Source organism: Thunnus maccoyii, chromosome 1 (genome assembly GCF_910596095.1).
Source record: "Thunnus maccoyii chromosome 1, fThuMac1.1, whole genome shotgun sequence".
Taxonomy (NCBI): Eukaryota; Metazoa; Chordata; class Actinopteri; order Scombriformes; family Scombridae; genus Thunnus; species Thunnus maccoyii.
This window is the reverse complement of record NC_056533.1, coordinates 39,831,937-39,904,025: the sequence shown is the minus strand read 5'-3', so window position 1 is coordinate 39,904,025 and position 72,089 is coordinate 39,831,937. Positions and strand designations below refer to the sequence as shown.

At 40.9% G+C, this 72,089-nt stretch overlaps 2 protein-coding genes and 3 long non-coding RNA genes across 5 annotated transcripts in view; 2 read left to right on the top strand and 3 right to left on the bottom strand.

Moving 5' to 3' along the window:
- LOC121903898 overlaps positions 1–1,361 on the top strand; it is a 2,873-nt gene extending 1,512 nt beyond the window's left edge. The window contains exon 3 of the long non-coding RNA XR_006098130.1: positions 1,102–1,361. This is a non-coding gene — a long non-coding RNA (uncharacterized LOC121903898). The remainder of the gene's footprint in view (positions 1–1,101) is intronic.
- Positions 1,362–21,485: 20,124 nt separating this feature from the next.
- cebpg (CCAAT enhancer binding protein gamma) lies at positions 21,486–25,138 on the bottom strand. Its single transcript, XM_042420912.1, has 2 exons — positions 24,544–25,138; positions 21,486–22,241 (listed from the first exon to the last, which is right to left on the bottom strand). The coding sequence occupies exon 2, from the start codon at positions 22,153–22,155 to the stop codon at positions 21,661–21,663; it is 495 nt and encodes a 164-aa protein (XP_042276846.1). The 5' UTR covers positions 22,156–22,241; positions 24,544–25,138; the 3' UTR covers positions 21,486–21,660.
- A 4,396-nt stretch (positions 25,139–29,534) lies between these two features.
- cebpa (CCAAT enhancer binding protein alpha) lies at positions 29,535–32,542 on the top strand. Its single transcript, XM_042420740.1, has one exon. The coding sequence runs from the start codon at positions 29,744–29,746 to the stop codon at positions 30,659–30,661; it is 918 nt and encodes a 305-aa protein (XP_042276674.1). The 5' UTR covers positions 29,535–29,743; the 3' UTR covers positions 30,662–32,542.
- A 17,981-nt stretch (positions 32,543–50,523) lies between these two features.
- Positions 50,524–53,649, bottom strand: LOC121903878. Its single transcript, XR_006098126.1, has 3 exons — positions 52,873–53,649; positions 52,639–52,749; positions 50,524–50,567 (listed from the first exon to the last, which is right to left on the bottom strand). It is a non-coding gene; the product is annotated as an uncharacterized LOC121903878 (long non-coding RNA).
- Positions 53,650–57,818: 4,169 nt separating this feature from the next.
- Positions 57,819–60,563, bottom strand: LOC121903884. Its single transcript, XR_006098127.1, has 3 exons — positions 60,476–60,563; positions 58,050–59,288; positions 57,819–57,888 (listed from the first exon to the last, which is right to left on the bottom strand). It is a non-coding gene; the product is annotated as an uncharacterized LOC121903884 (long non-coding RNA).
- Between the last annotated feature and the right edge of the window lie 11,526 nt (positions 60,564–72,089).

The window sequence follows — 72,089 nt, the reverse complement described above, 5'->3', positions numbered from 1 at the left end:
AGCTGCTGTTTTAATGCTGCACTGATCCAACTGTGAGCCTGTAAAATACTCACTGAACATTCAGTCTAAATAACAAACCAGCAATGAACTGATCTAATAACAAGTGTTGTGTGTTTGTATCAAAGCTGATATATCTGATTAAAACCATGTCAGTGAGTCTCACCGCTGCTCTGGGTCACATGTTCCAAAGACTAATAACAGCATCATGTTTTCAGTCTCAGGAGAGAAGATATTGTACATTTATACTTCAGTCCAGACGTTTGGATCTGCAGCACAACAACCTGGTGAAGCTGAAGAGTGTTCCTGCACATGCTCAGTGGCGTCTGTCTTCCACAGAACTGCTCTCCAGAGACTGAAAACATGATGCTGTTATTAGTCTTTGGAGCCGTTTCTAAACAAACTAACGTGACCAAACTCTTCATGATGAAGGAACAACAGCGGATGAATCAGATATATCAGCTTTGATACAAACACAATACTTGTTAGTAGATCAGTTGATTGTTGGTTTGGATCCAAACATGAAGACAAATATAGAAAATCAGTTTCCTTCAGTATGTAAGTATAAAAGGCATAAACACCAGCATGAAACATCTAGAATTAGTTTGCTGTAAGTATGAAGCATGTAAGCGATTTACCTGATTAAAACCATGTCAGTGAGTCTCACCGCTGCACTGGGTCACATGATCCTTCATCATCAAGAGTTTGGTCACGTTAGTTAGTTTAGAAACGGCTTCAAAGACTAATAACAGCATCATGTTTTCAGTCTCTGGAGAGCAGTTCTGTGGAAGACAGACGCTACTGAGCACGTGCAGGAACACGGTTCAGCTTCACCAGCTTGTTCTGCTGTATTGTACATTTATACTTGAGTACAAAGTCCAGAGGTTGTGATCTGCAGCACATTTATCCAACTACACACACTTTACCAGCGGTGTCAAACTCATCAGCATAACTTTTAAATGTAACTCAATGTAAAATAAATGTAACTACTCCTTCATGTTCAATAACTCTGAATGTATTAATTATTCAAGTTACAAAGATGTAAAAAAATATATGTTTGCTTGTTGCTTTGTAATTATAACATAAATCTTTTTAATTTGTCAGGTTATGAAACCCACATGACTCCATCAATCAACCATCAAACTATCACAGAGAATAAAGAAAATAACATCAAACACAAGTTATGACGTTAACTTTGTTCAAAACTTTTTTGTCATAGTTGAGAGAAGCAGAATATTTTTGGCGTCCTTCGCTCCGTGTTTGGTGGATCGTTCTCTGTGACCACAGACGCCTCAGAACACACAAGACAAACCGGTTTTTCTCTTTCTTGAAACTTCCTTCCGTCTGCATCAGTTTTTCTCTTTCTGGACATTTATTTATATTTCTCAATTCCACTTGTTGGGAAAATCGCATTGATGTGGATACATCGCGGTTTAGCGGCGGGATACCGTCACTTCCTGGGTAACATAATCGGCATGCATTGTGGGAAATGTAGTTTTCGGTCAATGCCTGCTTTTGACTTTTTTTTAAAATTTTTTATAATCAGACCTTTTTCTCTCGCCGGCCACATAAAATGACGTGGCGGGCCACAGTCGGCCCGCAGGCCTTGAGTTTGACACATATGACCTATACTTTCTTTCCTCTAATCTAATCAAAGTTAACTTCCTGCGCTAGATTTGCTAATGTTTCTGAGAACAGGAAGTGTGTTAATGTTTCAGTCCAGAAGCTTCATCATTGCAAAGTTTACTCGTTGGTAAAATATCTTAAAGATCCTTCACACATCTTTAACAAATATCCTGTCTGACTAATAATTAGTGTCTGATGTGGTTTTTTTTCCACAGAACTCTTAAACCATCGTCTCCTCCTTCTTCTTCTTCTCCTTCATTAAAACTGCAGAATCTGTAAATATTGTTGGTTTCTTAAAGTTCTCCTGCTGGACACCAGATGTTTCCTCCTTCACTGTAACGTCCATCCTCAGCGTTTGTTCTCTGAAGGCTTCCAGTTTCCACATCAAACTGGTGTCGGTCACATACTGGACCACGATTGGCTCTAAACGAGTTGTGATGTCATAAATCCTGCAGGTACGACCAGCAGGTCACATCCATAAAAAACTGTAGATTCACGACTTTCACTGTGAAACTGACAGAAATATGCAGACGCGATGTTTTCCTCCGATGTATAATATCTCAGTCATTATGGAACTGGGACAACAATGATCCGCCTTTAATCAGCTGTTTTCATATCACGTCGTTACTCTTTATTAATTATCGCAGTAAACCATCAGTAATATCTCAGAAAAGAAACTTAACTTTCCAAAGTGTGGCGTAAAAAAAGAATATTAATAGCAAAGTAATTAATCAATATTATGTTTATAAATGTGCTGTTGATTGGTGTTTTATAGATCGCCGTATAAACGCATAGAAACCACAGAATCAACCTTTAACTGAAAGATTATATTTCATCTCCACATCATCACATCAGAGATGTGCACGCTGGCCCGAGGTCACGTCCTCGCCGCACATTCTGCTTTTATAAAAAAAACCCAGTTTATTGCGGGGAAATGGCGTGTGTGCGTGGTTTTAGTGCGTACGCATCGTTTACGCATCTGGCTCCAGATGTTTAAACTGGAGATTTTAAGGTGAGAACAGACTTTCCTTCCTTCAGCGGATGAAAACTAACTAACTGCACAGAGAAGAAGAAGAAGAAGAGAACGCTGGTTTATGAATGAAGGGACTTAATGATTAACGTGAAGCAGGGCCAACTTAGAGACTGTCTTGCATTTATAAAGTCTTTAGGGGCCTTGTTTCAAAAGAGAGAGTTGCAACAAACATGGCTGAATTTGTTGTCGGGGCCCCTGTTGACCTCCAGTCTTCATGGTAGTGCTCTACAGCTGTGGCTTTAGTTTAGTTTAAGGTTGGAGGCTGAGGAATGTATAACGTGTGTGAAAGTCCTCACAAGTATAGTAAGTGTGAGTGTGTGCTTGAGGCAGAGCTGGCAGCGAGCTGAAGGTTTCATGTCTCTCATGTTTAAAGCTGAAAGTTGTTCAGTGGCTTCGCTCTTTAAGATGCAGGAGAGAGAGAGAGAGAAAAAAAAAACCAGAGGAAACAAATGAAGAACATGTTTTCCAGATGTTTCTGTGTGAAGCGCTCTGCCAGATTCTCGGAGGAGGTGGATTTTAAACAAACGTATCTTGGCGATGGACGACGAGGCCATCGCTCATTTTTATGTTTGAAGTTTCAAATGTTTTCATGTCTCCCCATCTGGAGAGGAAGAGAGAGCAAAGCATCGTGGGAAGAGAGAGAGAGAGCTCACCGCAAACGCTGCGACTGCCGCTCTGCATTACTGCCGACTCACTCACACACACACTCACACACTCACACACACACACACACATACACACACACACACTCACACACACTCACACACACACACTCACACACACACACACTCACACACACACACACACACATCACAGCCAAAACAAGCACATCAACACTTATTAAGACAGAAATGTAGAGTCACAAACACACAAAATACAACTTTAACCAGAAAAATATGCAGGAAACCGTCAACAACAACACAAATACAGAATGACAAACACTCCCAAATATGCACACGCACACATGCACACACTGATTATTGGTGTTTATTAACTATAAAAATGAGCACAAAGTTGATTTATTTCAGATTTGAGGGGCGAGAGAGGAAAAAGGGGGGTCGATTTGAAGCAGTGAGAACGTCATCGGATTCCACTCGGAGAGAAGCGCCGTCACCTGATTGGACGCTGATATTTTATGTTCCTGTGAAGGTTGTTCTGTCGTTTATCATCCAAGATCAGCTCGGTTCAACTTTGGCCTCGGGACAGCTGTCCAACAGAAACAGTGTTATCATGATGCATTTTGTGTTTGCAAAGGGAGGAGTTATTATTATATCACATTGTTTCCTGCATCACATGACCGCACTGCAAACAGCAGATTGTATTTGAAATAAATCAAGTTGCAGAGCAGCAACATACAGAATATAACAAAGCTGAGGTCACTCCAACCAGTTCATTCAAAAACACAGTCATTGACTTATTAAACTATGATAAAAGATCCATATTTAAGAATGAACTGCAACATTCCCGCCTTAATTTCTGATGACAGATTGATCCTGCTGGGCCGGGATGATACCAGGGGTCAGAGGTCAAACTCAGCCAGGTCTCAGTTTTCACTTTTTTCTTCTTTAAAAACACTTGTGTGATTTTTTTTGCAGTGTGTTTGGATCACTGTCATGTTGGAAAACTCTTCTCCTGCCGACCTTCTTGAGACTGAGACTCGTCTCTTCGTTCAGTATTTACAGACTCGCGTTCATCGTGTCATCTATATATCCATGTCTGCGTGTGCGCCGCGTTCCGTCCTCTGCACGGCGCCCTATTCCACCAGGAGCCTGTCAGAAGCAGAGCGTCTTGACTGCGGGGAAGCCTGCTGTTTAAAGTCAGTTGCACTCCTACTACAGTAATTACAGCAGCTGATAAAGTATCTTAAAGCTACCGTAATTACTGCAGTAGCAGGGCAACTAAAATGCTGTAATGTTAACTTGCTCAGCTTTCGTTGATTTGGTCATTTTCCTTGATTTCTGTGCTTCTACTATGGTTAAATAGGCTACATAGTTAAATGGTCTCTTTATTCGTCTGTTTTAATTGTGTTTATTGTTGATATACGACCAGGAGTTTTGAAAATTGACCGGATGCTCAATGCTGTTTCTGTGTCTGACTTCCTGCTCATCCCTTCTGCTCTGTGTCAGTAAGCTCACCACTATTAAATCACTTCCACCACAGCAAACTTTGAACAAGGACTTGAGTGCTTTTCTTCAACAGCACCGTGCAGTCGCTGTGGTCCCGGTCAGGTCCACACTAAACATGCTGGACTCCATCTGATCCAAACTCATTTACTCTCCAACCAAACAATGTGCCGCCAGTATTCATCAGGCTTCTTTTCATCTTCTTTTTGGCAAAGTTTATTCTTGCAGTTTTATGTTGTTCTGTAGAGGTTCGACTTCCTGCAGTCACTGAAACACCAGCTTCCCCAGATGATCCTGGGTCAGAAGCTCTTCCCTGTTTGTCTTCTGTCACTGGTAGTATGAATCCTCCTGTACCTGCTGACCACTGCTGCAGCTCATCTTGTACCTTCTTCCATCTTCATGAAGTCTAACAGTCTGGTTTCTACTTGTTAAGGCAGTTTCTCACCATGTGGAGCCTTGTTGCATTAGAATCAACCCAAAAACTGAGAAAACTGTGGCGTTCACAGATTCTTTTACTGTATAACCTGGTTCAGGCAATTAGTCTTAATTAGAAGTCACAAGTGAGATTGTCTGTGTTTCAGAGGTCACAGGTGTGCTCACTATTGTTGCAGTGAGGTTGTACTATGAGGTCTGTGTTTTTAGTGTAGTCTATCTAAACCTGTTTTTAATCCCAAATAAGATCAGATACCAACACTCCACCTGACAAATACTACAATCACTGTACATCACATGTAGTGTGAAAAAACTCCAGTTAATGCAGGTTGAATCGGATCCTCCGCAGTGTCATCAACAAACGCAGAACCAGAGATACCGTCAAAACCTGACGCCTACTTACCCACAATGCACCTGGAGACTGTGGCGTGTTACGCTTTCAAACTTATAGTCTACAGCCCGAACCGATGCTGACTCAACTGACATCATCAGTGACATCATCAGCGACATCATCAGTGACATCATCAGCGCCCTCTGGAGACATGAAAAGCTGACTGAAAATAGACAGACTGATATATCTCAACAACTGCTGGATGGATTAACATCATTCATGATCATTATGAGTCTTCATGACTTCATGACCATCATCAGATGTTTTGTCGACTAGTTTTCATCACAAACAAGAAGTGATACATCATCATCAGCTTTTACGTTGTCATGTTGAACTTGTTAGCAAACAGTTGCTGATGTGTCTGTTTGCCGTTTGGTGCTGAGCAGGTAGTGTACAGTTTACAGCTTCTTCTCTGAAAACGACGCTATGAGACACTGAGAGTGAACCAGAACAGTAAAGTTGCAGCCGGACAGATAAACAATGAGCTGAAACTCACTATAAAGCTCCGTAAAGCCGAGAGGAGCTGCAGAGTCTCTGATGATTAAATTAATAATAAATAATAATGAATTAAATAAAGTACGTTCTCACTGTGAAGCTGCTTCTTCAGTTTGTGAGACGTCTGTTTGGAAAACAGCAGCAGGTGATTGGATGAACCATCTGTCGTCACACCTAAGCCACGCCCAGAGCTGCCAGCGGTTCCTTACCAGATGCTGATTGGTCCGAACCAACGTCGGTTCAGACATAAGAGCCGAACCTGAAGCCTGATGAGATAAAGTCTCTCATGATCTCATGAAGGTGATCATCAAACCTTCAGCAGAGTAAACACACATGGAAGTGAAGCTGCGTTCAGTCATAGTTGGAGGAGGAAACACGTCATTCGCCGCCAGGTTTGACCAGCTGATTGATTTCAAAACACAAAAATGTGTTTTAAATGTGCACAATCATCTGATGTGAACATACCTGACGTCTCAGCAGGAGGAAGAACGAGCGTTTTATTCCTCCAGATTTGTGATGCGAGTTGTGACATCAGGAGCCAAAGATCGGAGAACAGATTTTAAACAAAAATCAGGATTTGGCTCCAAAAAGCCTCCGAGTGCTTTAAACTCGCCCCGAGCTCTCAGTCAGTAGTTCTGTAGATAATAATAAACTTCTGTTAAAAAATGAGCATGAAATCACAGAAACAGTAATAAAAACACACACACACACCTACACACACACACACACACACACACACACACACACACACACACACACAGGCTGAGTAATGTTCCTGATAACCGCTTTATGCTCGGGCTTTGCAGAACATTAATATCAGTTTACATTCAGAGTTTCTGGAGTCTAACGTGACGTTTGGAAACGCTCGCCGCTCGCTCTCCTGGCCAGAAACAGCCTCGCACGCCCCCGGCCTGACCTCCTCTCCCACAGGTACCACAGGGAGGAGACGTGCCAACGCCGAGAACCTCCGTCAGGAACCAATCAGAGAGGCCTGTAGAAGTGAGATTATTCCTGACAGGCGCACCTGAGAACTGATCAATACGTTTATATCGGCATCAATCACATGACTTCACCATCTCTGCAGCTTCGCGCAGCTTTTCAGCCTCTTTTAGCCTCTAGTTTTGGTTTTGCAACACATTTCCTGTCTGGTTCAGTGTGTCAGTGTGTTTCCATCCACCTGTATGTGAACGAAGCAGGTTGAAGCCCTGAGTTTTGACTTGCAGGCAGCATTTCTACGTACGTTCACCTCAAGTTTCTGAACTTTGACCATGTTTAACATCCGTCATCAGAAGAATATGAACCCTTTAACAATGTTAACAGCAATTTAATATTAGCATAAAACTATCTCCCATGAAACTTTACCAGCATGGCAGCGCAGATACTTACATCATTGTAACTTGTCAATATCCATAAAACTCAACAACGCTTTCTTATAAAGTGAATTTTCCAACTTTCTAGCTGAAATCTGTGCTGTGTAAAAACTTGGACAGCAGTCAGTTCTCTCTGTCCTGCTGTTAGAGACACGTCTGAACCAACCACAGGCTGTAAGGAGTTAACGCTGAGGCTACAGGAGCAGCGATCTGCTGGTACAGTCGCCACGTCGACTTTGTGTCTCTATAGTAACGTCACCTGATTCCCTCCTTTGCTCCGTCATCATTAATGCGACCACTAGAGGGTGCCGACACTGAGAGGTCAACAACATGTAGCTATGAGGAAGACGGTCTCATGTACGAACACTTTGTTAGCTTTGCCTACTTCACATGTTGATGATGTCAGTTTATCAACTTGTTCTGCCCCCTACTGGCCAAAACAACATTAAAACATTATTCAAACTCTCAGAACTTTACGTTACTTTATGTTCGAGTGGAGATCTCAAAGTTGCCAAAGATCACAGGCTGCGTCTGTGGTTTAGTTGTATCTGATTGGTTCCCTGCAGCAGCTCGTTTTACACACAAACACAACAACAGGCAGCACATGAGGATCTTTATTACATCACTGTTTTATTGTGGTTGATAGTGTATAAATGTGTATATTGTGTTTATGTAGTTTAATGGTTGATAGTGTATAAATGTGTATATTGTGTTTATGTAGTTTAATGGTTGATAGTGAATAAATGTGTATATTGTGTTTATGTAGTTTAATGGTTGATAGTGAATAAATGTGTATACTGTGTTTATGTAGTTTAATGGTTGATAGTGTATAAATGTGTATACTGTGTTTATGTAGTTTAATGGTTGATAGTGAATAAATGTGTATATTGTGTTTATGTAGTTTAATGGTTGATACTGTATAAATTTGTATATTGTGTTTATGTAGTTTTAATGGTTGATAGTGTATAAATGTGTATATTGTGTTTATGTAGTTTAATGGTCGATAGTGAATAAATGTGTATATTGTGTTTATGTAGTTTAATAGTTGATAGTGTATAAATGTGTATATTGTGTTTATGTAGTTTAATGGTTGATAGTGAATAAATGTGTATATTGTGTTTATGTAGTTTTAATGGTTGATAGTGTATAAATGTGTATATTGTGTTTATGTAGTTTTAATGGTTGATAGTGTATAAATGTGTATATTGTGTTTATGTAGTTTAATGGTTGATAGTGTATAAATGTGTATATTGTGTTTATGTAGTTTTAATGGTTGATAGTGTATAAATGTGTATATTGTGTTTATGTAGTTTAATGGTCGATAGTGTATAAATGTGTATATTGTGTTTATGTAGTTTAATGGTTGATAGTATATAAATGTGTATATTGTGTTTATGTAGTTTAATGGTTGATAGTGTATAAATGTGTATATTGTGTTTATGTAGTTTAATGGTTGATAGTGTATAAATGTGTATATTGTGTTTATGTAGTTTTAATGGTTGATAGTGTATAAATGTGTATATTGTGTTTATGTAGTTTTAATGGTTGATAGTGTATAAATGTGTATATTGTGTTTATGTAGTTTAATGGTTGATAGTGTATAAATGTGTATATTGTGTTTATGTAGTTTAATGGTTGATAGTGTATAAATGTGTATATTGTGTTTATGTAGTTTAATGGTCGATAGTGTATAAATGTGTATATTGTGTTTATGTAGTTTTAATGGTTGATAGTGTATAAATGTGTATATTGTGTTTATGTAGTTTAATGGTCAATAGTGTATAAATGTGTATATTGTGTTTATGTAGTTTAATGGTTGATAGTATATAAATGTGTATATTGTGTTTATGTAGTTTAATGGTTGATAGTGTATAAATGTGTATATTGTGTTTATGTAGTTTAATGGTTGATAGTGTATAAATGTGTATATTGTGTTTATGTAGTTTAATGGTTGATAGTGTATAAATGTGTATATTGTGTTTATGTAGTTTAATGGTTGATAGTGTATAAATGTGTATATTGTGTTTATGTAGTTTAATAGTTGATAGTGTATAAATGTGTATATTGTGTTTATGTAGTTTAATGGTTGATAGTGTATAAATGTGTATATTGTGTTTATGTAGTTTAATGGTTGATAGTGTATAAATGTGTATATTGTGTTTATGTAGTTTAATGGTCGATAGTATATAAATGTGTATATTGTGTTTATGTAGTTTAATAGTTGATACTGTGTAAATGTGTATATTGTGTTTATGTAGTTTAATGGTTGATAGTGAATAATGTGTATATTGTGTTTATGTAGTTTAATAGTTGATAGTGTATAAATGTGTATATTGTGTTTATGTAGTTTAATGGTTGATACTGTATAAATGTGTGTATTGTGTTTATGTAGTTTAATGGTTGATAGTGTATAAATGTGTATATTGTGTTTATGTAGTTTAATGGTTGATAGTATATAAATGTGTATATTGTGTTTATATGTAGTTTAATGGTTGATAGTGTATAAATGTGTATATTGTGTTTATGTAGTTTAATAGTTGATAGTGTATAAATGTGTATATTGTGTTTATGTAGTTTAATGGTTGATAGTGAATAATGTGTATGTTGTGTTTATGTAGTTTAATAGTTGATACTGTATAAATGTGTATATTGTGTTTATGTAGTTTAATGGTTGATAGTGAATAAATGTGTATATTGTGTTTATGTAGTTTAATGGTTGATACTGTATAAATGTGTGTATTGTGTTTATGTAGTTTAATGGTTGATAGTGTATAAATGTGTATATTGTGTTTATGTAGTTTAATAGTTGATACTGTATAAATGTGTGTATTGTGTTTATGTAGTTTAATGGTTGATAGTGAATAATGTGTATATTGTGTTTATGTAGTTTAATGGTTGATAGTGAATAAATGTGTATATTGTGTTTATGTAGTTTAATAGTTGATAGTGTATAAATGTGTATATTGTGTTTATGTAGTTTAATGGTCGATAGTGTATAAATGTGTATATTGTGTTTATGTAGTTTTAATGGTTGATAGTGTATAAATGTGTATATTGTGTTTATGTAGTTTAATAGTTGATAGTGTATAAATGTGTATATTGTGTTTATGTAGTTTAATGGTTGATAGTGTGTAAATGTGTATATTGTGTTTATGTAGTTTAATGGTTGATAGTATATAAATGTGTATATTGTGTTTATGTAGTTTAATAGTTGATAGTGTATAAATGTGTATATTGTGTTTATGTAGTTTAATGGTTGATAGTATATAAATGTGTATATTGTGTTTATGTAGTTTAATGGTTGATAGTGTATAAATGTGTATATTGTGTTTATGTAGTTTATTGTTGATAGTGAATAATGTGTATATTGTGTTTATGTAGTTTAATAGTTGATACTGTATAAATGTGTATATTGTGTTTATGTAGTTTAATGGTTGATACTGTATAAATGTGTGTATTGTGTTTATGTAGTTTAATGGTTGATAGTATATAAATGTGTATATTGTGTTTATATGTAGTTTAATGGTTGATAGTGTATAAATGTGTATATTGTGTTTATGTAGTTTAATAGTTGATAGTGTATAAATGTGTATATTGTGTTTATGTAATTTAATGGTTGATAGTATATAAATGTGTATATTGTGTTTATGTAGTTTAATAGTTGATAGTGAATAAATGTGTATATTGTGTTTATATGTAGTTTTAATGGTTGATAGTGTATAAATGTGTATATTGTGTTTATGTAGTTTAATGGTTGATAGTGTATAAATGTGTGTATTGTGTTTATGTAGTTTAATGGTTGATAGTGAATAAATGTGTATATTGTGTTTATGTAGTTTAATGGTTGATAGTGTATAAATGTGTATATTGTGTTTATGTAGTTTAATGGTTGATACTGTATAAATGTGTGTATTGTGTTTATGTAGTTTAATGGTTGATAGTGAATAATGTGTATGTTGTGTTTATGTAGTTTAATAGTTGATACTGTATAAATGTGTATATTGTGTTTATGTAGTTTAATGGTTGATAGTGAATAAATGTGTATATTGTGTTTATGTAGTTTAATGGTTGATACTGTATAAATGTGTGTATTGTGTTTATGTAGTTTAATGGTTGATAGTGAATAATGTGTATGTTGTGTTTATGTAGTTTAATAGTTGATACTGTATAAATGTGTATATTGTGTTTATGTAGTTTAATGGTTGATAGTGAATAAATGTGTATATTGTGTTTATGTAGTTTAATGGTTGATACTGTATAAATGTGTGTATTGTGTTTATGTAGTTTAATGGTTGATAGTGAATAATGTGTATGTTGTGTTTATGTAGTTTAATAGTTGATACTGTATAAATGTGTGTATTGTGTTTATGTAGTTTAATGGTTGATAATGAATAATGTGTATATTGTGTTTATGTAGTTTAATGGTTGATAGTGTATAAATGTGTATATTTTGTTTATGTAGTTTAATAGTTGATAGTGTATAAATGTGTATATTGTGTTTATGTAGTTTAATGGTTGATAGTGTATAAATGTGTATATTGTGTTTATGTAGTTTAATGGTTGATAGTGTATAAATGTATATATTGTGTTTATGTAGTTTAATGGTTGATAGTGTATAAATGTGTATATTGTGTTTATATGTAGTTTTAATGGTTGATAGTGTTTAAATGTGTATATAGTGTAAATACAGTCAGATGTGTAGCTCTCTATAGAACGTACTACAGTGTATCTACAGGAACGAGTCATAGAAATGCAGCAGGGAGGTTTCGTCTTGTTTTTTGGTTGAATATAGATGTATTTCAGTATGAATACATGTTAAACTGAAGAGTTTGGAAGTGAGGATGTAAACATGTCAAATGTTTTGAGGACATTTGAAGGCTGTAGTCACTGAATGCTTTCTGTGGGAAGAGTATTGATCCCTGCAGGGAACCAATCAGAAACAACTGTAAATATTTCAGTGTAACTGTAAATATGATCCTGACTGACAGTGACTTCATTATTCTCTTAAAGAAGCTTCAGCTCTTGTGTTCAGATTAAACATAATCTCAGTAACGTGACAACAGAGCTGCAGTGAATCTCAGAAATAGAAGCTGATGTTCCGGTTTTCAGGCGGATGATGACGCCGCTGAGCGGGTTTATTTTTAGAAGCTGATGTGCCGCTCTGACAGCGCTGGTGATTCTGGGAACAATGGGAGGAGCAGGTGGGAGGACCGGTTCAGCGTGGCAGGCCGAGACGTTTGACTCCTTGCCAGTAAAAACCTTTACAGCTCGCTGACATGATCACTGACCTTTGAATATCAAACAGGCAAAAAATTTTTTAGTGGATCGGGCGATGATGATGTCATCCTGTCGATCATTGACCCTCATCATGTGGTTTCAAGGCCGGTCAAGCTGCACATTCAGTTGGCTTTGTTTGATCAACGATTATCAATCAAAGTAATCAAAAGGTCTTATCAGTATGTCAGCACGCACGCACACACACACACACACACACACACACACACACGCACACACACACACACACACACACACACACACACAGACTGGATGTCAGCGCTGTGACTTTAATATCTTAAAACTTTTGGAACTTTTCATATTTTCATCTGCAAACTCTGTCGCGACTCTGTTATTATTTTACTATATATGTGTGTATGTACACACACACACACACACACATATATATATATATATATATGTGTGTGTGTGTGTATGTACACACACATATATATACACATATATATATATATATATACCTGTTACCTTGAAGTGTTGTCACCTGTCTCTCTGTGATGTCAGAGTTTATATTGTTTTCTGTCAGGAAGGTTTTGTCGCCACATCACTTGTGGTGTAACTGCATTTGTTTGCAAAAACCAGGGATGGGCAACTGGTGGCCCGTGGGCTGCATACGGCCTCCGTCCTCACTCAGTGAGCCCATGAGTCACTTTCTAAATATCAATAAATTGTTGGTTTTGCAGGTGTTGCCATGAGGGGATGTTTTAATTCATAACTCAATCATTACCTTTGTGAGATGAACTTATATTCTTATATTCTGAAGGTTCTACGCTGTCAGACGCTAACGTTAGCGCAGCAGAGCAGCGACCCGCAAAATACCAGTTGGTTTAAACAACTTCAACCAACTGTGAGCTGAAGGAAACATCTCTCTGTCAGAGACGCGGCGGCTGGAGACGTGACGTTAATAAGAAACCAAACACATTTAAGCAGTGATGTTGGTCAGTAAATCATTACACTTTTATTTCATTATTCTCATACAGATGCTTCACAATGAAGGGAGTGAAGTTTTTTAAATGAAAAAGCTGTGTGACAGAGACCTTCATCAGGATCGCTGACATTAACTGCCAGTTATGTTTCATGTTGTATTTCTGAGGCCTCGTCCGTGTTTCGTTCCCATAAAACAGCGAAACAGGATCCGGGACGTCCAGCCGGAGCTACACATGAATTCATTTAAAGATTTATCAGAAGCCAAAACGCTGCACAGACGTTTGTAACACTCACAGACAGGATTTCACAACTCTTCATCTTTCATCATGACGAACACGAGTTAACAGTCCAATACGTCGTCCATGTTACAGATGTGCATGTACGTGATTGGCCGGCGCGGCGCCCTGCTGGATGACGTCATGCTGTGTCGCAACTAAAGTTCAATCAGCAAATTTCTGCTGAACGAGAGATCGATCAGAGTTTCTTGAATCGAACTCGTAGGACAAACCTGACAGAGAGAAGTCAGACAGACGTACTGGAATGTGTAAACGCTGCGCTGTGATTGGCTGCAAACTAGTTGTGATGTCATAAATCCTGCAGGTGCGTCCAGGTGTTAAACTGAGATTTAAGATTACTGAGTGAAGGGACTTTAAATAAAAAGAAGTCTGCCAAACAGAGAACCTTTAACGTCACGTCAGCTGGTGTCAGCTGATGTCAGAGCGCCACCAGTAACCCCGGAGACCAGTTCAGTGGCAGCAGGTGACCTCTGATTGGCTGCAGTCAGCTGTGAAGCTCCTGCTGCTGTTTGCTGTCGCGCGGCTCCGTGTTTACCGTCCGCCGGGCCGACTGTTTGTTCAGAGGCCCGGACTTCACCCGACAGCTGTTACCGTGACGACCACCTCTCCTCCTCCTCCTCCTCCTCCTCCTCCTCCGGCATCATGGATGAAACATGTCTGACATCTTCCTCATCACCATCTGCTTCCTCTCCGAGTTTTTAGATTGATCTGCTGCAGACAATCATCAGTGACAAGATGAAACTCATCATCATCATCATCATCATCATCATCATCATCATCATCATCATCGTCATATTAACCCCCCAATACACACGGAGAGATCAGAACTCCAGCAACACACTGACGCGTTTCAGCTTGTGGTCTTCATCAGAGTCATCATCAAACACATTACAAACAACATTTAAATAAAGTAAGTTCAGTATGAAAAAAGGTAAAAAAAGTAAAAAATAATATATAAAAGACAACTAATCATACACATTCAGACACATATCAGCCAATGAGGCGTCTACAAAGATGGGTTGGACATATGGTCATGTGACTTCAGGCCAATCGTTGTCAAAGAAGGGACGTGAGTGACGCCATATTTGGTTTATTAACTAGAAAGGTACTTAAGTTTGTGTTAATCCCAAAATGTATCTATTAGATACATTAGAAACACTTTGATTAGGATAATAATGATAATAATAATAATAATAATAATAGTAATAATAATAATAATAATAATAGTAATAGTAAAAGGCTTTATAAAGTGCTGTGTACAGAGAGAGCAGAAAGATGCATAATACAATATCAATTGATAAAAAATAATAAAAAGTAAAAAAAAAAAACATCATTAAAAAATTCCAAAACCAGATAAAATACCCAGATGTGTTTATTTCTCTTTATTACTGTTATAATAAAATATGATCATATTCACTCAGTTTTAAACACAACAAGTTTAATCAGAAACAGATTAATGATCATTTAGATTTGAACATTTACAAGTAAAGATATGAACACAGCCTCTCTGGGATATATGGAAACAAAACACAATATTTCATAGAAAAGTTCTTTTATTTTATATTATAAATAAAACATCAGTGTGTTATGTGCAGTTCTGAAGTCTCAGATTCCTTTGAACAGACATTAATCAGCTCGTTAGTTCTCGTTATGAAATATTAGCTGGTATTAAAAAACCAGAAACAGAAACTCTGGAAATAGAAAATCCAAAATGCTTCACTCTTCTTCTTCTCTCTACAAAACTAACATCAGCACCTCTCTGCCCCCCCCCTCCCCCATACACACACACATAAATAACATTAATTAATCATTTTTAAATCAGAAATGCCAGAAAGTTTTCCAGTTTTCCATGAAAGTAAACTCAACATGTTTGTGACTGAAGGACTCATCAACAGGATCAACATTTTATACTCTGATCATTATTATTATTATTAAATGGAATAATGAAACACAACTTTACAGCTGATGAGCTCAATAGAAAGTAAAAGTATGAAAGTGTTGAGCAGCAGCTGTCAGAGTCAGACTGCTTCATCTTTGATCTGTTGATCATATGAATGAAGCAGAATAACATTTGTTTTCCTCTGAATGGAAGCTGGTCTCTCTGGGAGCTGACAGCCTGGTACGAGTGGACCCCCCCCCCATCCCCCTCTCCATCCCATCCCTTCCCACTCCCCCCCAGTGAGCTGATAAACTGGGAGGAGGACAGACCTTTGGCTCAGTCTGAACAGAAACATGACGGATAGATTTGGTTCGCTCGCTCGGCTCGTCGCCGTGATAACAGCCGAAGACAAAAGTGCAGCGATGAATCACCAGAAAACACAGCAGGAGACTCAGAGATGAAGATATGGATCAATAACAACACGTCACCGTCACAAACTGGCTGCAGACATGTAAAAACACTCTGACAGGGTTTTAAAGTTGACTCTTCACATGTAACATTACAAACAGAGATCATTAAACTCTGCTTTTTAAAAGGCAGATAGGAAAATCAAATCAGATAATCAATAAATACAAATAAACAGTTGAAGCAGCGTCGAGATCATCAAGTTGAATAAATGAAAGATGATTTCAAGCGTCGCTGCTGCTGCTGACAGCTCGTCTTCATTAAAGCTTTATCAGTTATGATTCATATCTTTGGTTTACATGACTCAGCATCAACAGCTGGTTGGTTCATCAGATTCTTTTCATGTTACAACATGTTTTATAGTTATTATAGTTATTATTATTATAACTTGTATTTCTTCCTCATTATGTCACAAAACCAACAAACTTCTCTTGTTAGAACATTTAAAGTTTCTACAAATATTAAACACAGAAGCAGAACGTTCAGAGGGATGATGATGATGATGATGATGATGACGCTGTGTTTCCTCCTGAAGTCAGCTGACTGTGATGTCAGGAGCGGCGGCCATATTGGACTGTCTGTAAACAAATACAAGTAAACGGAGCAGCTGCAGTTTTTCAGGATAAAAAGTATTTTAATGTTTATATTCAAGGATTTATGATAAAAACTGTTTGTTTGTTTGTTCTCCACAAAAAACAAACAAACAATAAACTTTTGTTCTGCTCCATATTGATCATAAACCCCCGAATATAAAAACCACTTATTGACATCGACTGAGAAATATTAATGTTATACTGCTTTTTATCCAGAAACACTGCAGCTGCCCTGTTTACTTGTTTTTGTTCACAGCCTGGTCCAATATGGCGTCCAATATGGCGTCCAATATGGCGTCTACGTATATGCAGCAGGTCTGTGGTCAGATGAGGTTTGAACCAGTGACTGTTAGCAATGATCTAATAAATCCATAATCATGCAGAAGTGCTCAGAACAACAGGAAATCAATACACAGCCATAAACTAGAACATAAAAACATCCAATCACATCGATTGATTGATCAACAAACCATCCTGTTAAAACAAGAAGAGATGATGAGTCATCATGTCGTTATAATCAGATATGTTTCACTGATATGTTGTTAAATGTTTACTGGGTTGATAGTGTGTTCATGTTGTTCTGAGACACTTTTAGTGTCAGCGTTTTGTTATAATCTGACACGTCACAGTTTGTTATTGATTGTTAATAACTTGTTGAATATTCACAGAAACAAAACATTAGTGACGCTTGTTAAGTTAAACTGATGTTGATGAAACTTTCAACCAGTGATTTTACTGTTGAGTAATAATGAAGAAAAAACCTCGAAATAACATGAAAAATATCTTGTTATTATAACAAGAAAGCAGATATTTCTGTCATGGAGTCGTAGTTTAGATCCAGATGTGTTTATTTTTCTTTATTACTGTTATAATAAACTAACTAAAACAACTAAAATATGATTATTTTCACTCAGTTTTAAACACAACAAGCTCAATCAGAAACAGATTATTGATCATTTAGATTTGAACATTTACAGCTGCTGCTGCTGACAAATCACATATTTTGGTGATTTTTTAAAATTGTAAATGTGAACATGTAAACGTGTAAACGTGAATGTGTGAACATGTGAACGTGAATGTATGAACGTGTAAACGTGAACGTGTAAATGTGTGAACGTGTAAATGTGAACGTGTGAACATATGAATGTATGAACATGTAAACGTGAATGTGTGAACGTGTAAACATGTAAACGTGTGAACACGTGAACGTGTAAACGTGAACGTGTGAACGTGAACGTATGAACGTGTAAACGTGAACATGCAAACGTGTGAACGTGTAAATGTGAACGTGTGAACATATGAACGTGAACATATGAATGTGTAAACGTGAAGGTGTAAACGAGTGAATGTGTGAACATGAACGTATGAATGTGTAAACGTGAACGTGTAAACGTGAATGTGTAAACGTGAACCCGTGTGAACGTTTAAATGTGAACGTGTGAACCTGTAAATGTGAACATGTGAACATGAACGTGTGAACTTGTAAAGGTGTAAACGTGTTAACATGTTCACTGTAGTGAACGTGAACGTATGAACGTGTGAATGTGTAAACGTGTGAACGTGAACGTGTGAATGTGAAGGTGTAAATGTGAACGTGTGAATGTGTAAACATGAATGTGTAAACGTGTGAACGTGAATGTGTGAATGTGAACGTGTAAATGTGAACGTGAACGTGTAAATGTGAGCGTGTGAACATATAAACGTGTAAAGGTGTAAATGTGTAAACATGTTCACTGTAGTGTAGTTTGGTTCCGTCTGTTTAACCTGTAAAACATCTACTGAAGATATAACATCTATATATAAATATTAAATATGATTCATTTAAACCAGTAAACCAGTAAACATCATCGCTGGTTTTTATAGTAGTGCATCTGTGTGTGTGATGTGAAGGTGAATCAGACAAACGTCATGTTCAGCCTGTTTTAGCTCCTGTGTTGGTTTTGAGGCTCATTTCCTGTCTGATGATGATGATGATGATGATGATGATGATGTTCACCAACAACATTCAGTGTGAACAAACATTTTCTACAACAGTTAATGAGATTCAACTTGTTTCTGAATAATCATTAATAAAGTAGCAGTAGTGAACATGAGGTTGAACCAGCTTCACCTTTAACTCCCTTCATTAAAACCATCTGACAGCTTCATATTAAACCAGTTTAAAATGAAGCTCGTGTGATTTTGGCTGCTGATGTAATTTTGTGCTTTAACATGAACAGAAACATCCTGAATGTAGAAACAATCAAAGACACATCTGAACTTTTATAACTGAATTTTAATTTAAATGCACGTTAGCCCAGGTTCCTCTGATATAAAAAAGCTGAGTGACGACAGAGAAATGCTGCCCAGCAACATTCAGACCGAAGCAAAAAAAAAAAAAAAACAACATGACAAACATCTGAAGAAATCAGCTGATTTTACAGAAACATCACGACAACAATCAAACGTTTCCAAGAGACCAGAATATTCCAACGTTCCTCAGACACACGGTGCTCCGACATGCAAAGACTCTACAAACATGCTGCTGCTGCTTGGAATAAAGTGTAGAAAAACCAACCATAGAAAAGTGAAAAAGATGAAGGCTGCTCCGCTCAGCCGGCCAGCAGCAACGTTCCCACAACGTTCCCACAACGTTCCCACAACGTTACGTCACGTTTCAGACTCGGAAAACAACAAATATCACATAAATATTCTTATATTATTTAAACATTTGAACAGAATCAGAATATTAAACTGACTAAACATCAGAGTTTTATTCTTTTCCACATTTGTTAAAACACATTTATCATCGATGCATCGATATCAGTAAGATATGGATCGATTGGATCAATCATCTTATTTTTTGGGGGGAAATAACTTCAGATATTGATCGTGTGTCTGAAAATTAAACTGCTGACATTAAAACTATTTAAACGATGTTTAATTAACAAAAAAAAAATCACATTTTCTGAAGAATTTTCTGCAGTTTTATGTTTCAAATCTAACAGTCTGATATTAAACATGTTCCTGAAGCTTCCTCCTCTTCCTCCTCTTCATCAGTCCTGAGCTTCTCTACTAACTGAGGCCTCCAGCAGCTCAGGTGACCAAACTTTAAGCTCTGTGATTGGTTCACAGACGTAGCTCCTCCCACCTCGCCACTCTATACAGGATATATGTTTGTTTTTTGGTTGGGACGCAAAAAACATCGTGAGGAGAGAACAGTTGTGGGAACGTTTGGGGAACGTTGAGGGAACGTTGAGCTGAGCGGCTCAGGAGGAGCAGCTCTCTGACTCAGACAACAACGTTCCTGGAAGAACAAATCCAGGAGAACACTCCACACACCTGCACAACGTCCAGTAATTATAAAGTCTGACAGCCGTGGCTCCGCCCCCCCCCTCTCGGTGGCGTGCTGACGGGGGGGGGCGGGGCCACAGCGGGGGACCTGAGTCGGGCGGGTCAATAACAGATCAATAACTGATCAATCATCTGGTTCATCTTTTTGTTTAAAGATTTATCGCCAATTAAAAGTCTTCACGACGTCGTCGCTGCAGGACGAATCCATCGAGGAAACAAACAATCTGAGCGACTGTAAAAACAACAACAACAACACAATTCATGTATAAACACATGAAGACACGTCAGCCAATCACACACCAGGGTCTGGTGAGATCACTTCCTGCTTCATGTCTGTTTCTGTGAGATATGATAATAAATATGAAGGTTGGAGACTGATGTTTAAATGTTTGTTCTCTGTCAGCTGTTGCTGTGATTGTTGTTGTTGTTGTTGTTGTTTGTCAGGATGTTTTGTTTCCTGGATGTTGGCATCGTCGTCCTCGTCGTCTCTGCAGTGACGCTTCTGCTGTGATCAGCTGACCAGGCTCCGCCTCTCTGACTCTTGTCTGGACACAAACATCAACAAACGAGTGAAAACACCCGTAAAGGACAATTCTGACTGTTTCTGCGTCTAAACCTCGTTCAGATGTTTCTCCTGGTTCTTCATTTAAATAACGTCAACGATGGAAAAGACTCAGAATCGTCCTTTAAGCATCAATATGTAGTGACGTACTTACATCATATCTCATCAAAACTTTGTAGAATAACAGAAGAAAATAAACATCCTAAAAAAAGGGGAATTTCACAATTTTACATCTTCATCCCGCGGCGGCGGCGGAGCGTCGAGGCGTCCGCGTCCGACCCGACGGACTGACAGGAAGTGTTTGTGGCTCCTACAGACGTCTGCTGGTCAGTGTCTCAGTTTGTAGGAACTCACATCTCCAATCAATCGATCAATAAACACGTGACCAGTCAGTCCTTCTGGCTTCTCATAGGATCAGAGTTCACCGTCCGTCACACGTCACCGTCCTGAAACATTTTCTGAATGAGACTCGATTTATAACTTCAGCTGGTTTTTATCTAAAAATGAAAATTTAAACATTTTTTAAAAAATCACAGGAAGCAGATTTATGATCTGTGTGAAAACTTCTCATGTTTGTATTTTGTTTCTCCGGAGCTGGAAAAGGAAAACAAACGTTTCCAGGAGGATTGTGGGAATCCTGATGGACATTTTGGCAGCTGGGGGGGGGGGGGGGGGGGGGGGGGGGGCGGGGGTCAGAGGTCATTCAGGATTAAATATGACAGAAGAACTGAAGAAGCAGTGAAGAAGAAAAAGTGATGTCATGTTTCCAAAGTGAAAAAGTTTCCAGAAAACCTGCAGCAGGTGAACGCTCCTCGGATCAAACGTCCCTGTGGCTCCGCCCCCCCCTCACTGCCCGTTGGCGGGGGCGTTGTTGGGGGCGGGGCTGGCGCCCTCGGCGCCAGCGGGCGGCTGGACGTTGTCGGCCAGGTTGTGAGCGTGCTCCAGGAAGAGGTCTTTGAGCACGCTCAGCTCTTTGCTCAGCAGTTTGATTTTGGCCTCCAGCCGCTCGTTCTCCTCCTTCAGCTCGTTGACGCGCTGCTGCGTGTCCATCGCCTTCTGCTTGCTGCGCATGCGGCTCTTCTTCACCGCCAGGTTGTTGCGCTCGCGGCGCTGGCGGTACTCTTCGCTGTCCTTGTCTGCCAGGGGCTTCTTCATCTTGCTGGGGGGGAGGGCCTTGCCGCCGGCGGCTGAAGGGTTGGCGGGGACGAGCTGGGGAACCTGCTGCAGTCTGGCGACCGCCGTCGGCAGAGACGAGGACGAGGCGGCGTGGGCCTGACTCTGGATGACGCTCACGCCGTTGTGGTCAGATGTGGTTATTTTCGCCTGCGACGGCCGGCTCATTTGGATGTGCTGCCTGCAGCTGCTGATCTCTGAGTCTCCTCAGGCGTACAGATGAAACAGGAAGCAGAAGATCAACTGAACGGAGCCTGAAGACGAGAAGGAACATTTGAGTTTACTGTCAGGAACAGATTAAAGACGCACCGACGTACCGCTGTTTCAATCATCCTGTCAGGCCTGACTTCAACTTTAACAAACAAATCAATACATAGACATACATTTACTGAATTATTATTAATTAAAATGATATCTGATACCTGATGCAGCTGTTTGAGTCAATTCATCAATTTATCAATCAACTGAAGATAGTTTGTTTGATTTGTCTGATTGTTCTATAATCAGAGTGTGATATTAATAAAGCTACAGACTCTCAGACCCAAATATTGTGGAATTTTGGAATAACGTTAAAAGGAAACTGATGGTGCGTTCAGATCCAACATTACAGTCAGACATCTGTATTTCACCATCAGATGATGCAGTAAAGTCTGCTGATAAACCTGGTGATAAACCTCCTCATGTTTCCATCACATCATACACTCATACATCATATCATACATTCATACATCATATCATACACTCATACATCACATCATACACTCATACATCATATCATACATTCATACATCATATCATACACTCATACATCACATCATACACTCATACATCATATCATACACTCATACATCATATCATACACTCATACATCATATCATACACTCATACATCACATCATACACTCATACATCATATCATACACTCATACATCACATCATACACTCATACATCATATCATACACTCATACATCACATCATACACTCATACATCATATCATACAGAATAAAACCAGTCTGGACCAGTTCCTGCAAACCTGACAGCAGGTTTTAATCAGTTGAAGATACAAACTGAGCTTCAGACATATGAACGCATCAATATTGAACTGTGACTATTTAAAACATGTGTATGTTTGAAATCTATTTTCATGTCATTGCAGTTTAATGTTTAGATCACTGACTTGTTATTTTCATTATTTTGTTTTATTTTCTCAGAACATTTTGCGTGTTTTATATTTTTAGGATTCTGATTCTGCTGCACATGAAAAAGTTTTTCTACCAAACATTGTGCAGCGTTTCCACGCAGCCATGCTAACTAGTAGCTAACTAGCTTATGGCTAACTAGCCTGTGCTTTCAAGCGGTTTGCGGCTGTTGTCCGCTTGTAAACACCGTCAGCCAAATCACACACAGACAGGTGTTTCACTGTTTTACGGGACTGTTTCTCTTCACACTCACTTCCTATCTTAAGTCCGTCTGTGGCAGCCTGAGGCTGCTGATTGGATAGTTTTCCTTGCACAAATCCTGTAAGAGACGTTCAGGGTTACACAGCAGGAATGACTTGGTCTGTTAAAGAACCCTCTACCTCAGTCAGCCTGTTGTTATTTTTGTTTATATTTTATTGTTATTTACACAGCTGTGTGTTTTGTTTAGCAGGAGAGAAGCTATAACTGTTTTAATCTGTTATCATTGTTGAAAACAACTGAAGGAACATCGTCCCCCCCCCTCCCTCTGATGGTAACAACTCGACTGTTTTTTACGTTGTTCCCTGTAAGCGGGAATGTAATACTATGCACTTGTGCCTGAGCCGGTTTCCATGGGAACGCAGCTGTCCATCGTTCTGTGGAGGCTTTCATCATACGGAAGTAGGTGTGGTTTCAATTAAACTGGGTTGAAAACATAGATGTTCTCCCCCCCTCCCCCACCACCTCTTCCTCCTGTCTCTGAGAGCAGCAGCAGACATCTGACGCGATAATTGGTCGGATTATTATTCTGCACGGCCAATTAGCAGCGCTGCTGTGATTGGTCGGCGCGTTGCCATGCAGCCAGTCAGCTGTGCGCAGGGAAAAGCGCTCCGGGTGAAACCAGCAGCTCCGGCTGTTGCCTGCTGTTGCATCATCATCGGCTGCCTTTGTGCCGACAGAGGGAAACTCCGGAGTCATGCGGGGCTGATCACTAATCTCAGGTTTTAGGTGACTTAAAAAAAGGTTTGACCGAAATAAAAACACCGACACGGCGGATAAATCCAGACAGGTCGCTTCAAGTCGGTGAATTTTGAATTTCGAAGCACTTTTAACAACTTTTTCTTCCCTCGAAGCCGCTAACAGATGGTTCACTACCTTTTGACTTCACAAGAAGCTTCTACACTTTACATTTACACGCTGACATGTGTTCAATCCGGATGTAAAGACAAACGAAGCCACATTTTCACTTTTCCTCTGACAACCCGTTCAACCGGGCAGCTAGCCAGCTAGCCTCAGTTAGCCTCTCATGCTAACGGGCTCTAACCTCACTGTTCGCGCTTCTTCTCCGACAAACAAAGAGTTTAAAACACAGTTTACCTTCACGGGGCGGCGGTGGGCTCAACCATCCGTCAAAGTCGGAAAAGTTTGGGTAGAAAGTTGGAGTTTCGTTCCGTCTGTGTGAGCTGTGAGTGTTTTTGTTTGGAACATGGAGAGGAGCCGATTGCGAAATCGCTTTTACCATGTACGGCAATGATCCAGGATCAGCCAATCAGAGGCGAGGAGAGGGCTGCGAAGCGAGTAGTGGACCAATCGCAGTTGCGTGTGCGGCAGAGTGATGCAATACACAGGATGATTGACATGTCATTCGACCAATGGGAAATCGCTATTTTGTGTTGGTTTTGTTTATGTAATATGAGGTTGGTCAAATGAGTTCAAACATGCATGACTTCATCTCTGAAAGGCGAGATTTAACAACACTGAAACTACTAATAATACTTATTATACCTGCACTAGTTCTACTAACAATAATACTATAGTTAACCTGTACTATCTCATCTTTTAGTACAAAGAATCCACCTTCAAAATACTGTAAAATAAAGAGAAAACAGCCTATAAACACGTACAGGTGACATGTTACAGCGTCATTACATAAAGGAGAAAAACAAGGACAGTTACTGTATACATGCACTCTTATCATAAACAGCTAAAAAAATGATAATGAAATTCATATTTTAATATGTATAAATTAAACAAAATATGTTTATAGTTAAATAATAAGACAAGAAAAATGTAATTAATGATTATTTTAATTGATTATAATTGTCAGTTATTTGCTTCATTCACTGATTAATCATTTGTTCAATAAAACTTGAGTAAAAGGGGAAAAACGTGGATCAGTGTTTCCCAAAGACGATGTCTTCACATGTCCTGTTTAAAGATATTTAGTTATTGTTATATTCAGTTTACTGTCATAGAGACTAAAAAAAGCAGGAAATATTCACATAGAAGAAAAGATGACACAAAGAGATTCATCTGTTATCAAAATAGCTGGTGATTAATTTTCTGTTACTCAATTAATCAATTAATAGTTGCAGCTCTAAAAATGTGCTAAAACATTATAATATAAATGTGAGAACTGAAGAGACTTGAAGTGATTTTGTTTCTGTCGTTAATTAAATGTGAGTTTTATGTTTCTGTAACGTTCTGCTGACAACAACAGTGTCTGTATTTATCAAACTGCTAAAAGTCAAATTTGGGACGTCAGTGAAAAATAAAAATTCTTCATTTTTATTCACAAACTTGAGAATAAAAACAATGAATCAGTTGGTTTTGAGGGTAAAAGTTAAATGTGTTTATTTGTATTGATCAGGATCAATAACATGTTACTGAAGCAGCATCAGAGCTGTGTAGCTGATTAAACCACTTAGCTGTTCAAAAGAAAAGAAATCAGAAACTATTCTGATAATCGATTAAACCTAATAGTCAGTTGAATATTATTCTACAGTTTCACTGTTTCCTGAATCTGCAGATTAGTCGACTGAATAAACTGTCAGGATTTCTTTTAAAGAATCAATAATCTGGCCGATGGAGGGTGGATCCATATCTCTGATTGGTTGTTGCTTCATGTGATCAGTTGACAGTTTTTACTTGTCGTTCTTACAAGTTTAATAAATTTGACTTTTATCTGATTCCTGATTTTAATTGAGTTTCTTATTTTCTTTTATTTCAGTTTAATTTCTGACGTTACTGGAACTGGTTTCATCTGTTTTATCATAAAATGTAATGACTTTATAATTTGTCGATTTCTACAGAAAGTCCAGAGGTGCTTCCCTCTTCTTACCCTCCACAGACTGTAAAAAACATCTATTTATCTATTTAAAGTGCACAATTCCTGAATGAATACAATAAAAGTACTTTTAAACAAGAAAATAAATGACATGACTCTCTTTTGGCTGTTTTTACTCTCTACCAACTCCTGAGGGAAATATCTGGCTCTTTAGCTGCTAAATGCTCCACTATGTTCACCAGCTAGTCTACAGCTAACTGTGAGCAGGTAGTGTTCAGCGGCTTTTTACAGCTTTCTCTCTGAAAACGACGCTATGAGACGCTGAGAGTGAACCAGAACAGTAAAGTTGCAGCCGGACAGATAAACAATGAGCTGAAACTCACTATAAAGCTCCGTAAAGCCGAGAGGAGCTGCAGAGTCTCTGTAGCTTCATCACTACGAGCCACAACCAACACTGTTACTGTATAGATCAGACTGTGGAGGAGAGAAATATGTGTTATAGCAGTTTCAACAGGTCTAAAACCCAGAATCCACATGAATCAGTCTGTTGTGAGTTGATGCTGGTTGGTGTTCAGACTAGAAAGACGTCGAGCTGAACATCATTTAAAGTAACGGTGAACGATGGCGAAACTTTAACTTGCGATGTCATTCTGAAGTTGCACTTTGATTGCATCATTTCCTGTTATTGTATGAAATTTTTAATTGTAGCTGAACAGTAACAGTAAACTATGAAGATCAGTGCAAACAGGAACACAGCAGCTCTGTTAGCCTTTACTGTGGCTCACGCTAAACAGTTTAGGTTAGCGTGTTAGCATGCTAACAGTTAGCACTAAACACAAAGTACAGCTGAGGCTGATGGGAACGAGAGCTGCAATAATTTGTAGGTCGACAGAAAATGAATCTATTAATGGTTTTAGTCATTTTTTGCTGAATATTTGCTGGTTGCAGCTTCTCAACTGTGATGATTTGAAGCTTTTCTGCGTCGTATGTGACAGTAAACTGAACATCTGAGTTTTAGACTGTCGGACAAAACAAATGCAATAAAGACGTTTGAAGACGTCACTTTACAGACATTATAACAGCATCGACAAAATGATTCATGGAGAAAAGAACCATCAGCTGCAGCCCTGATGGGAAAGTCTTCAGTTTGCAGGTATAAACTAAATATTGGACAAAATGAAAAGTTGAGCAGATGATGGTGCTACATGAGTCAAAGTTATTATGAACGATCCTCATCGATGCATCTGATGGTTGTTGAGATATTTCAGTGTGAACGGTGCAGCTGATGTTACGTCACCTCATCAGTGCTTATTTATGATCCTGTTAAAACACAAAGTGATCGGCATGAACTGAAGCTGATGCAGAATCAATACACTGCTGCCATGTGATCAGTATTAACAACACCGCACCAGTCAGAGAGGTCAAAGGTCAACTTGCTCCACACGCCCTGGTCTGAGTCAAATATTAAACTTCACCATAAAGAGGAGAAACGTTTCCAAAGGTTTACTCAGCGGATGTTTTAGTTTCCTGCAGCGTGTTTGGAGATGTCAGACTGTTGATTTTACATTAAAGCACATTTTTAATATCCAGTATGAACAGGAGGATTACAGACACCTGACTGCTGGTTTAACACACTGGGAACACTGGGAACACTGGGAACTCTTCCTTTAAGTCCAATATCAAACACAAAAAGCAAAAATAAATAAATACAATGAATAAATAAACAAAATAACTAAGGTTCTTACATAATTTATAAAACTTGAGCAGTTTGTTTCGAGGCTTCATCAGATTATATTATAAATCCACAAACGAAAGACTTTTATCAGTGTTTTGATGTTTTTAAAGTTCTCAGTGACAGTAAACAGAACATCTTTGGGGTTTTTGGATCATTGATCAGAAGAAAAAGATATTTGTGATTAATTTATGAATTACAGACAAATAAAAACATGTTAAAACACTAAAAACCAAAAAATGACGTCACAACAAATGAAGTAAAAAATAAATAAACAAACACATCAAAACTGAATTTGAAATCTCGTGATGATCATTTTTCATCATTTATAGATCAAACCACTAATCAGTAATCAATAAGCAGATAAAGGGATCTTCCACAGTATCAGCCTCAGCGTGTCTGTCAGCGTCTCCGCCGTCAGAGGGCGCTGCAGTCCAGGTTCTGGCTCTGCCGTCAGACCCGGTTTATCCTGAATAACCTCTGTTCCCCCTGCAGGGACCCCCCCTCCCTCCTTCACCCTCCACCCTCCCTCCCTCCTCCCCCACCACCACCACCACCACACCCTCCACCCTCTGCGCCCCCCCCCCCTCCCCTCCTCCGCCCCCCCATCTGCCCAGATCTGCTGCTCGGAGGGAAGTTTTTACTCCTGCTTTCTGATCTCTGAGCCTCCACATCACATGAAATATAACAAATAAGACATTTTATATGTTATATTTGATAAATATCACTATTAACTGAAAACTAAAAGTTTATTTTCTTCACTTTTAACAAGATATGAAAAATAATATACATAACAATTCATAACGTCTTTATTATCTTATTCATTGTATTAACAATAGTGTCTCAATTTAACTTCATTAAACATGTTTTTAAAGTTTTGCTGCATAAACGTTTATTATTGCTATGGTTATGATTATTATTATTATTACGCCATTGATGATCTGTATTGATTATAGGATATTTATTGGTGTATTTTCAGCTCATTAAAGGCTCAAACATGATGAGAGACGCGTGATATGAACTTATTGTTACAGCTGTCAGCGCTGCTCTTTGTTTGGAGATTCATAAGTTCAAGAAGAGGAGCCATAAATTTAATAACCTGTATTTTATCATGCGTGCAGACTGTGATATGAGCCGCTCCCTGCAGCCATCACAGCTCACTGCCTTCACACAAACACGTGTTAGAGGAAACACGGCGGGATGTATAGAAGCTGTAGATGTCTGTAAAACATCTACAGCTTTACTTTGACATGATGTCACGCAGCTCATGAACTTCTGCTGCTAGAAGACTTTTGTTGATCTTGTTTAATATGAAAATAGTTGTGAGTGAGTTTGGTGACAAAGATTCCTGCAGTGAGACATGAACACGGAGGATAATTAATGTTTTATTTGAGTTTTTTCCTCCGAGAAACGTTTCTGTACAGTGACAGCGGGTTAAATCCAGGACTGTAGTGTGTGTGTGTGTGTGTGTGTGTGTGTGTGTGTGTGTGTGTGTGTGTGTGTGTGAGTGTGCGTGTGCGTGTGTGTGTGTGTGTTCCCGCCCACCTCCCTCCTGCTATATAACCGCAGTTTGACAGCTCAGAGTTTACTGAGCAGAGGAATCAGAGCGACGTCCTGCTGCTTCTCTCCTGCTGGATCAGAAATAAAAGCCTGTAACTCTCCTCGCGCCCCTGCAGCCTTCCGCGCATGTCTGCAGCTGTCTGACCCCCCTCTCACCTGAGGACCTGACAGCGGACCTAACTTTCTCCAAACTGGATTCCCGGAGCTCCTCGCCATGCATGCCCGGGTTTAGATTCTCCATGGAGCTCTCTAACCTGTACGAGGTCGCGCCCCGGCCACTAATGAGCAGCCTGCCCCACAGCCAGCAGCCCTCCTCCGGCTACAGAGACCCGGCAGAGCTCGGCGGTGAGATCGGAGACAACGAGACCTCCATCGACCTGAGCGCCTACATCGACCCGTCGGCCTTCAACGACGACTTCCTGGCCGACCTGTTCCACCACAGCTCCCGCCAGGACAAGCTGAAGATGATGAGCGGAGAGTACGACCCGGTGCCGTGCGGCCCGGGGCCCCAGCAGCTCTACATGTCCAACTACATGGAGTCCAAGCTGGAGCCGCTGTACGAGCACAACCCGCCGCGGATCCGACCGGTGGCCATCAAGCAGGAGCCCCGGGACGAGGAGGACCTGAGCCCGGCCATGCCCCCCAACTACCACCACCCGCACCCGCAGCAGTACTCCCAGCATCCCCAGCAGCAGCAGCCGCAGATGCCGCATCTCCAGTACCAGATCGCGCACTGCGCGCAGACCACCATGCACCTCCAGCCGGGCCACCCGACGCCCCCGCCCACCCCGGTGCCGAGCCCGCACCAGCACCAGCACCACCACCAGCACCCCCACCAGCACCAGCAGGGCGGCCTGAAGCTGCTGGAGCAGCGGGGAGGCGGGAAGCCCAAGAAGCACGTCGACAAGAGCAGCCCGGAGTACCGGCTGCGGCGCGAGCGCAACAACGTGGCCGTGCGCAAGAGCAGGGACAAGGCCAAGATGCGCAACATGGAGACGCAGCAGAAGGTGGTGGAGCTGACCAACGACAACGACAGACTGAGGCGGAGAGTGGAGCACCTGACCCGAGAGCTGGACACGTTACGGGGCATCTTCAGGCAGCTGCCGGACGGATCCTTCAAACCGCTGGGCAGCTGAGAGACTACTGCACCGGACTGGGACCGGACTGGAACCAGACTGGAACCGGACTGGGACACTGCTGGATTTACTCACTAACGGTTCCACATCTCTTCATGTGTGCGGACGGACTGAGAGCTGTGAGGAGACTGAGGCAGCTGAGGTGTTCACTGCAAAAATATCCGTCTTAACTAAGAATTTAGTCTTTAACTGAGTCCCGAAACTTGAATTTCTCTCAAGTGAAAAGTGAAAAGATCCGCAAAGTTTCTCGAGAAAAGACGAATAAAAACCAATCAGACTTTTTTTTTATTCAGTCTTCAAGATGAGAAAACTTTGCAGCCAAAGTGGTGAGAAAATGTCTCTTGTTTCTAGAAACAAGTGGTTGTAGAAAATTCTTTAGACGAGTTAATTTTCTTGGAAACAGGTGAACTCATCTGACCAATCAGCTCACCGGGATCATTCTTCACTTGTGCACTCAGTAAAAGACAGATTCACTCGTTCAGACTGAGTCTTTTTGCAGTGTTCATGTGCCTTTATGAACTTTTTTTTTGTGCAAAAGCCGATAAGCTCGTTCCCCCCTGCAGATCCACACAACAGAGGACTGGTTGTTTTTGTGCCTTACGTCGTACAGACTGTGTGCCCTGACACACTCTACTCACATATCAGTGCAGCTAAGGTAGGGCATGGTGGCCATGGTCCAAATCAGCCTGTTGTGCATGTTTTCTTTAATTATTTTTCTGTTTGTTTTATACATCTCCATATCCTCCTGATGAACTAGAACGTGTCTTTATAGAGCTATGAAATGCAAAGTGCACACTGCTTGCATGTAGGCTAAACTGTATGTTCATGTATGTATTTGTATTTTCTTCCTGTAGAGACAGAGTCATGTTTGGATTTGTTGTTTAAATGAGGGCTGTTGGGCCGCTCTGGTACGCGTCACAGGTTCGAGAACCGTCCGTAAGAGGACAAAAACTTAATATCCTGATAACAAGCATTATCTCCACACCAGTGATCACATGATAGAAGCTCGTGTTCCTCCCACTGACTCACATGATTTTTAAAATGTTTGAAATCCTGCAATATTCAAAATAATAATAATAATAATATCTGTTCTTGAGTATTTCAATCTGCTGCAGATTTTGGTCAAACTGAACTATTTATTCACTGAGACACGACAACTGTGAACCACCATAATATCTCCATGTTGTTGCTGTCAGGTGAAAACCTTGTATCTCCACTTTCAAACCTGTTTTAAGGATTAAAAGCTCAAAACATTTTTGTAGACTCACAAAAATCATCTCAAATGTTTGAATCATGTAGTTTCATCCTCCTGAAACTGGCGGCTTTTCTCTCTTAAGTTCCTTAAAAGTTGATATCTTGGAGATACAAGTTTTCCACCTGATTGTAGCAGCATAATGTTATCTGTATGAATGATAATCATGTTTGAGTTATGGCCCAGCTCTGTGTCTGACGGTGTGATTTAAAGCCAAAGTCATAAATACAAACACACACACATGTAAACAGACTGGAATTGAAACTGTGGTACCTGCTTCATCATGTCACCGTCCACTGAAAACCACACATCTCCCGAACCTGCTGCAACACGTCTGTCTGAAGCTCAGAGATGACGGTGAGGAACGTTTCTGGAAAAGTGTTTTTATGAGTTTTTATGAGCTTCTTTTCACGTCTTTGGAGAAAAACGGTGCAGACTCGGAGACGTGTGGTTTTCAGAGGACGGCGGCGGCAGTGAAGCGGCTCTCTCTCTCTCGTATGCACTATTTGTCGTCAGATGAAGCACGTTTGTCTTTGACATGTGGGTACTTTGATCCGAAAAGAAAAAGAAAAAAAAGAACACGCCTCGCTCTACATACATGTATTTATCTGTAAATGATTCAGAAAAAAACAAACAAACAAAAACAAAATGTGAAAAGGGTTTCTATGCAACACGTCTCTTCCTCTTTTCCACTGTTGAATCATCACACACACACACACACACACACACACACACACACACACACACACACACACACACTGAGTGCCTTCTGGTCCTCTGAGATGACCTTTGACCTCTTGCTGATCTGCTCCTTTTCGTCTGTTAAGACATTTTTAGAGACGATGATTTTGTGTCAGCGAGGAAAAAGGAAGCACTTTTTGTTTTTTTTGTTTTTACAAACTCTGACATTTTGTTTGAAAGTCCACGTCCCAATTGTAAAATAAACATATATATATAAATATATATATATATATATATATAAATAAATATATAAATGAAATACCAAAACATGAGAATTCTTATAATAAAAGAGCTTGTTTTTATCAGATTCTGTTTGCTGTTTGTTGATTTGTTTTCCAGCTGTTGATGTAATAAATGTTTGTCTTGAAGCTGCAGCGTGCAGGCGGCTGATAGGTGGCGCTCACACGTCCGTCATCAGCTTCACTCTTCAACATTAAGGAATCTGCAGCTTTTAGATAAAAAAATGATGATTTCTTGTGTTTGTCAGCTGATTGTCTCAGTATGAAGACACACATGGTTCATATTTATATCACTGACTGTGACTTTAAACCTGCAGCAGCTGATGTTTAGTTTCCATCAGAAAACACAATTCTGACATATTATCATCTTTAAGTTGATATGTTGAACTTGTTACCTACAGAGCAACATTATCATTCATGTTTTTACTCTCTACCAACTCCTGAGGGAAATATCTGGCTCTTTAGCTGCTAAATGCTCCACTATGTTCACCAGCTAGTCTACAGCTAACTGTGAGCAGGTAGCGACGCTATGAGATGCTGAGAGTGAACCAGAACAGTAAAGTTGCAGCCGGACAGATAAACAATGAGCTGAAACTCACTATAAAGCTCCGTAAAGCCGAGAGGAGCTGCAGAGTCTCTGTAGCTTCATCACTAGGAGCCAATAACACATCACACACTGACACATCAGACTGAGGAGGAGAGAAATATAGATTATTATAGAAATATGTGTTATAGACTAACTTATACTGACACCTGAACGTGATTCTGTAACTCAGCCTGTTACAACAGAATCATTTATATTATAGATATAAATATAGAACAGCGTACTGATACACGTGCTGCAACTACAAGGGAAGAAGATGTGAAGTTTGGGAGTTAGACGATAATCTGGAAACTTAAAATGAATTTATACTGCAGCTATATTTTATATTTTATCATTACAGAATCAAATATGACCGATAATCAGGATGAAACGAGCAGTTTATTTATTTCACCACAAACTACGGACCAACGCTGGAGCTCCAGATGACATCACGAGCAGGTCAACCACACTGCAGAGAGGCCGTTCATCAATAATCCAAATCAAACTTGAATCAGTTACAATCAAACAGCTGCTGATGCATCAGGAGGACGTGATGTACGCAGGAAACAAACAAAGTATTTCACTTTTATTTAGGTTTATTAATCAAATGCAAACAAAACAAAAGAAGAAATAAATGCTCCTGCTGCAGGTGCATGCTGGTCCGTCACCTGAAGCACCGCACAACAAAACACAATAAACAACCAGTAAACTGAAGTCAACACAATAAACAAGGAAATAATGAAATACAACTGAACTCTAGTCCAAATAAAGCAAATATCTACAGTTATCAATCAATATTACATTATCAATATAACAACAAACAAACTGATAAACATCTCTGACATGCAGAGTTTCTTTTTATAGTTTTGGTGTTTATTTGTTCAGTAAAAAGTCTTTTTATGAACCAGCGTCCGTCTAACTGCCCGGAAGACTGATCTGATGTTTTCGGTTCACAGTGACGCCGACGTGACGTTCACTGACAAACTTTATGGAATCATTGATCGATACGATGAGCTGTGAGATCAGCAGGAGTCTTAATACATGTTGAGCTGATCACAGTCAGGTTGTTGTGCAGGATGAACGGCATCGTACCTCTGTTGTGTATCTGAGTCCTTAAACTGGAGCATGAAGAGGTTTTTGATGTGCAGGTGGAGACACACTGTGGAAATGTTCATTAATCAGTTATTATCTGTATTCATTGTTCAAAGTGTTTGATTTTATCATTATTCCCTGCAGTCTTGATATCACGACTTCAGCTGGTTCAGTTTTGTGGTTCTTCTTCGTGTTTTTCGGATAGTTTTGTTCAAAACAGGCCTGTTTGGTGTTGTAGTGGCGTTTTACGTTCCCACTCTTCATTATGGCTGCTGTTTCATAGCCAATCAGACTCTGTGGTCTCGTCTCTGGCAAAATGAAGACATATTTCTCAGTCCAGTCATCCTTAAATACATGTTTTTCACTGTCAACCTTTCTCTCTGTTTTGTATTGGTGAGTTTTTTTTTCAAACTTCTGTTTATTTGGGTGTTTTGGTACATGTGTAAATACAATTACATATATTATATATGTATATGTTGTACATTTACTGGTGCAAAGGAAAGAGAAAAAACAAACACAACAGACGAGACAAAAAAAGAACAACAGAGATGATTCAGATATTACTGGAAACACTGGTGTGTTATCAGATACCAGTTATGAGTTTATCTTATTAAAATAATCTATGAAAAGCCAAACTGAACATATGAACCTTTCCCCAGAGAACAACAACCAAAAATACCAAAACTGAGGCACAAGGAATCATTTCATGTGTGAGTAGTTATTAAACCACACTGTTATGAACATGTTGAGTTTAATATACCGTTCTCATTATAAGTAATGTTAACTGGGGCGATTAGACCAGACCAGTATGTACTATGGCTACCAGTTAATATATTAATATATGTTCATCTACGTGTTCATATCTATGAGGTGATGTAATACTGATTTGTGGTTACATTTTGTTTCTGCTCAGGATTAACTTGTTATTCAGTCTCTGCTGTGGTTTGTTTGTTCTGGTCTGAATCAGTGGATCAGTTATATTTACTATATATATTATAATATAAATATAACAAAAACAACACAAAAGAGTTCCTGCATACAAATCTGAGTCTATGAGTCTTCTTCAGGTGAGCTGAACTATTCAGCCGTGAGTGAGATTCTTTCATTTTCTTTTCACACAGAAAAAAATTCCAAGTGAAGTAAAAAGCATCGCTAACAGCCAGGTGAGAACTTTCTCTCCTCTCATTGGTCAAAAGTCAGGGGCGGGAGTGAGAAGGTAAACACAGGAAGAAGGTCCTGCATACGCTCCCATCTGCCCAAATAGTCCAGGTCAGACCTTCATTCATTTTCCAGCTAGCAGCTAGCAGCTAGCAACTAGCAACCGCCAGCCAGCAACCAGAAGCTAGCAACCAGAAGCTAGCAACCAGCAGCTAGCAACCAGAAGCTAGCAGCTAGCAACCAGCAGCTAACAACCAGAAGCTAGCAGCTAGCAACCAGAAGCCAGCAACCAGCACCTATAAGCTAGCAACCAGAAGCTAGCAGCTAGCAACTAGCAACTAGCAGCTAGCTGCTGTTGATTTGAGAAGAGTCCAGCTGACCTCACTCAGAGGCCTGCTGGTCTGCAAACCAATAAAAAGAGAATAAAATTAATTTAACTCCTTCTCACTCAGAATGAGAAGCTCAATATCGTCTATCTGCTACAAGTGAAATAAAAATCCAAGAAAGTCACACAAACAGTAAAATGTTCAGGTATTACTGTCAAATAAAACTTTATCTTCAGTCGTTTATAGAGATGTTTGTAGCTAACATTAGCATTTTAATATTAGCAAACTGTGTGACTGTTTTCAAATACAGTTTAAAAAAACATTAAAAAAGATCGCTAACAGAAGTGATGCACCTCACGTCTGGGGACTCTCTCACATTGTAAGTTGTTGTTGGGCAGAGGGAGGTTGCATCACGTTCCCGCCACAAACAGACGGAAACCACTTCCTCTAAAGCATCTGTGTGGTTGTTTGGTCCGAGTACGATTTCTGAGTTCAGACTCATTAACGAACCGTCCCGTTCAACCAGACTGAACTACTGAGAGGAAAACAGCCTGAGTGTCTGAGAGCTCCGACCTCCAAAAATGAGGATCATACATGATGAACTGTTACCAAAACTTTGAACAAAACAGAAGAATCAACATCCCGAATGAGCAAAAACAGTTGATTCTTGAAACTAGTTGAATTAGAAACAAGTGAAACGTCTTCCACATCACACTGAGCCACCGGTTAAGACGCACATTTGTTTGCAGTGTTTTATTTCAGCAAAGGAATGTAGAAAACTGTCATAAAAAATAAGTAAAGAATTAGAAATGGTGATAGCAGCAGGATGGAGGAAGGAAAGAAGGAAAAGCAGAATGTAAGGAGGAAGCAGGTTGATAGAAAGCGGCAGCTGGCAGAGAGTCTGCCTGGAGACTGATGATGACTTCCAGATGTTGCTGACGGTGTCACTGACTGACTGAAATATGACTGATTCTACATGAAATATGTGCCTGTAAACATTCAAGATGTGAATGCATCATCACAACAATATAATATCAGCTACAGGAATGTTGACGAGGTGGAACCAACTTGACCTGAAGAAGGTCACGTTCAAACATAAAAATATTCAGCCTGTGATTTATTCTTTAACGTCTTAATGTTAAAACTGTTCAACATTTCAATAATTTATCTTGTTTTCCGTCTTCTCCAGAGTCACATGTTCAGATGGAGACATCAGATTCATCTCTGTGCTTCCTGTATAGCGATATGTCCAGGATATGATTAGCCTAGCTTAGCATAAAGACTGGAAGCAGAGGGAAACTGCTAGCCTAGCTTCATCAAAACAGAAAAAAACACACCCTCAAAAACTCAAAGTCTGTCTGATGGACATGTTAAATGTTTATTGAGGAAGTAGAAATACAAATGTAAAAAGGAGACGTTGTGGCTTTAGCAGCGGTTAGCACTGTTAACAATCAACCAACCAATAATCACACCTGCCCCGCCCCGAGGTACTGGTTCTGTGCACAACGGTCCTGATGACCTCAAAGATAATATATCATGCTTTTAGTGGTTTTCTGTTATTTATATCCTGTCCTGATGTCGGATGTTAAACATGGTGAAAGTTCCAAAACGTGAGGTGAACGTACGTAGAAATGCTGCCTGCAAGTCAAAACTCAGGGCTTCAACCTGCTCTGAACGCTTCGTTTGAGACGTTTTTTTCTAATTTGCTAACGAGCTGACATCGAGTCATCGCACATGCTCATAAACAGCCATCTGTTCTGTAGCCTTGGTTGCTAAGGTGGTTGCTAAGGTGGTTGCTAAGGTGTTTCCATGTGTTGTTCAGCTCCAACATGTACGGATGGATTTGAGAAGTTGACATTTGGAGTAAAGAAGGAGAAAAAGAAGTGAAATCCTGCTACTATAGTTTGTTTACGTAGCCTCCGGAGCCGGAGGAAGCTTCCTGAAAGCTGACCAATCAGAACAGAGTGGGCTCATCAGGAGGCGGGGCCTTAAAGAGACAGGAGCTAAAACGGCCTGTTTCAGACAGAGGCTGAACTGAGGGGCTGCATAAAGGACCAGTAGAAGATAAATAAGGAGTTTTTAACTGTAAATCATGTGAAGATATTCCAGTAGAGCCTCAGAATATAAATATAGAGCTGGAAATATGCAGAATATTTGTTTTCTTTAATAAACTGATAACGTCACATTTTTTCATTGACCATGTCCACCTCCCTCCCTACACACTCTGATTATATTCGTTATCTGGGTGTGTGTATGTTTTATGGATAGTACATACTGTATGTACTGTATATAAGTATCTGTGGATGTATATATTGTGTGTATGTGTTGTAGTCTGCAGTCTGAACTACCCACTACTATTAATCCACCCATAACGGATCAATAATTGGCTCCACATTGATGAACTACAACAGTAAAATGCTCTTCCATGTATTTGTTAGTGATAATAATGTAATAGATAACAGATAGATTACTTCTGAAACTTTAAGTACATTTAGCTCTCAGTATTCCTACTTTTACCAAAATACAATCTTTCTTTCCCTCTTTCATCCCTTCTTCTTTGCTTTCTTTTGTTCTTCTTGACTTTTATCTTTCTTTGTTCCTTTCTTTCAACTCTCCATCTCTCTTTCTTCTCTTGCTTTCCATCTATTCTGCTTTCTTTCCTTTGTTCTTCCATTTTTCTATCTTTTCCTTCCATCTCATTCTTTTTTCTTTCTTTCCTCTGAGTCACTGAAAGAAAAGGAAGCAAAACTGATGTTTTATCTTCTTGTTGTCATGTGTGAGTTTAACATCATCATCATCAGTCTCAGTGTCCAGCAGAGAAACGTCCTGTTGGTATTTTTTATTGTTTTTTATCTGTTATCTGTTAATTTCTGGTCGATTGCGGCTCTGTATCCGTGGTAGCCGAGCTGATAATCCACTGACACTGTTTCAACATGTTGTGGTTTTGGCTGGATGTCTCTCAGTGTGTGTAAAGACACACAGGTCTTTCATTTTGTTTTTGGACCAGCGAGAGGATTTGAATGTCTGATGTTGGCCGCAGAGTCTTCCTGCGGATGGAAGACATTAGCCTGTTAGAGGCTGGAACTTCTTTCTCTGCTTTTTTTTTCTGTTTTATTTCCATTTTATATCCAGAAATCCTCCACTGGCTGCCTCTCTCGCTGCCTCTCTGAGTCCAGGGCCTGTTGGCCGGACTTCAGTGTTAATAATCCTCTCACACGGTCGAGTGAGCTGAGTTTCATTTTCACCGCTGACAAATCGCTGTCATATTTAGGATGGAGTTGGCCGCCGCTGAATGTTGAGGTTTGGAAGAACCGGTCGGATCCTTTATTAAAGAGTAAATTCACATTAAATCCACTGTTAGTAAATTCACTGTCACTTTATCATACTGTCAGCTGATTCAGGTCTTCACCAGAGGAGATCCAGTCCTCCGTGGACTCCTCATCCTGGAAGAAAGATTATGGAACAGATCAACTCATTTGATGGAAATTATGATTTGATTAAAACCCCGTCTCCATATTGAGACAGCTGTAACACCTGAACGCCAGGTGTTGAGACTGAAAACCATCAGAACAGCTGAGAGTCATCAATAAATGCTGAGAAACAGACTAAACTAACTATAATGCATAAACTGTTGAACTGAAAGTAATGACTATGTTGTAAAAGTGATGATTAACCATTGAAATAGTTAATAGTTACAGACTAACAGTTGAAATAATGAAGTAAAAATGATTTTAAATGTTAAATTTTGCTGTTAGAAGCATGAAAAACCTTCTGTAACCATATTCCTGTTTATCAGTTAATGGTGTTGAATAAGATCCAGTTTAAAAACCAGTTCAAACAAACACAGTTGGAACATAACGAGGTGTTGATCAGACTGTAATCTGTAATAATGGGCTTCATTAGTGAAAAACACCTACAGAATAAAATCCTTTTTTTTTTAAGTTCACAGATTGTTATCGTCTTATTCCCAAACTTCACATCTTGTTCCCTCGCAGCTACATGTGTGTCGGGGGGTTCAGGAGAGACTCAGCCAGAGCCTGCAGGCTGTTCAGTCCTGGACCCAGAACAGTTCATGTGAAAGAGTCAGCAGTAAACTGCGAGGAGGTCACTGCTGCAGTCTAAAAGTCAGGATGATCTGAAAATGATGAGAAGCAGCTTAAAATCGAGTCTGCGGTCATAAATCCGGCTCACATGTACGTTTTTTTTTTTTGTTCTGGATGTCCTGCTTTACTCTGCTCAGGAGAACATGTGGTTATTCTCAGATTCTCAGTGTTTGCAGTCTCAAAGTGCTTTCGTTATATTGACATGTTGTGTGGAGAGTGTGTCAGCGGCCGTATCTATCTATCTGCTCTATTTGGCTATCCACTTTTTCTATTTGGCCTGCGTTTAAAGATTAACTGGCTCTTTTCATTGACTCGGAGCAGGCAGAGTTGACCAAGCAGCACTTTACTCGGCGTGCACGTCGAGCTGAAAGGCCGGTTAGTGCTCTCTCTGTTTGTTCTCCGATAGAGGAGACTGAGGCGTCCTCGTGCAGTCACATGGACCCTGAAGACAGACTTTACAAGGACTTTCAGCCTGGATTCAGTGGTCACCCCAGTAAAGGAGCCTGCAGCCAGACAGCATCATGTTACTGAACATACAGACTCTTTACTGGCTGCATACTGCAGTTTAAATGATGCTCATTAATACATAAGACTGTATGAAGCATCTGTATCAGTGTCACTTCAGAGCTGATGGTTTTAATTGATTAAACTTCATTTAACAAAGAAAAAAAACACAAAATATGTCTGAAAACACATCAAAGTATCAGAGTAATAATGACACATCTAGATTCTAAAATACCCCAAAAACTGATGAATTATACAGCGATGATTGAAAATCATGAGCAGAAAGCAGCAGTGTTGCAGAAGGAGCAGCAGCGTAGATACATAACAGCAGCCTGGTTAGTTTATGGGTTTGACCTTTGAGCCAATCAGATGCTCGTAAGATGTTCGTAAAATAGGTGAACTTAGTTCCTTCAGTCAGTCTGAACAGAGACGACACATTAAAACACATAATGACACATTTACACACAGCGATGGAAACTTACTGAGTACATTTACTACCAGAGGTACTTATACTGTACCATGTGATGCTACTTTCTACATTTCAGAGGGAAATATTGTACTTTCTACTCCACTACATTTATTTGACAGCTTTAGTTACTTTTCAGATGAAGATTTGACACAATGGATAATATAACAAGCTTTTAAAATACAACACATTGTTAAAGATGATCCAATATTTCAGCAAAAATCAAAGATTAGAGACAAAGAACTTTGTTTTTTCTTCTTTCCTCTCCCATTAATCATCTCACCACCCCTCAGATTTATCTGCTGACCCTTTGGAGGGGCCCGACCCCTAGGTTGGGAACCACTGGACTAAACTAGCTAACTGTATATAAAGTAGTGTAAACTAGCTCCACCTCCAGCAGCTACAACAGTAACATGCTGCTCTAACACTGATGCTTCACTATTAATAATCTAATGATGTCATATATAATAATATATCAGTCAGAGGGACCAAACCACTACTTTTACTGCAATACTTTAACTACATCAAGCTCATAATACTTATGTACTTTTACTGCAATACTTTAACTACATCAAGCTCATAATACTTATGTACTTTTACTGCAATACTTTAACTACATCAAGCTCATAATACTTATGTACTTTTACTGCAATACTTTAACTACATCAAGCTCATAATACTTATGTACTTTTACTGCAATACTTTAACTACATCAAGCTCATAATACTTATGTACTTTTACTGCAATACTTTAACTACATCAAGCTCATAATACTTATGTACTTTTACTGCAATACTTTAACTACATCAAGCTCATAATACTTATGTACTTTTACTGCAATACTTTAACTACATCAAGCTCATAATACTTATGTACTTTTACTGCAATACTTTAACTACATCAAGCTCATAATACTTATGTACTTTTACTGCAATACTTTAACTACATCAAGCTCATAATACTTATGTACTTTTACTGCAATACTTTAACTACATCAAGCTCATAATACTTATGTACTTTTACTGTAGGAGGATTTTTTAAGGAGTATTTTTACTTGTAATGAAGTATTTTTATTTGCTGTATTGGTACTTTTACTGCAGGATGTGAGTACTTCTTCCAGCTCTGCATGTATAATATATAATAAAGATGGAGGTTGGTGTCGTCCAGTGTTGGAGGGTAAAATGATGAAGTGTATGTGTGGTGTAATCAGCTGTTCTACTTCCTTCTTCTTCTTCTTCTTCACTGTAATCCACTTGTTTTTATTTGCCTTTTCGCCTTTTTGTGTACAGTGTTCAGTTACTCTTTAAGGAGTAATATGCTGATGTGTAGATGAAGCTGCTGAGTGTTAAAACTCAGAAACAGCTTCTTCACAGAACAAAAGAAATGAAACCAGGAGGTTAAAACAAGAGAAAACACATCACAGATTCTCAGATTCAGAGCCAGTTTTTTTTTTAATTTCTCTGTGTAACCGAGCAGAATCAAATCCTCTCTGATGCCACAATTATTTGCAATTTATGCTGCGAGGCCTCGCTGGCAGCCTGAGACAAAGAGCAGGAATATATCTCCCTGTTTATACTCTCGCTGCCTTTGAGTCGGTTGGCATTTATTGGCTCCGAGTGAAACTATGAGGAACGTTAGCGCAGCTCGGAGGGAAACTTTTTGTTTTGTGTCTCTGAGAAGCATATTTTGGAGCGTGTTTTACGAGCCCGTCAGGAGGAGATTGATTGTAAAAGCGCCGTCAGCTACGGCACACGAGATTTATTTTTAATGCCAAGGATTCGTTCCTCTCGTCCCGGCGCGTTTTGAGACGACTCAGCAGATTTCTGAGGGCCGCCACTTTGATCGTCACACCTTCCTCTCGGCCTGACAGCTCCGGTTTGGAGCCGCTGTTTGTTTTCTTCTCTGCTGATTTATGATGCTTCATTACAGCTTTGATTTCTCTCCCAGATAATTGGAGGTGAATCTCTTGACAGTTTGAAGGTTTGCGGTGTTTGATTCTCTGGACGGTCGGCGCTCGTTAATAGAAGGCGTCCAAAACCTGCAAGGCATTGTGGGAGAGAGCGGGAAGCAGCGCCCTATTCAGATGCTCAGTAAACCTGTTGACTGCAGTAAGAAGTCATAGTTCAGGTCAACAGTTTAAACTCTGCACACCTGCACAGGTGTTTTCACTCATGATGTCACATCCTGCTCTCCAGAGGATGAACTCTCTGCTCCGAGAACATGAAACCTAAACAGAGCAGCGTGTTGCATCGAGAGGAATTTTGTGGGTAAAGTGAATCTTTAAACATTACAATCGTCCCAATAAGAGTGACGACCCCGAGAACACTTAAATCCTCTTCCTGTTTACGGCTGCTCCACAGTCCCGTTAAATATTCAGAGTGTTTGTGGGGTTTTTACCGCCCGGAGAGGCGAATGAATGATATGAAACTCTTCTGTCATGCTTCGTGCATGTAAACAGTCGCAGCTCAACATCTGCAGCTCCTCCCAATAAAACAGCACATTCCACATTTATGGCAGAACAAAGACAAACATGTAGACGCTCATCCGCCAGCGCAGCCATGCAGGAATCCGTTTCTTCTTCTTCACTGCTGCTGCTGCTGCTGGAGTCATACTGATGACATCACACCTGAACCGCCACAATAAAGCTTCCTGGATAATGAAACCATCATATATGTTTACATGATTTGAACATTTGTTTCAGAGAGATCATGTTTTGTCTGCTGTTTTTCAACTAAAAAAAAAATACTACAATTCCCATGAGCCTCAGCTGCTGTAGCTGTGGAGAAGAAGGCCGTTTGTAGTTTAGTCCGTATTAACAGTCGGTGATGCTGCTGCTGGCGACTGCAGTAAAGCAGAAACAGAAGAAGAAGAAGACGTGATGAGCAGTCAGAGCTGAAACCATGGAGACGTGACATCACAGCTTCCTCTGTCAGTCATACAAACACGTACTGAACGTCTGCCGCCGTGTTTGCGTCCCTGAAGCTTCAGTCACATGTTTCCTGTATGACATCATCAACTTTTCCACCTCATCCCAGCAGAGGAAGTGTTTTATAATTTGAATCATGTTGGATAGAAACACAGCTGGGACGTAAACGAGTTGCTGAACGTGACCCTGAAATTAAAACTGAAACGATTTAATTACATGCGACATGAATTCTAAGCTGTGATTGGGTGTTTCTTGCTGAAATGCACCCTGGGAGTCGTAGTCTCTCCACAGTCTTGTAGCTTTTGAAGCAGATATTTTCTAACAGAGTTGTTCATCTTGTGTCCTGATGACTCAGCCAGGAGATGTTTGGACAGAAAACAGATAAATAACTCTCTGAATGAAATGAAATAAGAGTCGGTGATAAAAAACAAACTGGACTCCAGGAGTCAGAGAGTTACAGAGATTCACGACTAAAACTGTGTGAACGCACAAAACAGAAACATGCGGACAGATTGTTTTCATCAGATTTATAAAACTCTGCGTGCACATGGTTCTGTTTTATAAATTGCATCGCATGTGCACAAGCATTATTTCCACTCCCACTGTTATAGACATAAATGGACGGAGACACGCTCAGCTGTTTGCAGATCAATACGCTGCCTGTCAGTGAGAAGAGCGGCTGGCAACAGTCATCATCAATACACAGCAGGGAGCTGATCAATGATTCATAGAGCTCGTATTAAGAGCTTCAAGGTCATTAGCAGAGAAACGATTCAATCAATGAATCATTGAACTATCAGAAATAATATTGATAGCTGCACCTTTTGCAGATCATCTTTACTTCATGACTGTAACCATGGCGACAAAGATCCATTAACTTTAACGAGGTACTTATTTGAAGCCTAAACTAAACTAAAGCTTTGTCTTTAAGGTAGTTTATGGTTAGCAGGACGTGTTGATGTCTGAACGTGTTGAGATGTTCTGCAGTTTATTTGTAGGAAATAGTGAACAATACGCATCATTAACACGCGTGACCTCCGGTGTCTCCAGGATGACGCCTTCATGCAGATCTTTTTCATTTTTCTTAATTTTCCCTCTTTACACATTTCTTTTATTTCTGTTATTCATCAGATTTTTTCCACAGATTTGGCTTCATGGCAGCAGACTAGAGTAAACAGCCTGTAGTCGCTCCGTTCAGAACGTGTTTGGTTCTCCTCCAACACAAACTGTGGGAGCTGAGCGGGTGAATAAACGCCGAGTATTTGAGTTCAGCTCGTACCTGAATCTGATAAGTGTGACTGTGCGAGTGTTTCTGCAGACTGATATTCAGCGTTAATCATTCACAGCGTTATGAGCAGCGCCTGCTCAGCTCGCTGCACGGCTCATTTCTGCTGCTGCAACGCCTCTGGCAGCCGGCCGGGAGGGAAAACATCCAGAGAACTGCTGTGATAGGAGGAGGAGGAGGAGGAGGAGGGGGGGGGGGGGGGGGGGGTAGGAGAGGAAGAGAGACGGGGGTTGAGTTCTAAAGAATACTTTATTTACATTTAGTTACACTACACTTATTTCATCACAGCAAAAACATTGTTATTCTACGCTACTAAAGCTGAATCTTTCTCCTCACAGTCGTACTTTCATTCAAAGCTTAAAAAACAAACGAACATCATGTTTGACAGAAAGAAGAATGAAAGAAAGGAAGAAAGAAGAATGAAAGAATAAATAAACAGTCTTTTAATAAAAAACAAGACCTTTAAAAATAAATAAAGAAGAAAAATCTTTATTTAATCGTCCCAAAAATGCAACAGATCAGCCGTCGTGACTCCATTTCATGTGCTGAAAATTAGACAATAAAACATGAAAACAAAATGGATTCAAATATGAATCAGCAGTTAAGAACGAGCGCTGTGTCATCATCATCATCATCATCATCATCATCCTCGTCATCCCCTCAGAGCGTCTGCAGACAAACGTCTCCGTACATCCAGTAATAACAGGATTCACTCAGCTGTTGCATCTCCTCAAACGTCTCCTCGCTGCTTTTACATTTAGTCTTTTATCCCGTCAGAGGTCAGAGGTCAGAGGTCAGAGACTCAGTGAGGAAGAACGCCAGAACGTTCTTCACAAGACACATCATAAACACAGAGAAAGCAGCGCAACACTGCACAAAGTGCTGAGAGTGCTAAAGAGCTTTGGGTTGTTTTAAAGGCGGGAAAGCAGTCGTCTTCCTCTTCCTGCCGCCGCAGGAGGAAACCACCGTCCCAGAAACATCGTCCCACAGTTCCCAGCTGGTCTGTCATCAGCATCTACCTTCAGTCGAGTTTAAAGCTTCAGATCACACCGTGTTTCTGTCTGACAAGATGTTTCTGTGTCAGATTAGACGATTATAGAGTCTACCTGACCAATCACAGCTCGCCGTCTTTCATGATCTGCATGATGTCATCAGAGGGAAGTTTCCAGGAACAAGAATGTAAACAAACAATGGCGTCTGAAGCTGGCTGTTCCACCTGGCAGCATCACTCCTGTTGTGCCGGCATGCTGAGGGCTATTTATTTTCATAATTCATGCTGGGTTTTTATGGTTGGCTCAAATTGAAAGTTCACCTTTAATTAATTGATTGATTGATTGATTGATTGATTGGTTGATTGGTTGATTGGTTGATTGCGCCTCACACAGCGAACAGCTGTGACATCACACACAGGTACCACCTGGTTCCTCTGTCCTCCGTGTTCACTCTCGTCTCTCTCTGCGTCTCTAAAACACTTCTCCACAGAAATGAGGAAGCTGACTTAGACCTCAGCAGTGCAGCGTCTTCAGGGCATCCCAGCATGCAGCGGGGCTGACAGGTCACTGCGGTAGATCAGTCATGAGTAAGCAGTTTGTCTGTCAAACCAAACACAGAGTTCCCACGAAGAGACGCAGGAAGAGAGAGAGAAAGAAAAGCTGTTTTATTTAGTTTGAGGGAAGTCTGAAAACTCAGAGAGTCTGTTTCTGCCAGAAACTCGTTTTCTTTTCTGTTTGTGGTTTAAAGGATTTGATCGGAGCACAGAGGTCACTGTGTGTTTTCTGCAGCTCAACTGTTGTGTTTACTGGGCTCAGTGTCAGTCTGAGGACTCACTGCATGTCTCAAGTGGAAATATAGTTTGTCAGTTGCTAAAGCTGTTTTAATAAAGATATATCTATGTATGTCTACAGATGATTTGGTCCAGAGCCTTGGTTTGTGTTTACAGCAAAACCACTTCTGCATTTTTTGCATTTTTGTAGCCATAAAACAACAGCAAAACAAAAGGCCTTTCAGAGTAACCATCTTCCATATTTCAAGGAGTTTCCACTGAAACAGGATGTTGAGCAGTGTGACATCACACGCACATCACACAGACTCTCAGAGTTACAGAGGTGGAAATTAAGATCAGATCAAGCGGGAAGCAGAAGTACTTTAAACCTGCGTTCTCTCTGACGGCCATCAGGGGGCGACTCCGCTGGCTCCAGGAAGAGGAACGCTAACAGAATGCCTGCAGCTCGCTAACATTAGATTTCAGAGGAAAAGCTAGTTTATAGCATGTGCTGAAACGTGTTTCATTAAGATGCAATACATGAATGCAAGGCTGTCATCTGACATTTACTGTCACATGACTAGCAGCGTGTTCAGGTATATGTGTCATGTGACTAGCTGCGTGTTGAGGTATATGTGTCATGTGACCGGCAGCGTGTTCAGGTATATGTGTCATGTGACTAGCAGCGTGTTCAGGTATATGTGTCATGTGACTAGTCGCGTGTTCAGGTATATGTGTCATGTGACTAGCAGCGTGTTCAGGTATATGTGTCATGTGACTAGCAGCGTGTTCAGGTATATGTGTCATGTGACTAGCAGCGTGTTCAGGTATATGTGTCATGTGACTAGTCGCGTGTTCAGGTATATGTGTCATGTGACTAGCAGCGTGTTCAGGTATATGTGTCATGTGACTAGCAGCGTGTTCAGGTATATGTGTCATGTGACTAGCAGCGTGTTCAGGTATATGTGTCATGTGACTAGCAGCGTGTTTAGGTATATGTGTCATGTGACCGGCAGCGTGTTCAGGTATATGTGTCATGTGACTAGCAGCGTGTTCAGGTATATGTGTCATGTGACTGGCAGCGTGTTCAGGTATATGTGTCATGTGACTAGCAGCGTGTTCAGGTATATGTGTCATGTGACTGGCAGCGTGTTCAGGTATATGTGTCATGTGACTAGCAGCGTGTTCAGGTATATGTGTCATGTGACTAGCAGCGTGTTCAGGTATATGTGTCATGTGACCAGCAGCGTGTTCAGGTATATGTGTCATGTGACTAGCAGCGTGTTCAGGTATATGTGTCATGTGACTAGTCGCGTGTTCAGGTATATGTGTCATGTGACTAGCAGCGTGTTCAGGTATATGTGTCATGTGACCAGCAGCGTGTTCAGGTATATGTGTCATGTGACCGGCAGCCTGTTCAGGTATATGTGTCATGTGACCGGCAGCGTGTACAGGTATATGTGTCATGTGACTAGCAGCGTGTTCAGGTATATGTGTCATGTGACCAGCAGCGTGTTCAGGTATATGTGTCATGTGACTAGTCGCGTGTTCAGGTATATGTGTCATGTGACTAGCAGCGTGTTCAGGTATATGTGTCATGTGACCGGCAGCCTGTTCAGGTATATGTGTCATGTGACCGGCAGCGTGTTCAGGTATATGTGTCATGTGACCAGCAGCCTGTTCAGGTATATGTGTCATGTGACCGGCAGCGTGTCCAGGTATATGTGTCATGTGACCAGCAGCCTGTTCAGGTATATGTGTCATGTGACCGGCAGCGTGTCCAGGTATATGTGTCATGTGACCGGCAGCGTGTTCAGGTATATGTGTCATGTGACCGGCAGCGTGTGTCATGTGACCGGCAGCGTGTTCAGGTATATGTGTCATGTGACCGGCAGCGTGTGTCATGTGACTAGCAGCGTGTTCAGGTATATGTGTCATGTGACCAGCAGCGTGCTCAGGTATATGTGTCATGTGACTAGCAGCGTGTTCAGGTATATGTGTCATGTGACCAGCAGCGTGCTCAGGTATATGTGTCATGTGACCAGCAGCGTGTTCAGGTATATGTGTCATGTGACCAGCAGCGTGCTCAGGTATATGTGTCATGTGACCGGCAGCGTGTTCAGGTATATGTGTCATGTGACCAGCAGCGTGCTCAGGTATATGTGTCATGTGACCGGCAGCGTGTTCAGGTATATGTGTCATGTGACTAGCAGCGTGTTCAGGTATATGTGTCATGTGACTAGCCGCGTGTTCAGTTATGGTCTGGAGGTGGACTTGTTGCCGTGTGACGGGTAGTTGGTGGTTTCAGTGGGCAGACTGGTCCACTACATGTTATCCTGGTGCAGAGCTGGAGGTGGAACACTGACCCTCCAGGCTGTGAGGCCAATATAACATAGTGGTCTAACTGTGTAATTACAACTTCCTGTTCGTCATGTCATGCACACTGGCCCAAAGAAGCATTCCCCCCCCCCCCCCCACACACACACAATCATTGGAAAGGAGCAGCTGTGATTAATGTTTTATTTGATCCGTTCGTTCCAACACTTTGAAAGTCTAACAGAGTTCCAGCAGGAAGGGCTCGACTGAGCAGCTCTATGGAAGCGTGATAAAACATCTGGTTCTTTGATAAAAAGTCGAAGCTACAAGCCTGTGAACATAAAAACTGAAGGAGAGAAGTCAACTACGACTCCCATGGTGCATTTCAGGAAAACACATCCGATCAACGTTCACACTCTGTTGTGTTCTTCTAGAAGTAAAGATCAGTCGTCTGATTCTGGAGAGTTTGAAGAGACAGAGTGTGAATAACTGAAGCGACGTCTCCGTCCTCCGCAGGTCGGACCGGCGTGTTGTTCTTCTTCTGTGGTTTCAGACTGAGTGAAGGCTGAACTCGGCTCTCATGTCAGCTGCTCTTCACACATAATAACACGTAACGAGAGCGAGCTGCGGAAGGAAAACCACGTAACCGTACTCCTGCTTTTCTTCTGCTGATTCCTCCCAACGTGAAGCTCTCGTGGCGTTCGACGTGTTGAGTCTTTAAACACGTCGAGTTTCATCTTATCTGCAGCCTTCTAGAGATACTTCCTGTTGATCCCAGAGTGGTTTAGATTCAGGACTTTCTGGACAATAGTGTCACTATATGTTTGACCTGATGAAGACGTGTCTCCCCAGCTGCCATTTATGATATTTTTTCTTCATTCTAACAATACAAAACTATTAAACAACACATTGAAAAGCATTATTTCAGACTACAGAGAGGATGATGATGGTGTGATTGACTCATTGATGAAGATTGTTCGGCAGTGAGCTGTCTGTCTGCTGGTTGTTTGGGGTCAATGAGAGGAGGAATCGTCTGGTTTCGGCTCCCTGATAATGAGCTGTGGGAGGCTGCAGGGAGGAGGAGGAGGAGGAGGAGGCCCAGCTCCTCCTCCTCCTCCTCCTCCTCCCCCCAGCTGACTCAGCAGGTCTCCTCCTGAATCAAATAAAACACAACAAATTAAATAATCAAACATTAATGTGCAGCTCAGTAAAATCATGACATTATGTGTAAAAGACCTGATCAGAGAAAACATTTGAAATGTGTTTCTGTGGTCTTTCAGTCATTCTGGCAGACGGATTTACAGTTTCCAGTTTTCGATGCCAAACTGACAAATGAACAGAAACAACAGTCTTAAGTGGATGGTTTGAGCTCTGAAGTCTCCTGCTGGACGCGTCGTCTGAGCTGCAGGACGTTTGTGAAACTCTTGGCGCTTTTCAAAGCTTGCAAGTGCACAGTGGTTAACCGAACAAGCCCGGACATTCAGACGTTCTGGATGTGAGGTTTTTCTCCAGAAGTGGTAATCTGGACTTGGCAGTCTGTCTGACTTTGTGTTGTATTTTTATGTTGTTGTTTTGCTTCTGTTTTTTTTGTACTGACGTTAATAGTTAAAGCAGCAGCAGTAAACACAGTGAGACAGGAGCGGCAGCAGCTGTGGTAGAAGTCTGGTTGTAATAGTGGAATAAAAAAAATATGATTTGGAAGTGAGTAAGTATTTACTGAGGTTAGCGGCAGAGAAACAGTTTGGCGACTGGACTCACTGACATGAATCTTCATCAAGCGTATGAACATATAGCTGAGCCAGCAGCTTGAAATATTAGCAACATGCTAACTATTATTATTATTATTATTATTATTATTATTCACTGTGATGTTCGACATGTTTGTTTGAATCTCTGGAAGCATCTTTTCCACTAAACAAAACTTTAAAGGGGACATATCATGATATTCTGTTATTAATATTCAGTTCTGATATCGGATGTTAAACACGGTCAAAGCTTGAGGCGAACGTATGTAGAAATGCTGCCTGCAAGTCAAAACTCAGGGCGTCAACCTGCTCTGAACGCTTCGTTCGCAATGTCGGCTTACTGCACATGCTCATAAACAGTCTGTTCTGTAGCCTGGGTTGCTAAGATGGTTGCTAAGGTGGTTGCTAAGGTGGTTGCTAGGTGGTTGCTAAGGTGTTTCCATGTGTTGTTCATGTTTTCCACTTGAGAAGTTGACATTTGGAGTAAAGAAGGAGAAGAAGAAGTGAAATCCTGCTACTATAGTTTGTTTACGTAGCCTCCGGAGCCGGAGGAAGCTTCCTGAAGCTGACCAATCAGAACAGAGTGGGCTCATCAGGAGGCGGGGCCTTAAAGAGACAGGAGCTAAAACGGCCTGTTTCAGACAGAGGCTGAACTGAGGGGCTGCATAAAGGACCAGTAGAAGATCAATAAGGGGTTTTTTATTCTAGTAGAGCCCCAGAATATAAATATAGAGGCTGGAAATGTGCAGAATATGTCTTTTAAATGCTATTTTCTGAACATGTTCTATGAGTATTTCTGTTAATGCAGCAGAGTTAATGGACATTATTCTTCTTTTTATGAAATGCTAGGTACAAACAGCTAGCAATATGATCATATATTCATTACCGTCTGATCATTTCTACACTGACTGAACTGCTGTTGTGTGTTTGGGATGAATAACCGTGTGACCATGATGGATGCTGCACGCCTCTTTTAAAACACTTGTATTGCTACGTATTAGCAGTTGTTAGCATGAATTTCAGTTCAATGTTATTGTTCCAGAAACATCTGTGGAAACTCTTTTTGTAAAGAATGCATGTGAACTTTTTGTCTATGATTTAAGAATTCGAGGGTCGAGTAACTGACACATAAATCATATATTAGATGAAGTATTCCTTCAAGAGACTGGATGTTGTTAGTAATCCCTCCTGTTTTAATCTGCCCGCTGAGAGCCAAATCTAACACTGGATCCCAGATCAGATGTGGAGATGTGGAGGAATTCTGTCGTTTTAATATCCATCTTTTCTAAGCGCTCTGTGCCAATTTGGAAACGCACAACAGCCTGCTGGCACTCGGCCGACAGCTTGAGTCAATCTGTTAAAGTCAACAGAGAAAACTAGATGGTGCTTACAATAAACACTGATAAGATAAACCCCCCCGAGGAAAATTCCTCTGTTTCATTTCTGAGGCGTGTACAGTTGAAAACAGCACAGACTCACATTCCTCTGCTGCTCTACAGACTCCATTAACTCCGTGTTAACCTTGAACATGGCTGCCACCTTCGCTGCAGGCTGACCTCTGACCTCTGTGAAGGAGGAAGAACCATCCACCTGCGAGACAGAGAGAGAGACGTTTTCCATGTTTTCCAGGTGTCAGTAGATCCACGTTTTTATGTTTCTATGTGAACTTTATATCAAAAAAAATATGGAAACTGTTCTGTCTGTAAGACTCACGTCACTGTAGCGTCTCTACGGGGACGCCTGAGGGTCCGACATCGTCTCCATGGGGACGCCTGAGGGTCCGACATCGTCTCTACGGACACCTGAGGGTCCGACATCGTCTCTACGGGGACGCCTGAGGGTCCGACATCGTCTCCATGGGGACGCCTGAGGGTCCGACATCGTCTCTACGGGGACACCTGAGGGTCCGACATCGTCTCTACGGACGCCTGAGGGTCCGACAGCGTCTCTACGGACGCCTGAGGGTCCGACATCGTCTCTACGGACGCCTGAGGGTCCGACATCGTCTCCATGGGGACGCCTGAGGGTCCGACATCGTCTCTACGGGGACACCTGAGGGTCCGTTGTCGTCTCTACGGGGACACTTGAGGGTCCGACATCGTCTCTACGGGGACACTTGAGGGTCCGATATCACGTCTACGGGGACACCTGAGGGTCCGTTGTCGTGTCTACGGGGACGCCTGAGGGTCCGACATCGTCTCCATGGGGACGCCTGAGGGTCCGACATCGTCTCTACGGACACCTGAGGGTCCAACATCGTCTCTACGGGGACACTTGAGGGTCCGACATCGTCTCTACGGGGACACTTGAGGGTCCGATATCACGTCTACGGGGACACTTGAGGGTCCGATATCACGTCTACGGGGACACCTGAGGGTCCGTTACCGTCTCTACGGGGACACTTGAGGGTCCGATATCACGTCTACGGGGACACCTGAGGGTCCGATATCACGTCTACGGGGACACCTGAGGGTCCGTTGTCGTGTCTACGGGGACGCCTGAGGGTCCGTTGTCGTGTCTACGGGGACACTTGAGGGTCCGATATCACGTCTACGGGGACACCTGAGGGTCCGTTACCGTCTCTACGGGGACACTTGAGGGTCCGATATCACGTCTACGGGGACACTTGAGGGTCCGATATCACGTCTACGGGGACACCTGAGGGTCCGTTACCGTCTCTACGGGGACACTTGAGGGTCCGATATCACGTCTACGGGGACACCTGAGGGTCCGATATCACGTCTACGGGGACACCTGAGGGTCCGATATCACGTCTACGGGGACGCCTGAGGGTCCGTTACCGTCTCTACGGGGACACTTGAGGGTCCGTTGTCGTGTCTACGGGGACACTTGAGGGTCCGACGTCGTCTCTGTTCTCTGGTGGAGGTTGTGGACATCTTGGAGCTCTTTCTGTCTCTATGTGGACTCTTCATCGTTGGACGCTTTGGTGTGGTTATTGTTCTACGTGGACGTTCAGCCTCTGACCTTCACTGTTGGACAGAAACGTCTGCGTCTAATGTGTTTTATTTCATAATTTAATATGAGAATAAAACCTCCGTCTCATTTTCAATGAAAGTTAACAAACATTTAAACAAAAAACAAATAAATAAATACATAATAATAATGATCAACACAGTGACGTCATCACAGACACCCACCGCTGTCATCTGTACGAAGAATCAACGAGAAATAAAATAAATGAACAGAATAAATAACATTATATCAAACTACTGAGTCGACTTATAAACTACAATATAAACAACCAGTAGATGAAATGTAATGAGCGAGTTCAGCAGATTCTTCCAGTCTCATGATGTCTTTAGATTGTGGACACAATGAGAAGTTGCTGAGTGAATATGATGATCTGAATGCAACTAAAAGCTGCTTTAAGTATAAATACATTTGAAAACGTCTCCTGGAGTGAAGCAGTCGCACATCAAACAACGAAGCTTTAAGGATAAATGTTGGTTCGTAATTCAAGATATTATTTTTCCTGCAAACTGCTTCAACAAAATAAGAGACGTTGCCTTTATATATATATATATATATATATAAATATAACGACCTGCACGGCACCGCGAGGTAAACATCCTGCATTACAAGCAATAAACATGTTCTGTAACAGTGTTTGAATATCAGCTGTTCAGGTTTGTTTTTAGGAGCTGAACTCATGTTGGATCTGTAAAGATTCTCCAGCTGTCAGATAAACTCGGTGCAGGAAGAAAGTTTTCAGCAGAGATTCAGGTTCTTTCCAACAAAGACAGAAACACTCGCAGATAAATGGAAACAGAGAACATGAATCTGTGTTTGTCCATGCATGTATGCATGTATGCATGCGTGTGCGTGTGTGTGTGTGTGTCCACATGCGTGCAGGGGTGAGGTGGCCAGAGTTCACATGTTGAGTTTACACAGGGAGGGGGCCACACACTCCTCCCCCCTCTAAGTCAATGGTTAAAGTCCTGAGATCAGAGCAGAGTCATTCAGCAGAGGAGCGTCCTCGCCGTGTTTGCTCGCGCCGATACCCGGGGCAGATAGGGGCCCACGAGGTCAAGGGGGGGGGGGGGGGCGGGGGTGGGGGAGGGGGGGTGGGGCAGGAGAGCAGAGTCCAGCCGTTCTGTCCCCGCGGTCTGGGCGGGGCCTACAATGACCTGTTTGGCAGGTGAAAGCGGTTCGTTGTTAGCCGGTTAGCGCTGGCTGAGCTCATCCACCTGCAGAGTTACACCCAGTCCTCCCTGCCAGACAGAACAGCCTTCAAATCAGAGGTAACATTCATCTAGTCTAATCTAGGCTGCGGACGCACAGCTCCAATGTTGGAAAATGAAGGTTACAGATGCCAAAACACATGAACCCTTTGAACAGCAGGCTGTTTCCTGCATTTACAGGCTTTATACAGAGTCGCTGTATGTGTCTCTCAGGCTGCCAGATACTGTTTTATTTCATGTGATCGTCGTCATGTGAGTCGTTCTGTACATGCTTACAAGGTACATTTGAATTTAGTGGTTCTTTGTTTTTTATTTCAACAGTTTTATTAATAGAAAGACTCAAAAAAAACAAGAATACACTCGATCAGAACATTTGGAAGCTGATCAACAACATAAAGATGAACTTCCTCCACTCAGTAACATCATATGTATCATATATACATCATAATATATATAATAATATATATATATAACATCAAGTTCCTGCACACACACACGTATTAATACACCTTCAAAAAAACAAGAAAAACAAGACAAAAACAAACAGACAAACAAAGAACTGTGGCTCAGATATTTGTGGACCATTTGAAGCTCAACGTACTGTGAACGTCTCTGGTTTTAACAGCGATATAACATCTGTGAGCCGTGACGAAGAGGAGGAGGAGGAGGAGGAGGAGGGAGGTCAGGAGCAGCCAGAGAGGTGAAGGCTGTGACGCCGGACTGTAATGGAAGCAGTTTAGAAGGACGGAGCAGATCGTCAGGGGTTCCAGCGATATAAGAACCACGTTGATGGGACGTTCTGATCACTCTGATTGATCTGCTGATATTAATTGTGCTGTATCGGCCCAGAAATGATCAATACGCTGCGTTTGCTTGTCAACACTTCCTGTTCACACAGTAAAAACTTTTACTGGAGAGAAAAAAAAAATCAGAAATCTGATGATTCTTGAATGAAGATGTGAAGTTATGAGGAGAAACTTTTTTCTCGGATTACCGACGCTGATCCCTGAACACATCGTCACATCGGAGGTTCGTTACTGTCTGATGTGTGGCGTTCAGGTTAACGGAGACAGCAGGAACATGTCGTCAGCTTTTACACTGAATAAATAAAGTTATACACTAACTGAACATTGCAAATATATATTTTTATTATGAGTCTGCAGAAGAAGACGTCTTAAACTGAACAGAAGATCATTTTTATAACTGAATGGAGACGTTTCTCAGTAAAAACCAAAGTTCTGATATTAAGACTATAAAGAAAAAAATGTTTCACTGAAGGAGTTTAAGGTTTGTTTGTTAGAAAGGAAATTAATCCCCAAACTCAGCTTCATCCAATCAAGTCTGAACACACACACACACACACACACACACACACACACACACACACACACACTTGGGGAAATGCTTTAAAACAGTTTTTGGGTGAAATCCAAGCTGGGATTGGTGCTGACAGCGTTTGATAATTCACCCAGCGCTCTGACTTACAGGCTCACTTTGTAATGTTTTCACTCAGTCCCAAACCTGCTGCGCTCGTTAGTCTTTTAACACTCTCTCTGTCTCTGTCCCCGCCGCGTCTCCGCCTCGTCCTCCTCCGTCCACGTCGAGAGTTAAACGGCGAGAGGAGACGCGCCCGCTGAGCTGCACTTAATACATGTGTGTGTGTGTGTGTGTGTGTGTGTGTGTGCGCGCGCTGCTCTCGCTGTGATTGATGGCATTGTTTAAAGCCAGGGAGGCTTTGGAAAGCTTTGCTATTGTTTCAGCTCTTGGCGAGGAGGGTTCTTTAGAAAAACAAAACGAGAGGAGCAGGAGGAGGAGGAGGAGGAGGAGGAGGAGGAGGAAGAGGAGGAGGAGGACGAGCGAATAAAAAGAATTAGAAAACAAAACAAGAGTTGTCTTCACACTCGTCACACTCGCTGCTTTAAAAGCGTCCGGAGCCCCTGGTGATGGTGAATCTGATAGTTGCCTGTTGGGATTCCTCCGCAGCGCCATCCAAATCCCCCCCCCCCCCCCTCCTCCTCCTCCTCACACCCCCCACCGCCAACCAAACCACAGCTATCCGTGCCCACCCCACCCGGCCGGCCCCTGGGAAAGACGGGAGAACGAAGGGACAGAGCAGGAAAAATAAAACACACACCAGGAATGTACCAACACACAAACATGGCGTCGGCCCAGGCCTCTGCTCTGCTCCTCTGTTATTCTTACAAGATGTTTGGGGCTCGGCTCTGGTCACCCGGCCCGACACAAACCACAGAATTTGTGATATTTCTCCGGGTCCCCCCCCTGCCCCCACCCCCCGCCCCCCCCCGCTGTGGAGCCGCTGGGAATGTTTTGTGAAAACACAGCGCCGCAGGGCTCGGCAGGTGGTCCGCTACATAAAGCATGGCGAGCATGGCTATGAGGCCGGCTGGCCCCCGGGGGCCCCTGGGGGCCTCATCAGCACCGACCAGCGCTACGCCCCCGAGAGGGAAGAGGCATGTTGTTGCAGTCCGGTCCTGTCCACGCTGATGGATGGGAGAACATTTTCTTTCTGTTCCACATCAGGAAACAGGAAACAAAGTTATTAAGCACAACTTCGCTCATGATAAATGCTTAAAGTACATTTGAAAATATTTAGTAATTATATCTCATGCTTATACAAATGAATTCAGAACTGAGTCATGTGTAATTTCCAGAAAATGAGTCTTTTACCTTTAATTCTCCCAGAACGAAGGAGAGCGTCTGCCAACTTCTCCTATACGCTGCAGCGCAGGAAGTATGAAAATACTATCAAGTAAAATATTACTGAAGTAAAAGTACAGAAGTACTCGTTATGCAAAACGGCCCCAAACTTCATCTAATATCAGTTATTTATCGATTCGTTGATCGTTTAGTCAAAAAATCGTGAAAAAACAGTCGTCAGTCAAAGTATTTAGTTACTTTCCATCACTGCTGGACACATCAGCTGATATCCACCTGAAACACACATTTTTTTATGAATTCTGGACTCTGATCAGTAGCTTCTGTCTCCTGAGACAAACATACGTGTGCAGGTGTAAACACAGAGACGTTAATACCGGTGTCAGTGTGAGTAATATGATCACATGAGCCGAGTTTCAGTGAAGAAATATGAAACCAGACTGAAATGATTCAGAGTGACGACGATTATTGAAAAGATCAACAACTCATTTGGCTGCTGTCCCCCAAAAGGACGGAGGAGGTTTGGATACGCTGTGTGTGTGTGTGTGTGTGTGTGTGTGTGTGTGTGTGTGTGTGTGTGCAGACGATCTAATGGGAGACAGGTGAATAATTGGTGGATTAAGACACCGCCCTCAGTCTGGATTGGCTGGGTGTGGAGGGAATAAAGTTAAGTGTGATTACCTCGTCATTACACACATAAATACCCTCCGCAGTGTGTTTAAGCTTATCCACAGTCGTGCTGCATTATGACTGATTCCTCTTGAGTCCCCGCGTCAGACTGTCAAGACAGTCGTACGGCGGTCGCTAGGCAACGGAATAACAAGCAGGTTTTGTTAACCGCGGCGAAGAAACAACTGCATCCATCAGCTCTGAGAGTCAGATTTACTTTTGAGAAAAGAATAAAACTCTGCAGACGTTCTGACAAATATGAAGAGTTCACTACAGATCCTCTACAGGTGAGCCGGTTACCTGGTTACAGTCCACATAATGACACATCATGACATCATACCAAGTGAAACAAATAAACACACAACACACAGTGCAAAAACAAATCACCCTTCACCACAACTTTTATGTGCTCAGAAAACAAACAGTCATCGACCCTCCGAGCTTCACCCGCCTTAGTTACTGTCGCTATGCCTGTCAGTCTTTCCATCCGCCCACAAACCGAGGAAACTGCAGAAGAAGGAAGGGTCATGACGTCACACCCCGGCGTCCTGAGGATCCGCTCGGTTGCAGCTCTATTGAAGCCTGCGGGAGATGAACGGAGAAGTGAACAGTGAAAACCCAACATATCTACGTCGTCTGACCTTTGATGAAAGAAAAAGCCTCGACCACATGAAACAACACGACTTCAAGAGAACACTGACTGATTTTTCCAAATGTGCACAGTCGTTTATTTGGTCTCCAGATAGTATCCGAAGATGATTATAGGCAGACTTTACAGGGCTCCTGGTGAGTCAAATGAAAATGCTCACCATGGCAAATAAAAAATAAATAAATAGATAAATATTGTTGACAAAATCTGTATTCTTGATTTCTTCTCTCTTCCTTTTATTTCAACCCGAGGCTGCTTTATGATGATGGACAGATGCTGCGTCTCAAATCGCTTCACTTCTGTTCTTAACATTTTGAGTGCATAAGTGCGTTCACACTGAGACGTATGGGAAAATGCACTGTGAGTACTCGGATGGTGCACTGAAAACGGTCAAAGAGTTGAGTGTGGAACTATGGACACTTCTCGCTCTCAATGGCTGCCATCTTGGCTACGTAGCGGAAGAGGAGGGACCACTTTTCAAACTGGAAACGGCAGCCGGGTACGCTGTAACTACGGTGAACATCACCACATTATACAGATGTAAGTTATACATGTGTTTTTTTAGCACTAAGCACCACTATACTGTTGTTGGATATAAGCCATCAGGATGTTTTTTGGGTTAATTTAGCAGTCTGTAATGATCTGGTAGCGCAAACGTTAATGCGAATGCTAACGCTAGCTAATGCTAATTTGCGATCATCATTTCCAGTTAGTGCACAACGGCTGTATTTGATTTGAGACGACACTACTCTGACGAAATTCGCGCACTACGCCAGTAACATATAGTGTACACAGTGTACTGCATGAAAGTGTACTAACAGAAGTACGTGATTGGAGACACAGCTTGAGATAACAACAGCTAATGTTATAGTAACATCACATATTCTCTGATTATTAACTGTTGATGGTAGGCTAGAAACTAACCCTTAGCTGTTAGCATTAGCCATTTCATAGCTATCAAAAACTTTTAGTAACAAACTTAATAACACATCGTAATTATGAATGAAGCAACCTGTGCCGTGATGACATCAACACCTGAGCTGTGATCATTTAACTGGTCAGTTAGATTCTTTACGTTAACTCACGAGTTTAATCACTGACGTTAAACGGTAAGTTTTACCTTGTGAGTTAGTTAATTTACATTAACTGGTGAGTTTGTTCATTACTCAAGAGTTCCAGATTCCAGGCTAACATCATCATCCTCGCCAGCTGAAGGTCCAGATAGAAGACGTTGCTGTCGTAGGGAAGCTAGTTAGCCAGCGTATTATCGCTAGAGCTAACTGTAAATAAAATAAAGATCAGGACAGTTTAAATTCTGATACAGTATCATTTAGGACCAGCTTCTACACAGAGGATGTTCTGGCTTTCATTAAAGTGACCTGTAACCCCACAAAATAATCTTGTTAGCTAATATGCTATGCTAACTCTTGTCCTTGGAAGTAACACTAGGTTGTTGTAGTGAGTAGTGAGATGGAAACGCTAACGTTAGCAACTACTAAAAACATGCCATCATTTTTGTAATTTAGTCACAATTAACCTTAAAATGTTTTTATTCCTGAACATAAGGGCATTTATTTATTTATTTATTTATTTTCACTGAAATCACGATAAATCTGGCTTTTAAAGAGTCTTTTGCTGCTGATGAGTAGTTGAAAAGTTGATGTATGTTTGACAGCTTTTTCCTTGTGTCCCTTCATGCCAGACGCTGCTGAGCAAACTTATCGAATATTGTTGATCATGAGCCAAGATTTTAGGCACAGCACTGATTGTATTAACTTCCAGAGACTGTAATGTCATTATTGTGTCAGTTAAACATAAACTGTACCCTACACAGGCAGCAACAGACGGATGGATGTTCACTACATCCAACCACAAACAGACGAATGCTGTCAGGTCCGAGCACAAACTGACACTCAGAGCTGAAATATGTCTCAGGATTGCTCCTCTTCTTCTGCGTAAACACGCACAACTGTACTCATCACACTCAGTTCCTCTCTGGACTTCCTTTTGTTTCAGCGGCCAAACCCCGGGAAGTAAACTCTTAAGTCCTCGTGTCTTGAAGTGGAGAAGAAGAACAACAGTTGAGTCTGGAGCCAACGAGACAGATGGGATCTGGAAACGAGGAATTTCTGTTTCATCCCTGTTTTCACCCAGAAAGCAGTGCATAAATAAATACGAACAACAACACAGCAAAGACAGAAATGTGAGTTTTATGAAACCTGTCAGCGGACTGAAACTGGCTGAGCGACGAAACCCAAAAACATCCAGATGGAGCTTTAAGTCCGACGAATTAACGCCTCAGTTAGCCTTCCTGTGAGCCATAAAACCACTTTATATAACTTACTTAACTTAAAACCATGCTGGGTCCTGAGTGTGGCATTTTGGATGATCAAACATACATCTCTTCCTGTCTGTCTCCATATTGCTCTGATAGTTTCTACGACCCACAAACAGTGAAGCACAGTTTTATATAACCGGTGTGGTTGCTACTCGCACAAAGTCACATTTGATTGGATGAACTTTTATAAACGCCCCTGAGTGCAGGATGCGTCAAACATTTGAAACTGTTTTACAGGAACAGGAAGAAGAACTAGAAGCTAACACTAAGCTAACAAAACTTAGAGGGTAACTTAATTCATAGCTTTATCTCAAAATGTACGAATAGAGACACATGCTTATCAAAAACTAAAGGAGAATTATATCATTAACTAAAGGAACACTGACATTTTGGAAAGGCCTTGGCTGAGATAAATACAGGACATGTTTAGCTTAGTTTAGCACAAAGCCTAGCTCTTTGAAAAGAGAAGAAATCAGCTTCCAACAACCCCAAGCTTGTCTGATTACTGTTGTATCTTGTTAGCTTATAAGCTAGCAACCAATCCAGAAGCTAGCTCTAAGCTAACAGAGGATAATACATAGCTTTATTTCAAAATTTACAAATTGTCATCGCTGAAGACATATTTAGCTTGTTACCTAAAGGATCGCTGATGTTTTGGAAAGTCCTTGGCATCCAATACAGAGATAAATCCATGGTGTGTTTAGCCTAGCTTAGCACAAAGACTGGAAGCAGGAGGAAACTGTTAGCTTAGCTTCATGGAAAGAGAAAAAAATCCACTTTCAAACAACTTCAAAGATGTGTGATTCACATGTTGTAACAAGCTAATCATTAATCCATCCAAGACCTATTAGATACATGAAAAATCCTCCTGCAGTAAAAGTACATAAGTATTATGAGCTTGATGTAGTTAAAGTATTGCAGTAAAAGTACATAAGTATTATGAGCTTGATGTAGTTAAAGTATTGCAGTAAAAGTACATAAGTATTATGAGCTTGATGTAGTTAAAGTATTGCAGTAAAAGTACATAAGTATTATGAGCTTGATGTAGTTAAAGTATTGCAGTAAAAGTACATAAGTATTATGAGCTTGATGTAGTTAAAGTATTGCAGTAAAAGTACATAAGTATTATGAGCTTGATGTAGTTAAAGTATTGCAGTAAAAGTACATAAGTATTATGAGCTTGATGTAGTTAAAGTATTGCAGTAAAAATAGTGGTTTGGTCCCTCTGACTGATATATTATTATATATGACATCATTAGATTATTAATAGTGAAGCATCAGTGTTAGAGCAGCATGTTACTGTTGTAGCTGCTGGAGGTGGAGCTAGTTTACACTACTTTATATACAGTTAGCTAGTTTAGTCCAGTGGTTCCCAACCTAGGGGTCGGGCCCCTCCAAAGGGTCAGCAGATAAATCTGAGGGGTGGTGAGATGATTAATGGGAGAGGAAAGAAGAAAAAACAAAGTTCTGATACACAAATCTGTTTTCAGTTTTTGGACTTTTTCTCTAATCTTTGATTTTTGCTGAAATATTGGATCATTTGAACATTTATTGAAATGAAAGCATGTGAGAAGTTTAGAGGGAAAAATCACTATTTGGTGGAGCTGTTAACAACTCATAGACATGTGAAATGTGACCCCGACTACACACTGCTTTTTGTAAGACGTCAAAAGACAAAAAGGTTGGAAACCACTGGTTTCATCTTTAACAATGTGTTGTATTTTAAAAGCTTGTTATATTATCCATTGTGTCAAATCTTCATCTGAAAAGTAACTAAAGCTGTCAAATAAATGTAGTGGAGTAGAAAGTACAATATTTCCCTCTGAAATGTAGAAAGTAGCATCACATGGAAATACTCAAGTAAAGTACAAATACCTCTAAACTGTACTTGAGTAAATGTAGTGAGTTACTGGACTTCTGCGAGCAGATTTCTCTGCTTCTAGTCTGAAACCTCATCTGAAATATCTGACTCTGGGGACAAAAGAGAAGCAGAGGATTTCCAAAAATGTTGGAATGTTTCTTTGAATGTTGTAAAGTGTTTAGTTAGCGCTGCAGAGTCCTCTCTGTGTCTCTGGCTGGTTGCCACTGTGGTGTCACTGTGATAATGTTTAGTTAACCACACATACTACACCACAGCTTCATTCATCACCCCCCCCCCCCCCCCCCCACACACACACACACACACACACACATACTCTTCTGTGAGACATGATGGGACAGGATCTGATGTGAGCTCTTCACTGACAGACTCACCTTTCAACACACTGTGTTTACAATAATAGACATTAATACGATACCTGCGTGTGTCACCTTCAGGTACAACACTGCTGCTCTGAGTCAGGCTGTGACGGTTTGATTAATCCACTTATTTTACATCTGTTGAAGATCATTTCTGGAATAAAATCTTAGATTAAACACGTCTGTCTTTTTCTTTAGTCGTCCATTTCACAGAGAAGATTTGTCATCATTTCAACAAATGTGTCAGTTTCTGCACTGAATAAAAGTCACTGTTCTCCCCCAAATAACAGCAAAATCTGAGTAACTTCTCCAGGTTTAGAACATTCGTGCCCCCCCTTTACACCTTGTTTTTCTTTGTAATACTACTAAACTGCATTCCTAAATATTAGGTATTATATTTGAGGTAATATTGTGCAGAGAGCCCAGTATTTATATTTATATTTATATTTGTATTTGAATAAAAGTGGAAAGAGGCTTAAAAATCCTGTTTTGTTTTTATTACGCTTTTAATTTTAGAAAATTAAAGTGTTACAATAAGTGTTCATGAATAAACTACCTTATGAAGGACGACGTCCCCACACCGGGTCTCTAACTGGAGTCTCAGATCATAGACGACTGCACTGACAGACCTCTACCTGTTTAAACACCCATAACACACAGACAGCACAGCCTGGAACATGTAGAAGAACTTCAAAGGTGATTCTTGCTTTGCACTTTTCATTTATTGCCTATTTTTTACAACTAGCTTTGTGGAAAGGAGAAGAGGAACAACAGGTTATGGAGAGTCTCTTTGGGAGCACTTTATCTCTGGGGAACACCCCCCCCGACTCCAGGACTGATGTCCAATTAGGAAATGTGCGACATGTAGCAGGTGGATGTGACGTCACAGCGGAGCAGAGGAGAGACGCTGAGATAGCGATGTAACCGACCTGCCCTGTTAGTTGATGGCCAGTTTAGCCGCCCTAATGTTACGTTCAGCAGGGCTGTTTGCTCGGTCTTACCGTTCATACTGTAATTAGCATCCTGATGACTTTTAGCGGTTTATTCTGAGTTAGATTGGTGGCAAAATGGCTGCAAACACACAAATAAGAACCAATATTAACACCAAACAATCAGCTGTTGTTAACAAACCTTTATTAACGTGCAACACAATAAAAACTGCTAATTTAGGTTTAATTTCCATTTATCTGATGTGACTGCAGGGCTAGCACTGGAATAATCCATAAATGCTCAATTTTCACCATATTAGCCCCAGTGATATTTTTAGCCAGCTAACATCAGCTAGTTAGCTAATGGTTATAGCTGCTAGCTTAGCCACAATAACATGTTTGCTTTGTTCCCTGTTTGCTGATTTTAAAACACTGTTATGTTATCTTGGTTTGCTAGTTTTGTGCTTTCTCCTCTAGCAGGTGTGTCCAGCTTGGTGCCCACGCCTGCTATTATTAATATTAGTCATATTACTATTATTATTATTGTTACTTCTTTCTCTCTCAACCCAACTGGTCAAAACAGATGGCGTCCACCTAGAGTCCGGTTCTGCTTGAGGTTTCTTCCTGTTAAAGGGGAGTTTTTCCTGCTGCTGATGGAGGATTGTTGTGTCTCTGTAGATGAAAGCGTTCGGTCCAGATGCTCCATGTGTCGGGATTCTGTGCTGTATAAATACAACTGACTTGACCAGCAGCTCTGTTGCACCACTGGCTGATATTTGCAAAGAACCGAGTGAAGATCTGGAGTAAGTTGAACTGTGACCCCCCGCAGTGTGACGCCGACACTTCGTATAAACTGACGTGAGGGTGGGGGCGGCAGCGGCTGGAGGATCAATGTGGATCAATGTGGATCAATGTGGATCAGTCCCAGACAGATAATGAGGGGAGTCGGTCGATCAGTGTTAACACCGATGTTCAAGCTCCTCACCGCACTTCAAAACACAAACACACACACATTCCTCACATAACTGACTGACAGGGACTCTGTGTGTGTGTGTGTGTAGGTGTGTGTGTGTGTGTGTGTGTGTGTGTGTGTAGGTGTGTGTGTGTGTGTGTGTGTGTGTGTGTAGGTGTGTGTGTGTGTGTGTGTGTGTGTCATTCTCTAAGTATTACCTGGTTGTACCTGAGGTGGGCGGGGCCGACGGACAGAGGTGTAAACACACCTTGCCGCACCACGTTTACATTCCTCACATAGATAACATCGATAGTCACACACACACACACACACACATACACACGCACGCACACGCGCACACACACTTACACACGCACGTGCGCACACGCACACACACACACACACACAGTACAGTAATAACTCGTCTTACAAACAGTTATTATCTGGCTCCCGGCCACAGACAGACACTTTGTAAGTCTTTTCATACAGAACACTTTACTCACATGGTTTACTCCCCCCCCCCCCCCCCCCCCCCCACACCCCCACTTAATGGAGCCGGCGGGGGTAAAAGCTTTGATGGATAGTCTCGAATACAATCCATCATGCTGACTGATGAAAAATGACCGTTGGCAGTTATAAAACAGTATTAAAGCATAAATCAGATAATTAAACAGAGTCCAACACACAATGACAACAGTACAGTTTTAACACTTTAACACTTTTTAACGCTTCATTTATAGTTTTACAGCAGAGTCACCATCATGTAAACAAACACAACATGACATCACAGCTTGATATCAACAGTGGAAGAAGTATTCACATCCTTTACTGAAGTAAAAGTATCAATACAGCAAAGTAAAAATACTAAGTAAGAATATAGAAGTATTAGCAGCTCAGTAACAGCACTCAGGCTGATACGTTCAACACATTTCATTACTAACACTGATGAGTCGCTGCATCAGCAGCATTATATTATTGTAGCTGCTTGAGGTGGAGCCAGTTTGAATTATTCTCTAACTCAGAGGTCAACGACCTTTTTAACTGGTTTAATGTCAGACCATATTTTCACAGACTGGCCTTTGAGGTGCTACTAAAACGATACGACCGGCAAAAAAACTGGTATTTTCTAAATATAATAATAAAGCTGAATCCACTGTGTACTCGTATGCAACTTTATTAGCAGCGTCTTCGTTACATTGCACCAACAACATAACACGAGTAACATCCTCTCTGCCCCCCCCAACGCTCTCTGGTCGCTATGGTAACGTGACTGAGACAAGCGTCTTGACATGCGTCAGTCAAGAGTAAATCATCGTTCAGACTTAGATAATAAATAAAACGGAAATAATATAAGTTATTTATTCTTTCTGTGCGGCCCGGTACCAAATGACCAACGGACCGGAACCGGTCCGCGGGCCGGGGGTTGGGGACCACACGGCTCTAACTGGTACCGGAGCTCAAAGAAACCAAACTTCACTGCTGTTGATGTGACAATAAAACCTCTTGAATCTCTTGAAGTGCTTTGAGAAGGTCACCAGATGAATCTGATGATTGATTTGGTCGGATTATTATTGGGTTCATTTTTCATAACTTTTATTTAATCTTTGCTTTTTTGTGAAATATTGGATTGAATTTGGGCCTCAAACAGTTATTTATCTGTTAAGATGTCTCTCTGGTGGAGCAGGAAACAACTGGTTTAATATTTAACGATGCAGTTTGATTTATGATCATTATTGATCATTATTTAATCTATAACTGTAACTAAAACTGTCAAATACATGTAGTGGAAATATAAAGTAGCATCAAATGGAAATACTCAAGGAAAGTACAAGTACTGTAGTTAAGTACTTGAGTAAATGTACTTTCCACCACTGCGTATTGATCAGAATGATGTCACTAAACATATTGATCCTCACTGGCTGATACAGAACAATTACAATCAGCGAAACAAGCAAAGTGATCAGATCAGTGGCTCAATCAATACATACATCACGTTTATTCACTTCACATGGAGATAAAATTAAAAATTAATACTGAATTATGTTAAATGTTCAGTGGATGAGAAGGAGCAGATGTTTACTGGTAACCAGTTGATGATATTTAACTACATTAACTGATAAAAACGTTTTGAAGGCAGGATTTATTTTAATAAAGTTATTTCACAACGTGACACCATTAACATCACTAAAGTCAGTGGTTAATACACAAGTGACGTGTTTGTGTTGCTGCCTCGTCGTCAGTCATTTAAAATGTAAATGAACATCAACTCAGTTCTTCTGATAAACTCAACGTCATGTTTCACAAAGCAGAAATCATGACGACTCTGAACCAGACGGATATTTGTGAGCGAGCAGTAAACTCTGGGATGTTAGCGGATGTTAGCACGAGCTAAAACAAGCAGATTGTTTTGTTTCAATCTGCTCCAGTAACTTTGCAGCCATAATGTCTGATTTCCGTGCTTGAGTGTGACTCGGTGTCGTTCAGTTGTGTCTCTGCATCGATGGAGCAGCAGCGGTTGTTTTCAGCAGGCTAGCATGTTAGCATTAGCTTGAGTGCACCCTGGTCATTTTCAGTGGCGTTTTGACCATGGATGTATTATAAGAGCTGGATACCGGACTAAAAATGGCGCCATTCAGTCCTCTAGGAACTGCTCGCCTGGCGCTTACGCCAAAAAAAGTTTCTAGCTTCCGGGTTTGCTTCCACGTTGTGCGGCCCACTGAATATGCGCAGTAGTGTTTCCCCCGCTGGCCCCGCCCACGAGCTCCCGCTGGTCCATAGACTTTACATTGTGATGACGTCACAGATTTTTAAATCACTTTTCTCGGCTGGAGGAAAGTTTAACAAACATAAAACCTCCATGGATCAAAAGTTCAGAACAGAAAGAGTCATCATTGACGTTGTTTGCAGTTCGAGGCGTCGTGTCAACAGTTTTACGGGCGTCTCTTTTACAGTGGTGGTTTATGGGGGATTTTTCGCTGCCACTGGCTGCAAGGCTAAGCAGTGGCGCCCTATCCAGCTCTTATTATACATCCATGGTTTTGATGCTTCCAGCTTCAGGAACAGTCGGTGTGGGCGGCGGCGGCGCTGCATAAGGTGAATATGCACCTGAGTGGGGCGTTAACCCAGGTGTGGGTGTGTGGAGGTCAAGGTTCAGCAGCAGGAATGTGAACCATCCTGTTGAGCAGATCGCTTCATTTAAGCTGTGACCAAACAACACAAACACATCGACAACAAAAACCCCTGCAGTCATGTGACATTAACACTAGACTGGATGTTTTTTTTTTGTGGGAATTGAACCAGCGAGCCTGAAACTGCTCATTGATAATAAAGCTCATGCAGTGTGTGATTCTTCAGTCCTTCACCGTGAGAGTCTGCAGTGTGTCAGCTCAGCGTCTTGAGGGGAAACATTCCTCCATCAGTGAGTTTCCCCTCAGGGAGCAGTGAGGTTCATCTGACCTCTGAGATCTTATCTGTGATCCACTGCAGAGCTGATCTCCACCGCTCTGCTCACACTCTGCTTCTCCCAACATTTATTTATTATGTTCTCATTTATAGCTCATATTTAACCTTTAATAAAATTTACTCCACTCCACTCTTCATTTTCTTGTCCTGAACTTGTCTGACTAGTAAATCTCTGGTTCCTGCCTGACGGACGACACCTGCTCTGAAGGAAGTACAAAGTAGCATCAAATGGAAATACTCCAGTAAAGTACAAGTACCTCAAAATTGTACTTAAGTGCAGTACTTCCTGAGATTTCATCATTAGCATCATCAACACCCCTAAAATGTCTGTATTAGGCGACCTGTTCTGTTCTGTTTGTGGGCGGATTTCACCCATGAAATGCTCCCAGAGAGAGAAAAGAAGAGTCAGAAACCAGCAGACGTGTTTATCAGAGTCAGTCGTCGTGTTAGAGGAGCTGAAACTATCAGAAAATATAAAGATATAAAGAGGGAACGCTTTAACATGAAGTTAGACGCTATACGAAAACGTCTTTCTAAAGCAAAGGGCTCCATGGCTGATACGAGAGGCGTCATGTGACCGTCATTGCAGGTGATGATGTCACTGACAGGTGAAGTGGGAGGAGCTACGTCAGGCATCCTCTGGTTCCTCATAGACGACGTTAGTGACTCTCAGTTACAACATGAAACTCTCCATCAGAACAAAAGATGAACAAACCGTGTTAGAAAACATCTGCTTCTTTAGTAAAAAGTTGAAGCTGCAAATCTGTGAAGATGAAACCAGATGAAACCAGTCAGAGTCTTTTATTTTTATTATTTACCCTTTAACTAAACGTTTTAATCTGCTCTACTCCTTTTAAATTGACATGTCAGGGTTTGTTATTGATTATTAATGACTTGTGTATCTGAATGTTTGTGACAGTTGTAGCTAACGCTAGATAACAGATTGATAAAGTCGACCTGATGTATTGATCTTCAGTCATTTGAAGTGTGTTGCTGAAGTTGAATTTAATTAAAAATGACCCACAAATTAAAAGTAAAAGCTGTTTTCTCAACGCTGTAATCTTTAGCTTCTACCAGACATGACGAAATGAAGCTCTGTGATTGGCTGTTTCTTGCTAAAAATGCATCTTGGGAGTTGTAGTTAACTTCTACACAGAGATGTTCACGGTCTACAACCTGGATTCATCTTTAGGAAAACTACAACTACGGTAAGCACAGTGGGTCAATGTTGAAACAGGAAGTCGGCTCGTTTACTTTTGTTTGTTTTCCGACGTGTTTGAGTCTGTTGGTTGTTCCAGAAATCTTTGGCAGCTTTCAGTCGGTCTGATGAGGATCTGAGAGCAGCTGAACGTGTTGATCTTAAAACCTGCATGTTTAGTCTGACTTTTCCATTATTTACTTTGTTTTAATCTCTTATTTTATTGTATTCATGTTGTAAAATATAAATGTATGTATATATAGATTTTCTTTTTTTTAAAAAAAATCTATTTTATCATTTTTATGTCACTCTATTTTATTATTAACATTATTTCAAATATAATATTTCCTTTTATTTTATTACATTTCTCATCATTTTTATTTCTCGTGTGTTTTAGTCTCAAATAGTTTTGTTCTGTCTTATTGTCAGTCATCTCTACAAACAAAGCTTGATTGATTGATTGATTGATTGATTGATTGATTGATTGATATCACCTTCATCAGCCAGTGTTGTAATTATTACTGATAGAAACGAAGGCTAAAACCACCAAAACAAGCAGAGTTGTAATAAATGAGACTTCTCCTTCGACACGGGGACGAGTATCTGAATTCTTGTTTTGTGTAGTTTCTCTGAGGTCATCTGGAGTTTCCACATGTTCTACGTCTCAGTCGTACACACCGCATGAATAAGTGATTGTTGTGTTTGTGTAAATGAGGATATCTGCATGAGGAGGATGACCAGCTGGCTCTGCGTGAGCTCGGTCTCATGATGTTCAGTCTGCAGAGCTCTGGACTCTCTCCAGCATCTCTGTCTCTCAGCAAAACAGCAGGAATTCCCCTGATAAAACACTCGACACTGTGTGTGTGTGTGTGTGTGTGTCTGTCTGTGTGTGTGTGTGTGTGTGTGTGTGTGTGTGTGTGCTGCCTGGATCATCATGTCGGGACAAACACCAGCTTTCACTCTGACATTGCGAGGACTCACCTCATCTGGGGACAAACAGCTGCTCAACAAGGTCAGACACTTATTTTAGGGTTTAGATTTGGCCAGTCTGCAGGCAGTCTGCATGCCCGTCGGTTCCTACTGAAACTGTTCATTTAGTCTCTCGACTTTGGTTTAGTTTTACTCTTCAGACAGGATTCAACGGATAATTGAACTTCTAGTTCTGGACGGCGTTTTTAACCGAGAGGAAATAACAGGATCTGGTCTGGAACAGACGTGGAAATTAAAGAGTACAAGTCTAGACCTGCTGGATGTGACGAGTGCCCTGAGATAACTTCTGTCATGAACTTGACCTGACATGGACGTTCAGGCTGAAGCCTCCACAGGGGGCGCCGGAGAGCTGAAGGTGAGGCTGCGTGAGGTGAGGAAGAGTCAAAACTCATCTTCATCTCAGAGTCAGAACTCACTCAGTCAGATCTGAACCAAGCAGTAACCTCCGGGGCTGTAAAATGAAGCCAAACTGCAGTTCCTTGAACGGCCACTTGAGGCTCCAAAAGTGAGTCAATCCCCATAGACCCCCATGTTAAAATATCAACTCTACAGCAGAATAAACATGTTTACAGCCTGGAACAAACAACGGAACCAGGCCTGTTCATGACAACTGTATAACTCACCCAT

Coding starts and splice junctions, on each gene's coding strand:
- cebpa (XM_042420740.1), top strand. CDS start 29,744: ATGCCCGGGTTTAGATTCTCCATGGAGCTCTCTAACCTGTACGAGGTC.
- cebpg (XM_042420912.1), bottom strand. CDS start 22,155: ATGAGCCGGCCGTCGCAGGCGAAAATAACCACATCTGACCACAACGGC.